The sequence below is a fragment of the Gordionus sp. m RMFG-2023 genome, chromosome 1 (assembly GCF_954871325.1).
Source record: "Gordionus sp. m RMFG-2023 chromosome 1, tfGorSpeb1-WG-v2, whole genome shotgun sequence".
NCBI lineage: Eukaryota > Metazoa > Nematomorpha > Gordioida > Chordodea > Parachordodidae > Gordionus > Gordionus sp. m RMFG-2023.
In genome coordinates, this window is record NC_088775.1 from 27,732,143 (window position 1) to 27,804,231 (window position 72,089).

General features: G+C 26.8%; 2 protein-coding genes and 1 long non-coding RNA gene across 4 annotated transcripts; 1 reads left to right on the plus strand and 2 right to left on the minus strand.

Annotated features, from left to right (window-relative positions):
- The first annotated feature begins 999 nt into the window (after positions 1-999).
- On the plus strand, positions 1,000-48,597 carry LOC135922419 (uncharacterized). Of its 2 annotated transcripts, XR_010570886.1 has the most exons (7): positions 1,000-1,161; positions 15,384-16,028; positions 28,269-28,612; positions 29,433-29,613; positions 47,005-47,181; positions 47,304-48,345; positions 48,447-48,537. XR_010570886.1 is itself a non-coding variant. In XM_065456801.1 (6 exons), the coding sequence occupies exons 1-6, from the start codon at positions 1,015-1,017 to the stop codon at positions 47,712-47,714; spliced, it is 1,905 nt and encodes a 634-aa protein (XP_065312873.1). In that variant the 5' UTR covers positions 1,000-1,014; the 3' UTR covers positions 47,715-48,597. The 2 variants fall into 2 exon arrangements, 1 of the variants encoding a protein (XP_065312873.1); XM_065456801.1 differs by having other exon boundaries at positions 47,304-48,597.
- LOC135922421 (uncharacterized) lies at positions 29,465-39,123 on the minus strand. The gene is made up of 4 exons (XR_010570892.1): positions 38,438-39,123; positions 31,749-32,112; positions 31,505-31,670; positions 29,465-29,605 (listed from the first exon to the last, which is right to left on the minus strand). It is a non-coding gene; the product is annotated as an uncharacterized LOC135922421 (long non-coding RNA).
- Positions 48,598-55,749: 7,152 nt separating the features above from the next.
- Positions 55,750-56,409, minus strand: LOC135922048 (V-type proton ATPase subunit G-like). The gene is made up of 3 exons (XM_065456460.1): positions 56,279-56,409; positions 56,138-56,238; positions 55,750-56,097 (listed from the first exon to the last, which is right to left on the minus strand). The coding sequence occupies exons 1-3, from the start codon at positions 56,358-56,360 to the stop codon at positions 55,924-55,926; spliced, it is 357 nt and encodes a 118-aa protein (XP_065312532.1). The 5' UTR covers positions 56,361-56,409; the 3' UTR covers positions 55,750-55,923.
- Between the last annotated feature and the right edge of the window lie 15,680 nt (positions 56,410-72,089).

The window sequence follows — 72,089 nt, forward strand, 5'->3', positions numbered from 1 at the left end:
TAATTAATTTTATCAATAGTTTTATAATTATATTTTACCCTTAGTTTAAAAAAAAAATCCTGCCATGTTATTTTTGTGACACTAGCTATTTTAAAAATATAATACAATGAGCTAATGTAAAATAATTTTAAGTTATATCCATTTTTAAATATTTAATTTGAATAATGAAACAAATATTAAGTTATTTGGGAAATTGTAAAACTTATATTTTTTTTTAATCCGCTTTACAAAAATAAAATAAAAGAAATTTATATTATGTTTAAAAATAATGTTTTGTTTCAAAATGATAAATCAAATATTTTGAGATAGGTCTAAATCGCTAAAAATTGGGATCTTTTTATATCTCCTAGAAAATTTTTAAGCTAAATTTGAAGTATTATTAATAGATTCTAGAAAAGGAAATACTTGTATTTAATTGGGTTTATAAAAAAATTACTAAAAATAGAGCAAATGCTTTTGGGAATAAAATAGGGAATAGATGATATTTTTTCCATAGTTATTTTTTTAAATATTCAATTTAAATACACGTGTTTACTTTTCTAACATAAATTAAGATTAATTTTAAATTTACTTTAATTTTTTTTAGGAGATTTAAGGGGATTCCCAATTTTTAGCAATTTTGTTTTAGCTACTAAGAATGAGAACCAAAATTTTCAATAAATTTACTAACTCCAAAAGTAAGCATTTATAAATTTGATATATTCAATTAAATATTATAATTTTACTTATTTAAAAGCGTAGACTTAGGTATTATATAATACCGTAATCTTATTTTATTAATAACTTTACTTTATATTATTATATTTAACTTTTTTTAATTTAACATATTATTTATACCTGTAAAGTAGAGATATATAGATCATTTTAAAGTCAAATGATAAAATATTTATATAAATATAATATTATAGTATAAGCAAAATCAGCATAAAGGCCTTTTTACTGGCCATGGTTTAGCATATATTAATAATTTCTTAAAGAGAGGTCTATTATTTTACTCATTCATCTTTTGTTGAAATGTCAGAAAAGCAGCAGATTGATAAAAAGGATCTTGAGAGGATTTATAAATATTTGGCTTATAAAACAATTCAAATTATAGTACAATCAAGGCTGGGTGAAAGAATAAATACTTATTCTAAACCCTTTTCAGGTGGTCAAGAATGGGTAATGAAAATAGAAACAATTTTTTTAGGAAAATATATTTTTATAAATGATATTTTTTTGAAAGCTATACTTTCAAATAATACTTAAGGATATAATTATATTTATTCTTATTATTGTTTTTTTAATAGATAAAATAATCTAATCACATTCTAATTGGATTAGTACCAATTATTAACATCTTAAGAATCTACCAATTCGTTAATTATAATATTATAATCATTTCAAAAATTTATAAGAGATGAGATAGGGTTCTTTCCACTTAATTCTAAAAAGATTTTCAGAAATATACCATTTATAACTTATTCTGAACATTTTGCCAATATTTCCCACACTTTTTTTAAAATTTTGATATATTTATATGGAATTATTTTACTTATGAAAAAAATAATTACAAGCTTCTGGTATTGATATAAACATTCTATTCTATTTCTTTTATTGATATTAGATTTTCTTGGTTTATATTGGTACTAATTTAAATTAAAAGAAAATTGGTAATTAAATAACACTTAATTGTATAATTAAATTGAAGAAAAGCATGAAGTATCCCATTTTTGAAAAAGACAAGGCAACCATTCCTCAAAAATTTACTAATATAATTCCTCTTTTTTAAAATGAAGATTCACCCCCCCCCCCCCCCTTCCCCTAACTACCAAGATGTGAAAGATAAAAAGTATTGTACCAAAAACCAATACCAACAAAAAAAACGCATTTATTTTGAAACTTATTTAAAACAAAATATAGCAAAATATAAAAACAATAGAAATATATAACTGTCTCTTTACATGGAAAGATTTGGAAGTTCAATCCTACTTTCTCTCCAAAATTTAGAAAATTCATATCTTGTGCATGGCATCTTCATAGATAATGTTGTTAAATGGCTGGATTTTAAAAATGGCTACACAAGCCTGGATATTTTGCTCATAGATAGTTGAATGGTTTGGATATCTTTTAACAAGTTTGTGTAATTTTTTTTGTCTAAAATATTGGATTAGCCATTTTTAAAAATTGAGCCATTTGACAAAATTATTCATAGAATAATTAGCATTCATATTGTAAGTCATTTAAAGTGAAACTATAATTTGTGCTAATTATATAATGTTTATCTGCTAACTTTGTCAAATAAACTTGATATTTCCTCTTGGTTTTCAGTTTCTATATTCAAATCTAATAACATATTTTTAAAATTTTAAAGATTCCAAATTGGCTCTTTTTTGTACCTATGAGCTCCACTATCTCGAGAATCAGGTGTGATAGCGAGCTAAAATAAACAGCTTTCTTATTTTATTACCCATTTAAATACTTCCAGAAATTTTTAACAATTTTAAAAGGGGTCGGCCGAATCGTGATCTATATGACATGGAATGACCCTTAGTGAAATTATAATATCTATCCAGTTTAGCTAAAGAGGCTAAAACAGCATTAAGAAAAACTATTATAACGCTGAACTTGTTCAAAAATGCTAGTATATGTAGTTGAAATTGAGGGAGTGTTTATACATATGAGGCCTTCTTCATAGCTAAATTAAATGGCTTCAGAAATTACTGATAAATATATGTCATACTATCTCAAAAAATATGGATTTCAACCTGCCTCTTAATTTTGATGAAAATTAATCTCCTAGCTTTTGGGTCATTCCATGTCAAATGAACAAGAAAATTAGGACTTTTGGCCGACCCCTTTCAATTTCGATAAAAAGTTGTAGACTGGTTATATATGTTCACATTAGATCATAAACAAAATTTTAGCACATTAGCAACCATATTAGCTGAGATAATTGGTTAAAGGTCCAAAAAAGTATCTTTTTGCTTTTTACTGATGTTATATACTTAGTTTTTAATTTAAAACTAGGGGTGTACCGATACTTTTTAGAGGCCGATCCGATCAAATATTTCCAATTAGAGGTGGGTGCGGGCCTAATTTTTCATTCACGCCCTCCCGCTTACGGTGGCAATAAAAAAAATATCACGCCCATTCATGCTTATAACTAAAAAAATTTCGACCCGACCCACCCGCTCACGACAAGCAATATTTTGATTCACGCCCGTCACGCCCGAAAATTCACGGTGTTTTAAATTTTTCAAAACTATTGCTATAATTTTACACTTTTTTGAATTCATTCTATTTATTTCTCTAATTTCATAATCCATATTAATAACAAAAAATAAATACAATCTATAAATCATAATTTATTTAGAAAAAGTAGAATGTCCATTTTTTTTATTTCAATTGTTACGCCTTTCCTCTAATAAGAGATTGGCTACAGAAAATAACCTTTCACTAGAAGCCGAACTTGTCGGGGCTGACAAAATTACTCGCTAATTTTCTCAAAAAAGGAAATGAATATTTCTGCTTCCAAAACTTCAAAATGTTGTTGTATTATTTATCTTATATGAATATTTTAAGTTCATCCTCACAGCTTCCATCGTTGATGTTGATCAGAATCATTAGAAATTCTCTAAATTTTTTATTTAGAATATACGGTCTTTTTTGAGTGTAGGATGAATTAGGAAAGTGATAGTTGGTATTGATCATTTAGAATATACGGTTTTTTATGAGTTTAGGATAAGTTAGGAAAGTTATAAATCATAGTTGGCATTGACTTATGCATATCATCTAATTTTATATCATTTAGCATTTTTAAGATTGTTTTATATATATCGTTTTCTTCTTTTATTAAAAACTTATGTCTTTTGAAATTCGGATCTTGAATTAAGCCTACCTTATGTAGTGGCTGCATAATAATCTTCTAAAAGAAATCTTGTTCTGTATTTTAAGTTTTTAATTATTATTGCATCACGTTCAAGAAGTTAACAAAATTTTATTAATTTTTGTTTCCATAGACAAATTTCATTTATTGTGGGACGGGAATCTGCTCTCAGATTATCCGAGCATTCTTATAAATATTGATAAAAATTTATCTAACTCGCGTATGATACTGATATCAATTGTGGCTAATATATTTAATTCTTGCTTGCTAAACAAGTACACCTGTATTTCAAAATATGATTTTAAGAAACTCTGTATCATGATATATACACAGTTCCATCTCGTTATTCACGTTATTACATCTTGTTTAAGGGTGTGGCTTAGTTTGCTATTAGCTGTAGATTGTTCGAAATATTGTACTATTTTTTTACACCATTTATATTTAAGGCTATTTCAGTTAAACAATTGTCAAAAATATAATGCATAATATTATTTAGTATATGGCATATACATGCTAGCGTTTCGTCATCACTGAATGCACTTATAAGATTTGCTCCGTAATCACTCACAACTATACATTTATTTAAGTAATTTTCTACTTCTGTATATTCTCCTAAAATTGAATTGATTACACTTATAATTTTGACCTTTTTTTCATCCATTGCCTTTGTGGCCAAAACAAATGTTTTTAATTAAAATTCTTAATGATAATATGTCCTATAATGGTTAAAAAACTTAGGTTTTTATAGTCATCCATCCAAATATCTGTGATTATCGACAAGTAATTATTATTGATCATGCTTTTTATCTTAAATTTTATTTCATGGGAGAGTTTTCCGGTTCACAACTTTTAATTTTTGTTATCCATATGTAACACCAACATTTATTTCTTGCCTAGCTTGTAAATCTTCACTTTCTGTTGCATTTAAAGATTAAAGATCTTTACAAATAAAATATAACTGACTTTTCTGTAAAAAGTTTAAGCAAAATTTAGCATAAAGTCTCGCGATAAAAAACACCTATACATAAAAAGAAAATAGAACTAACGAAATGATATCGGATGTTGTTAATAAAATGCGGAAGATTTTTACTTTTCATAAATTATTCTTTTTTAAAAAAGAACTAAATTAAATAAGAAAATACATAATATAATTATAAAATTGCAAATTTATAATTATAAAATTACAAATTTATATTTATAAAAAAACAATTTTAAAAATTAAAATTTCCGTGATTCACGGGAAATTTATGTTCACGCCCGATCACGCCCGGGAAAAATTTTGGGAAGGCCCGTCACGCCTTGGAATTTAAAATTTATTTACACTCACGCCGTGACCCACCGTGACACGATGGGTCACGCGTAATTTCACGGCCCGCGCCCACCTCTATTTCCAATATTAAATTGATATTGGCCAATTACCGATCCGATATCATATCTAATTTTGTATTCTGTAAAGATACCAATGGTTTTAATTTTTTATATACTTTTTATTAGTATAACATCTATAATTTAACTAGACCATAACATGTCATTTAAATATATTATAATGATCAGTTATAGTTTATATTCAATTCAATTGTAATTCTAAAAGTATATAAAATATTTTTATTGAAAAATCACTTATTTATATAATAAGTAATAACATTAATAAGTAATAAATATATTATTAAATTTGAAATAAATATTTAAATTAATATTTAAAATTAATATGTCGAAGATTTCTTTTTAGAAATACCAAAATTTCCAATTTATCAGAGGTCAGTCTGCGGTGATCGGGACTATATCACTAGCTTCACTAAATACAGATTCTAAAGAGATTATTGCACACTTTTATAAACAGAATGCAAAAAAATAACAATATGGCAGAATGTTTATTAACTAATTATTACTATTAAAAAAAATTAAACATAAAAATGGATTTCGATTTTATTTATAAAAATAAATGGTTTTTAGATATAACTTTTTTTTAAAATGCTATAATATTTTATTTTTGTTAAAGTCGCCATTTTATATCGGATCAGAAAATTTTATAATATGGCCGATAGCCGATATTTTAAAATGGGTGAAATATCGGCCCGATCCGGTAAAAATATCGGTACATCCCTTAAAACTAAATATGATCAAATATTGAATCTAATCAATAGCTAAGTCAATAATTGATAATTATGGCGAAAACATCAAAATTAATTTTTTTTTAAAAATATGGGTCATCTTATGGTTAGTTGAAAATTTGAAATTAATATTTCGAAATGAATATGATCTCCAATAAAAAAATTTTAAGAAATATTATTTGTTTACTATTTTTTTTATTAATATCTTCAACAATTAGCGTGGCTGGATATTTATTTTAAAAATTATTGATTTTATACTTTAAAAAAAATAGATGGCGCTATATACAATATTTAAAATGATAAAATTTATTTGTTTTATTGTTTAAAAATATTCTCAAGTATAATATATCATAAAATTAGGTTATATAACTTATAAACCTCATTCCCCTGAGATATTCGCAGGATAAAATTTTTAATAATTTTTTTAATATTTAAATGTAAATTAAAAATAATTAAAAAATCCGACTAGCACACGAATAAAAAAGCAGGATTAAAGGAGTGCAGAAAAATTATTAAGGGAAAAATCGAAAATCTTTTTTTATGGAATTGTCATTATCTTAAATTATTAAAAAAATCAGAGATAAACAAAATTGTAGTTTTTTTTCGAAGAACAGAAATTTTTTGCTAAAAATTTATATGATCAAAGTCTTTGAATTTTGAGCAAATGTTTAACACTAAAACAAATAATCAAATACGCCAGATGTTTTTATCTTTTATTATATAAAAAATAAACTGATTATTAATAAAATTAATAAGCGAAATAAATCATGAAAACACAAACAATAAATCGCAATTGCTAAAAATACAAATTGATTTCTTTAATATTTTTTCACAAATTGTAAAAATAATTGATTCATCTTTAACATTTTTCTAATTTAAAAAATACTAATTTTTTATATTCTTACTTGTCTTTAAAAATAAATAAAATTTTCTAAATGAAACCTTTAAAAGATAAGCCAAAGTGTTGCAATCCACTGAATAAACTAAAACATAACAATTTTAAAAAGAATTTACGTTCTGTACTACCTTGGATGCTTAATATAAATAGTGATTTATATCTTCAACAAAAGATATCTAATTCGTGCCGCTACCAGTTAAGTAAAATTTGTCCACACATTCCCAAAGAATTTATATCCCCAATAACCTATAATCAGGATGCCTTTGAATCGATTAATGAAACATTACACAATATTGAAAATCACCAATTAAAAGAAAACGTTTAATAGAGAAAAAATATCCTAAAAATAAAATTCAAAAGATTGAAAAAGCAATAAAGAGTAAGGTTTTATATCTGATTCCGAGAATGATAGTCCAATGAAAGAGGAAATTCTTATTATATTAAAAGATAACTTTGATAAATTATCAAAAAATCAACAATATCAAATTCTTACAATTTTGCCTCAAAGATGGAGTGTAAATAAAATTCAAGAGGAATTCTACGTAACATCATACATGGCAAGAAAATTTAAAATGGTGGTAAAAGAAAGTGGAATTCTTTCATTCCTAAAACATAAGGCAGGAAACTAAACGAAAAAACATTTAAACTCGTCAAGGATTTTATAGTTCTGATGAAATAAGCCGACTCATGCCTTGAATAAAAGATTGTATATCTGTTAAAAGCGAGAAAGAACCAGTCCAAAAAAGACTAATATAAATAATCTTAAAGAAATATTCAAGATGTTTAAGGAAGAATATCCAAATATATCAATTAGATTCTCTCAATTTGTCGAACTTAGGCCAAAAAACTGTATTTTAGTTGGAGCTAGTGGCACACACGCTGTTTGTATCTGCGCCATTCATCAGAATGTGAAATTAATGACAAATGTAATAGCTGAAATCACAGCAGGAGATTACTGTATAAACTCTTATAACTATCTTTTGGCGCAAATTATTTGTAAGCCCTCTCAGCCAAATGTTATTTAACAAATTGTGATCAATGCCCTGGTATAGAATCTCTTAAGGGCCAATTATACCAATTGTTTTAGAGAAATCATATAGAATATGTCACGTTTAAACAATGGATCACGGTGGATAGAGCAAATCTTGAAACTATTAAAAGTCCTTTAGATGATTTCATCGATTATCTATTAGAAAAAGTTCAAATTTTACTGCGTCACTTGTTTATAGCTAAACAACAAACTTTATTTTTGAAGAATTCTAAAGAAAATTTAAAAGATGGGGAATTTTTAACAATTCTATTACTCTGAAAATTATTCCTTTATTTTACAAGATGAAGTTCAGGGATTTCATTGGAACAACGTGCAGGCCACTATACACCCATCTAGCATATTATGAATCTGGAGAAGATTTAAAAAATATAAATTTTAATACTAGTGGATTTCACCTTTATCAAAAATTTTTTATTAATTTCTTAACAGACAAATTTAATTCTAAACCAGAAAAAAAAAATTTTTCAGATGGAGCCGCGTCTCAATACAACGCAAAAATTTTGTGAACATATGCCTTGATACATACGATTTTAATATTCCTGCCGGCATTTCTTCGTCACTGCTCACGGCAAATATGCATGTGACGGTATCGGAGGAAATGTCAAAAGATTAGTTGCCAGAGCTAGTCTTCAAAGACCAAATGAAAATCAAATCCTAACCTTAGAATTATATAATTATGCTAAAGAAAATATTAATAGAATTCAATTTGAATATATATCCAATCTAGAATATATCGAAATTAGCCCTTCGTAAAAGATTTAATTCTGCACTGCCCATACATGGGACCCAAAAAATTCACGGGGTTATTCCCATTGATCAAAATAAGACTAAAAACAAAAATATAATATAAATAAATGAGAAAATTATATTTTAAAATATTAATGGATGATGACAAATGGTGGTAGGATTTGATACAAATGATACAAATGAAGAAGTAAAAATCCTATTTTTACCTTCAGCCTCATTCAAATTTCCTCTGATAGATGATATTTTAGTGTTGCCCAAATCTAATATTTTCTCGCTAGTCAATCCTTCAACTCCCACCGGTCGAACATATATATTATCTCCTGAGGAAATCTCACAAGCTAGCCAGGCTTTGTATTCCTTTAGATGAAGTAAGATTTAATTAGTTTATAAATTATCTTAATTAGGCAAAATTTGTGAAGATTTTTAAAATTTCATGATCTGAATTACATATAAATATATATAATGCACATTGTAATCGATTTAGTATAGTATAATATATATACATTAAAATATTTTTGATCAATAAAAAAAAATGAATTTTACCATATTAAAACTATAAAATATAGCGTTATCTATTTTTTAAAGTATAAAAATCGCAATATTTTTTAAAATAAACATCCAGCCATGCTAATTGTTGAAGAAATTATTAAAAAATAGCAAACGGATAATATTTCTAAAAAAAATTAAAAATTGGAGATCATATTCATTTCGAAATATTAACTTCAAATTTTCAACTGACCATAAGTTGCCCCTATTTAAAAAAAATTAATTTTGATGTTTTCGCTATAATTATCTATTGATATTAAATTCAATATTTGATCATAAGCCAAAAAAGACGTTTTTTGGACCGTTAACCCCGATTATCTCCGCTAATATAGTTGCTAATGCGCTAAAATTTTGTTTATGATCTAATAGGAACATTTATAATCAGCCTACAATTTTTTTTATCGAAAGGGGTCGGCCTAAAAGTGATTAATTTGACATGGAATGACCCTATTATACTTTTGGAGATATAAAAGGTCACAGCTTGAAAAATTACCTTTGTTACGAGTGTCGAATTAAAATAATGATTGATTTACGCAATTATATATAAAAAATCTAACATAATAAAGCTTATAATTTTTATTTCTAGAAAATAAAATTAAAAAAATATTCTTAATTTAAAATCCTTATAAAAAAATTGGACATTAACCATTGGGCTTCGTACCGGCTGCAATATAGTTTTTTCCTTCGCCTGCTCCTTTTGTAATACACAAGTCGAAAATAAATGGTCATCACTCGCTTTACTGGGAATTTTCTAAAGGTCGCCATCCTAGGCACAGTGCCATAAACAATATTATCGCTAAAGCCCTTAAAAGAGCCAATATCCCATTATAGTATTAAATTCTTTGGACGGCGAGTCCAGATTAGTTGACTGTTACTTGTGGAGAAAGGTCCCATTTGTTTGTGATTATACCTGAATACGAAATCAAATACTCATGAAAATCCATTTCTCAAGCTGAAAACAGCAAAAGGAATAAATATTAATTTCTAAACAATGTTCACTTCATTCCTGCCGTCACATCAACGCTTCAATTTAGTACATGAGGCTTTGGTCTTTTTTAAATCGATAGGGAAAAAGCTTTCATGCAATTATATATAGTTTATTATGTAAATTTTTTAAATAAATAAATGAATTTAGGAAAATAATTCCTCGGAAAAAAAACTCGAAAAAAAAATTCCCCGAAAAATAATTCTCCGTAAAAAAAATTCACTTGGAAAATAATTCCCCTTTTTTTTGATCCTATTAAATATTTAATTATTTTTAGAAAATTAACAAAATAGGAAAAAAATCCCCGGAAAAACATTTAAAATTTTTGAGAAAATCAACAAAACAAAATTAAAAAAATTCTTGTAACGAAATTATGAAAAATAACTAGTGATTAATATTAAACCTAACCAAATTTTTAAATTATTATTAATTAACCCTAACTAATATAATGTATAATGTATGGCCTTATCCCGAACCCAGGTTTGGTGAAAATTAAACAAAACAATATTTATAAAATAAACAAATTGGATACCTAGTCTCTGTGATATTAAGCAAAATATTATTACAAGCTAAGTAATGATAATGGCCAGCTAGATTTTTTATTTTGGCCCGGATTTATAAATTCATATCATTTTTGACCCGGATTTGCACTACTTTAATTAAATCAAAATGTTTTTTAAATTCAAATTCTCTCGAAGATTTGAGGTGTTAAATAATAAAATGAAAATAAATCTAGTTCACCTTTACACATTTTCATCAACTTTTAGATATTTATTAAAATCAAATTTTTATTTTTACACAAATTATTAATCATTTTCATGAAGTTTTTAGAAATATATTAAAAATTTAAATCAGGGCTAAGAGTCCTTTCACAATTGCCTTCAAAAATAGTAGGCTACTTTTTCAATTGGTATAATTTTGTTATGCAATATATGAAGTCTTTTTCTATAAAATATAATTTGTCATTAGTTGGCAATTTATTAACTCTTAAATAGCGCCCTTTTTTGTTTTTAATGCGAATGATGGGCTATTAAATGATATAATTAAATATATATATTCTGTGGCGAAATAGGAAATTTGCAATTCAACCTGGTCTCAATTATTTTACTGAAGTATTTAATGCCTATTATAAGAATTTAACTGGCTGAATACAAAATCAATATAAAACTTGCTAAATTATACTTTTTACTGCCCAATTTAAATTAAATACTGTCATAAGTAATGGAAAATGCTGACCATTTTAAGAACATCTATTTAAGAGGTAATTATCAGCACTTGATTTGATATATTTCAAATCTTATAATTATTATTTTGCTTATGAATTTTTAAAAAAAATTTACAGAAAAGAAATAATAATATTTTTATTTTATTAAAATGATATATGAAACAATGTTTTCACTTTTTTTTCAATTTTAAATTGTATAACCTCTTCCATAAGTTTCATCTATTTATATAAAAATCTATCATGTTTTCTTTTCAAAATATCACAAATTTATACTTTTTATGCTATTTACTAAATTATAAAGTATCAAAGCTACCAACCGATTTATCAATTCTCATATTTTATTACCCTATATCGCTTAGAATTAAAACAGAAATAATGCTCAAAAAAAATCATCAAACGTCGAGAATAACTCAACTTTCAGAAAATACTGAATATAATTTTTGAAATATTTTCGTTATTTTAGCGGCGGGGTTATTTTTGATAATTTTACTAAAAATTATTCAGAGAATTTTTTTCCTGTTTTTTTATTCCTGGGATTTATCTTCCACTATATTTAACTTAAAATCAAAAAAATGGGTAATTTATTATCGGGGAATAATTTTCTATGGAAGATTTTTTCCGGTAATTATTTTTCTAGGATTTTTTTCCCGGGGAATTATCCTTTGGGAGATATTTTTTGGGAAATTTTTTTCCAGGGGATATTTTCCGGGGAATTTTTTTTCTTGGGGAATGGGGAATTATTTTTCGCTTACCAATAAATATAAGTCTATTTCATTATATTTTTGGTATAACTGCTCAAAAGTCTATAATTACGCTCAGACCCCCCAGAGGTACATCACTAATCCCCCCTCCCGTGAAAACCCAAAATGATTATCGTGTTACTTCCTATGAATTCACCTGGCCCTTTGGAATCGCTTGGGTTACAGGGGGCCAATTACCCCAAGTCTTCTTTTTTTAACCTTGTGCCCAACTTTAAAAAAAATTTAATTCAAAAACTTGTAAAAATTTATAAAAATAACACGTAATAAGCTTTTATTAACGTAAAATTTTTAAAAATTTTGAAGCAAATTTTGGACACAATCTACCTAATCTTTTATAATATTTTAATGAGATAATTATTAGTAGAGAACTGCAAAGTAATTTTTTCGCAACCCGAGCCCGACCCGAGCCCGAATTTAAAATTTTTTTTTGTCCGAGCCCGACCCGAGCCCGAGCACACATTTTTTAATCCAACCCGACCCGAGCCCGACCCGAATAAAATTTTGCAATTTAAGTTTTAATATTATAATAACCAAAAAAAAATTTATGTGTATTTATTCAGTTCAGCCACCTTAAATAAAAGTTTATTTGACGGCCATAATCTATTCAAGATATATATTAAGTTGCATTTTTAAAATTTGTAAAAAATATTATAAAACGATTAATATACAAGCGAATTTAAAAATTATAACGATTATATAATAAGCATCATTTATGCGAATATAGATATGATGTAAAAGTTAATAAATATATAAAAAATATAATGAACATATTATATTATATATTGACCTCATCAATATCATTATCAAAATTATCACAAAGTGAATAATTATGATATATAAATAAAGAGGCGTCCAGTTTATCTGGCTTTAAACGAGTCCTTCTCTCCTCAAAGGCCCTACCAGCAGCTGAAAACGCCCTTTCACTGCTAGCCGACGAAGCAGGGATAGCCAGGAATTTAAGAGCTAAAATACTTAAATTTGGAAACTCATAATGGTTTGTTTTCCACCATTTTAAAATATTATCGTCATCAACACATAATTTCGGATCTAGATATTTTTTTAGCTCGTCAACTTCGGCGCTAGCATCAGAATACGCATTGTCAGCCTCCCATAGAGAGAAGTCCAAAAACGTATCTACCGCCTCTGTAGTTTCTTAAGAAAAAAATATTCAATAATAATATTAAGATATATATTTACATTATTATTTTTTAATAATTTTACATATTTGATGATTAATATTTTTTTTGATATATGATATTTTTTTATAAAATTTATGTAATCATCATTATTCAACATTAATTTAATAAAATTTGAATTTTTTGAATTTTATTTAGTGATAATAAAATAATTAAAGGAAGTACTGAAAAAGAAAATTTTATTTCAGTAATTTTAAGAAAATTTGTCTAACTTTTTTTTGGAAGTAAATATTAATCTAAGATTTTGTATTTATTATCTCCAATATTTTTTAAATATATACTCAAAATTTTAGATCTCAATTTTTAATATGTTTTGAGATATATCTAATCAAAATTTGGGGTAAAATAGACCCCACCTTTGTAGTTAAGGGAGTTTTTTCTACCTTTGTAGTGTAGGGTTAAAACAAATGTTAAAAAAGACAATGTATAGGCTAGTTAAATAATAAATAAAACTTACATAAAATATGTCTTATCTTGTAATTTACGAGAAACACAATTTAGTAATAAAATAGTTTGGTATCCGGTTGTTAGGTTTATAAAATAATAATTAATAATGACATGACATGTTAATATGATTGACATTTTAATCCTAAAATGTGATAAATATTAAATAATATGATTTTATAATTAATATTATAAATTATACTAACTATTTAAGATATTAATATTATTATATATATTTTCGGGCCGGGCCGGGCCGGGCCGGGCCGGGTCGGGTCGGGCTACGGACAGCCCGTGCAGTTCTCTAATTATTAGTAATGTTATTAAAAACCTCGATTTAAGGAATTTTTTATATAGCGACAAATATATACGAAACAAATATTACCTGACCCTCGAGATTTCTCAACTAATTAACTAATTATACATTTTAAGTTTTACTAATATTTAATAGAAAATATTTTTTAACGATTAAGAAAATAAAATTATAATAAATTATTTTGAATTACAATCTGAAAAAATTAATTTATTATATTTGGTGTTGGTTATTCTTTAGTCCTTTTGATAAAAGGATTTGAATAATCAGCATTATACCAATGCCCGTAGCTACCACAGATTTAATGATTTAGGGAGGAGTCTTTGAGCGGTTCTTGATAGAACTTTATCGGGTTCGAGCAACCTTTGTAGCAACATATCTCTAATGTTGACATTTGAAAGAAAAAAAAAATATTTTTAGATATTGCTTCGGAATCGGAGTAAGTTTAAGTGAGTTACGAAAATAAAATTATTGATTATAATAGTGTCATTTAGGGATCAATGATGTATTATATACTACTAGATTAGCCATTCTGTTATTAAAAAAGGGCCCATAGCGTCTTTTTTATGGTCTGCTGTCGATTAAATGGCCATTATTGTGCTTATTTATAATGATAAATAAGACAATTCACCTACATGCACTCCTATCCATGTACACTTTTAATGAATGAATCACCAATCTAGTATATATACATCATGGATTGGTATATGGATAGGGAATCAGGATTATAAATCTCTCAATTTTAAATCATTTACCGATAACGAATTTTAAATTTGAAAAAAATCTTATAATTTCCTACAATTTTGCCAAGGACTTTTTTTCCAAGTAGTTTAAAAGGTCGTGACATAATTGTCGAAAATCTGCGGTGTGGCGACTTTGTGCATACCTAGAATACATTTGCGATAAAATCAAATATTTATGGAATTTTAAAATCGCGTCCTCAGTTCTATGGATTTCATATCCCAATACAATTATTATACAGTAGTAAGTTGTTTAACACTTGGGGTTGGAGCTCGAGAGAAAAAAAACAATTTTTGCGATTTTTTTAAAAAAAATGATACATTTTCTATTCGTTAGAAATATATTAATTTTAATTAAAAATATTGTAAAAATTTTATTTTCGAATATTTAATTATTATTTTTGATCCATGCCGTGCCCTATCTTATTTAGAATGAATAATCTGAGTTTTTTTTATTCAAACTAATTATTCTTTCTTATTATTTATTCTCTTCCCTTATAGTTCAATATTTCTATCCTTAACCTGCCCGATGTGAACGAACAAATCAAACGTAACTTATTGATAGATAGTTCACCTCATTGCTGGGAAAAGCACAAAGAAAACGAAAGAGTTTCTATGTCCACGTGTCATGCGTCAACATTTGACAGTATAAGTACAACCCTCACAGACCCCACCGATGTTCATTCGTCTTCCACGGCCCATTATCCCCGAGAGGTGTGTTTAGAGATCAGCCTCAAGACCGTTGACTGTGAGGCCATGGTCTTAGAACTTTGGAATCTTACCCTAGATTTGGGACCTATGTTCGCTCAAGTCCCTACCCCTAACACCCCAACCACGCCTATTCACACTTCTCAATCTATGGGAGGCGTCCGCGTCCTTTACGACCGGATGGGATCAACACTTAAATCGCTTATAACTCTGACACGCGTGCTCCCGGCTTACCGCGTCTCTCGTCACCAATGCTCGCCCGACTCGAGTTTCGCCATATGTTACCGCTTCATCCCCGTTACCAGTGCTTCCCCGCAGACTTCTCATAATCTCTCTCCCTCTCATCCTTTGGGTGATTCACTTTTAAGCCCTCCTCCATTGGTAGCTTTGTCCGATCCCCTGGAACTCTCCCTAGGTTCCGCCCGGGCTTCGATCCAGGTGGGTTATTTATTTAATAAATTATAAAAGATATTTAAAAAATAGTTTTGATTTGGTTAATTTTTTTTATCCATTTATCGTGGGCGAGTCTAAATAACCCATATTTTGATTTTAAAAATGGAATCTGAACCCTGACATTTCTTTCCGGAAAGAAACAATATTAAACCAATGGGTTATCGGATTAATGGTCTACGAAAAATTTATTTTTTAGGCCGGCTAGGTTAGCCCAGTTTGGATCTTTATAAATTATCATTCGAAACTAATTTCTTCGATAGAAGTTGAGAACATGAGAAGCTAATGAATTCTTAAATGACCTGTCATATCAATTTTCATCTTAGTTTTATTACATCGGGAATATAGATGGAAAAACAACTATTTAAGCCACCAATTAGTTTAACTAAAATGACGAGCTTGTTAGCTATAGAGATCTGCATTGCCCGGTACCCGCCCGGCCTTTTCTGAATTTTTTTTATTTGGGCCGGGCATATCTATCCTTTGAATAGAATATTTTTATTATTGTTTACATATTTATGTCTGTCCTTCAAATGAAATATTTGTATTTTCTTTATATGGTCGAAAAGCCAGGGCCAGGTAAAGCTAGAAAAAATTAATTTGGAGTGAGGTCGTGAAAAGAATATAACGGACTGGCGTGATAAAAATTATAAGTATACTTAAATAAGGACAATGCATTTACATAATATTGAGTTTTTTTGCTAATATTTCTGTTCATAATCTTCAATTTTATTTTCAAAACATGGTCAAATTATCATTGACAGAAATAGGACATATGTAATGTATTAGACTTATTGATGAGATATTTGATAGAAGTGATAGATAATCCATAGAGTATATTGTTTTTAGTTTAACAAATCAACATCTACATATATTTTGGGTTAGACCCATTTATTATAAAAAAACTGGACCGGACCTGGATTTTGAAAAATCTGTCCGAGCTAACTTAGTTATGCATACCTTTAATTAGCTGTAATCATGACTACGACTGATAGTTTTTAAATCAGTAAGCATTTCTAATGACTTAAATCCATTAAACTTAAAAGAAATGAAAAAGTTTGAAAGAAGAATAATTTTTAAATGCTTAAAATTAGAATAAAGGTGACTAACGGGCTGAAGATTGTTTGTATTTTATGACTATAATTAATAAATGGTTATTTTTTATAGGCTGCAGCTCAGTCGAAATATTTTTGCCAACCCATTTTACTTAGGGATCGGAAAGCCTTGCGATTCATTTTAGATTTTGATTATGAATTTATTTTTTAAAGATCTAGTTTCTATAAACAGATCTAGATTTATTTAAAATAATGAATGCGACCAAAATTTAAATATTAATAAAATTACATTTTAAATAACAGTGAACATGAACATCAAAAACTTAAGACCCCCCCCCCCCTTCCATCGCAAATTTAAAAAATATATATATAAAAGGGCTCAGGTGCATAACTAGTTTGGGGAGAGACCCCTCCCCTTCCTCCCGTAAAGAATTTTTGAAAAATTTAAAGGGTTTCATGAATTGTGAATTGTAAAGTATATTTCAAATTTATATTCTATTCTAAATATCAGCAAAAAGTTAAAATTAATATAAATATATAAAATTTAAAGTTTATTTTCTTACATTTTTTAAACCTTAAACACTGATGGATATAAAATTTTATCAACCAAAAAATTTTTTTTATCTCTACTAATAACTTTGATTAGAAAATTTATAGTGTATGAAAGGTTCGGAGATATAATTTGCTGGATATAATTATTTCTGAGACTTCTTGTGTTACAGGAAAAAAAGAAACTGCAAAAAACCTGCACGATAAGATGGAGCCTTCGATATAAAGGTGTTAAAGCATTTTTTTAAGTCTAGAAGAGCCTATTTTATATTTTCTTGGGGAAATATCAGAATCATATGAAACAGATATTTCTCCTAAAACTGATACATAATTAGATTTAATATGGCTGCCAATTTTTTGCCATTGGAATGATAAATTACACTGTGTGACAAATTTCGACTTGATTTTTTGGGAGAAAATAAAATAAACATGTTTTAAGACAAATTTTTATGCGTATTCTAAATCCGCTGTCAGTTTTTTTCTAGCACGTCAGGTTTTTTTATTTATTTGAGGTTAAAGTCGCCAAAAAGGTCATTTTTAGCACTTTTTGAAGGTTTATAACTTCGGTTCTAATGATCCCTACAACTAAAAAAATATCTTAATTTTTGCAGCAAACCTTCCTTATTATTATACATTTTTTTATAAAATCCTTACTCAATTTTTAAACAACCTATATTTTTTAAATTTACCCTTATTTATAAAATCTTTTTTAATATAGCCTACATTTAATATATTTATTTATTGTGGCTTTCGTTCTCTTCGCTTTATGAAAATTAAACGCGAATATGAAAAATTAAGCGCGAAAAAAGATAATTCTTCTCCTTTCTTCCTATTTGTTATTTGGCATTATTATTTATTGCCCATACTACGGGTTCAAGGTACTCCATTGGAAAATCATATATTTTGATATAAATTGATTAAAAAAGCAAATATTCTTAAATACATCTAAAAAAGATAAATATTAATAAAAAATATGAAAAAATTACCAATTATTGCATTTTAAATGAATTTTGCTTCAAAAATGCTCAATTCAAAAAGAGTACAAATTAAAAAAGTGGGTACAGATATCTGATTTTGGTATAAATTGATCATAAATGCATAAAATATTACTAAATACAACTAAAAAAGATAAATATTACCTTAATTTTGCTTGAAAAATGCTTTATGCAAAGAAAATTCAATAATAGTGTACAAATTAAAAAGTTCGAAAATATCTGTACCGACTTTTTTAATTTATAGATTTTGGTTGAATTTTCATGGCATAGAGTACTTTTGAAACATAATTAGAATTAATATATAATCTTGAGCATATTTGAAGCAAAATTATATAAAATTTATCTTCTAAAGTTAATAATTTTGATAGTAATTTAAATTGAAAACATAAGACCCCCCAAACGAAATTCTTTACCATTTTTCTCAAAAACCAATCCATTAAAAATTATAAAAATTAGTAAATTTTTAAAAAAATATAAGTTTAACACTTTCACCAATTTTCAGGGATTTTTATTCGATACTTTTTAAAATATATCCGTATAAAGACATAAATTTTACCATTTTTGAGATTTCGAAAAGTTGTCTTTATACGGTAATATTTTTATAACTTGACGTATAGAGAAAATTTGGAAAACGGATTCGAATTCAGCGTCAAATTCTGCACCAAAACTTGTTTTTATTTTCTTGTCACACAGTGTTATTTATTATACTACAATTTTATGCAATATTTTTCAAAAATTGGATTTGGCTGAAGTTATGAATTATATTACAACTTAGAAAACCAAGAGATAATATGATCAGGAATTTCTCGAGATTTATATTATGATTTTGAGAACAAGGACAAACAAATCTTCCATAGTGATCTGCATCGGGCCTAATTTTTCAAGCCCGGCCCGAAATTTTTTTAAAAAAAGTTTTTCCGGCACGGCCAGGCCCGAATTTATTTAAATATAGAAATTAATTTTTATAATTACTTAAAATAAAAGACATATGTTATATAGCGTTTAGTTTCAATAAATTAAATCAAAAATTTTTATTTTACATAAAAAATTCAATATAAAATTGATAAATTTAGATATATTTAATAAAATTTCCAAAATCAGACCCGACCAGGCCCGAAATTTTTTTAAAAATATTAGGCCCGACCCGAACCCGATTACTTAAAATAGAATTAGGCTCGAGCCCGGCCCTATGCCCGTTCGGGCCGGGCCTAACTTTGCACATCTCCTTCCAATATTAACCTAGACTTAGTGTTGCGTAATCGGCTAAAAACTACGCCAAAGCCTAAAAATCGGCTAAGCCTAAAAATCGTCTAACTAAGCCTATATAAATCGGCTAAAATTAAATTAGTCAAAATTCTGCATCGATGCTTAGCATTAATTATTATTTATTTATTTTAGTAAAATAATTTATTTTATTTATATTTAATGTAATATTTTATTATTATCAACAAATAAACATGATATGATTTAATATTTTTTATTTATATTATTATATTTTGAAATGAAAATAAATTTATTTATTTGATGTTTTTTACGTGATACGTGATACGTGATATTAAGCGCACTAGCCCTAAACGTCGTACATATAGCAAAAGTTATATATACAACAGAGCAACGCTTGGTTCTCTTATGAAAAAACCCATCAAACTGGGATAAAAAATGGGAAAATAATTAAGAGGACCATCCACGATTTTTGGGCAGGCCGCAGTTACCTGTGCGCGTAAGTGGCAAAGCCACTCACTTAAACGCCCGGACAGATAAAAGCCCATGCCCGATTAAGTAATTTTTGATTATGGAAGGGTCATATTGGCAATGTTACAATTTACAATTTAAGTCTTAGGAGTAACTGGGAAATAGAATATACATAGATTAAATTTTATTATGACTTATAATTGATATTATACAGTATCCTGAACTAAAATTAAACTGGAAAATAAAACTGAAAAAACAAAAGAATAAAGCTATAAAATTACTTTTAAATTATTTGTAAAATACTTTTAATTAATAATACTTTACAAATATCTACAAAATAAATTAGCAGTGCGTCACTATTAAATTTACTACATTTTATCTTTAATTTAGTATTAAATTAAATTTTATCTTGTATTAAAAATAAAATAGAACAAGACTAAAACCAAAAGTAAAATAGGAAATGTACACATTTAATACTTAACATATTTTTAATATTACCTTATACAGTATTCTGAACTAAAATTAAAAATAAAAAAAATAAAACTGAAAAGAAAATAGAACTGTAAAACTACTTTTAAATTATTTGTAAAAAAAAATACTTTTAATTAATAATACTTTACAAGTATCTTGAAGATCAATTAGCAGTGTGTCACTATTTAAATTTACTACTTATCTTTAATTTTGTATTGAAAATTAAATTGTATCTTGTATTAAAAACAAAATAGGAAAAGGACTAAAACCAAAAAGTGATTAAAAATGTACATATTTATATTAGACATTAATGGAGAGAGGAGTATGGACTAGCTATAGAGTAAAAAGGTTTGGTCAAAAAGAATAAAATAAATTATGTACATTAACAAAAAAGAATAAAATTAAGACTTACATAAAAAGTATAGAATTAAAACCATCTGAACGTAATGTAATAAATAAGCTAAATATTGAGGACGTCGATTTCTAAAAAAAGGAATGTCAGGAATGTCCAAAGATGATACGCTAAAAAAGGAATATCATAGGAATGTCCAAAGATGATACGAATTAATAATTAATGTTCCAGAAGGAAGTTAGTTTTTAATTTGAGAAGTTTGTTAATAGAGTTTTTGTTATTGTTAATGTGGACAAATTGTGTTAAGCTGATATTTAGATGCAATATATCTGAAATAGTTTTATTTAACCAATAGGATCTGTAGCTGCAGTATCTTTTATTCTTATAGGATGGAAGCCAACTAAGAGCATCATATGCTAAGTTGTCTTCTTGGTTCCTAATTATGTGTGCAAAAAGTTGAATTCGCCTTTTATTTAGTGTAACTGAAACAGGAGCATGTCTCGAGAGTCACCATAAACAGTTGTTGGTAATAATTCTGGGATAAATATACCCATTTATAAGCCTTAGATATCTATTTATAAAGACCTGAAGCTTCTTAGTTTGTGTTCTATTTATGTCCCAAGTGTCACCACCATATAATAAAATGGGTATAATTATAGAATTAAACATTTGAAGTCTACTCTTTACAGATATTTCTCTGGCGTTCCATAGTTTAAAATATTTATAAAAAACGAATTTGGCATGCTTTAACCTCATTTCAACCTCATTTTTTTATGTGGCCCTTATTATCTAGATTTACCCCCAGATATTTGAATTCATGTACTAATTTTAATCCTAACAAATCAAAGGAACGATTTGGGTCGACATCTGCCCACGGGGAAGGCATAACAACGGTTTTATCTAGATTAATAGTTAATCCAGTTTTCTCACTATATGTCTTTAGTATATTCAAAATGTCGCAAGATTCTTCTAATGATTTGGTAGTGATAACTATATCGTCAGCATAAGAGATTATGCGATGCTTCAGGGAAAGATCATCCCTAGAGGATAGATTGAGTAAATTAAAAGCTGTCGGCGATGATTTTATTCATGATTATATTAAATAGGATTGGTGACAAGACACATCCTTGTTTAACGCCTTTACGTATTCTGAAGGAAGTAGATTGAACGTTATCGATTTTAAAAGAAGAAAGAAGAGAACAGTAATGATTTCTAAGGATTTTTATAATATTTAGGTCAATCCCACTATCAGCCAGAATTTCCCATAATACTTCGTGTTTAATACTGTCGAAAGCTTTTCGGAAATCTACAAAGATAAACAGAAGTGGTAGTTTGTACCTATAACTTTTTTGTAAAGTAACTTTTAATGCAAGAATTGGTTGCAAGATATTCCGCCCCGATCTGTACGCACAGATATTGTTGGATTGTAAATGTCTAGTGGAAGAAAGAATTCTATTTTTTATTAACACCATAAAAACTTTAGATGCTATAGAGGTAAGTGCAATAGCTCTATAGTCATCAAAGACGAGTGGGTTTGGAGAAACTAAGAAATAATAAAGCCGTCGGACCAGATGGAATCAGAGCGGAACACTTAAAAGTTTCGCCTGATTATATCTCTACCTTTCTATTAATCATTTTTAATAAAATCTGGACATCTGGCATTACTCCTAAAGATTGGAACCTGTCATTTATATGTAACTTCCTTTTTATCTCCGACGTGGTAAAATTTGACCTTAAGGAGAGAAGGTTATCATATAGAGGCGGTATAGGGAGTTCGGAGTTAAACATTAAAGAGTAATGGTCAAGCCATAAATTTATTTGATCGTCTGGGTCACGAATAATATTGTTATTAACTTTCAGTTTGGGCAAAGGTTTGAAATTGGAGGGTTTTTGAAATTTTTTTAATTTTTTATAGGCATCATAGAGTCTATTGCACCTCATATCAGCATCGATTTCCTTAGCTATATCAACGATAAATTTGCGCCTATCACTTCTTAGGAGTCTCTGGATAGTTTTCCATAACTCCTTGTCTTGATAACTCCTAGTCCTTAGTTCTAAAATTTTAGATTGCGTGATAAAGGACATCCATTCTTTAAGAGGAGGGCCACTGACTTTAGTATTTTTTACACGTAGAAAGTATCAAGAACTTAAAGTCACTCCAACATTTTTCTAAATTTAAATCTCGATTTGAGATCATAAAATTATTGATGTCTAATGACAACTTAGTGGTGACCACATCCTTCACCAAGGGGAGTTTTAATTTGTTAAAATCATCTTTAAAATTAAGCGGTCTAGGCAATCTAACCATAGCAGAGCAACTTGTATTTTTGTTCCTCCACATGTCACTTATAATCATTAAGTGTCCTTTAACCATTTTATGGTCAGAGATATTAATAGTAGTCATTGCTTTTACATCAAAAAACCAACTATGAATATTTGATAAATTAAGATCAATCTGTGAACAATAATTGTTCCTATAAAAGGTGAAAGTGTGTTGAGTTTTATGTTGAAAAAAAGTATTCCCAATTTTCAGATTTTTATTTTTACATAGTTCAAATAAGTGAGACTATCCGGTCCATTTCGGCTGACCACCGTAGCATTGCCGATAAGGTTGTTTTTTAGATAATATTCATCTTTACCAATTTTAGTATTAAAATCCCCCATAACTATCAAATTATATCTTTTTGGGAGCGTATCAATAACATTCTCCAGTTCGTCGAAGAAAGGCTTCCTCTCCTTTAAGGTAGGGGGTGCCGTATATATTCAGAAGAATTGTTGGCTTGAAAGCCGTATTTAAGTAAAGAGCCACCATCCTTTCCGAAATAGGTACAAATTTCCTGACAAATTTGTAAATACTATTTTTCACTAAGAAGGCCGTACCAGACCATTTATTTATAATTGTACCTGAATTCAGCAGAGAAAAATCTCTGAAAACTGCCTTCATATCATTTCTTAAATGCGTTTCTTGTAAAGCTATTATGTCGATATCTTCATTTGAAAGAAGTTTGGTAAGTATGTATATTTTATTGTTTAAACCATTAATATTATACGTAGAGATATATATAGATCCTTTGATTTCCAACATGTTCAGGGAGTAATAATTGTCTTACATGAAATGAGAACTAATACAGGTTGGGACTAAAACTTCAGAAGGAGATTTGTAAGGATAACTATAATAATAAAAGATACTTCAGGTAAATCGGCCAGTAAAAGAATTACAATTGAAAGGAAATGTAAAACATTAAGGTTGAAAAATAATTATAAAAAAAAATTCAATAAAATTACTAATGTAAATAAATTTCAGTAAAAATCGAATTAAACATTTGAAGTCTACTCTTTACAGATATTTCTCTGGCGATACTCCCTGAACATGTTGGAAATCAAAGGATCTATATATATCTCTACGTATAATATTAATGGTTTAAACAATAAAATATGTATTTTTATCAAACTTATTTCAAATGAAGATATCGACATAATAGCTTTACAAGCCAACAATTCTTCTGAATATATACGGCACCCCCTACCTTAAAGGAGAGGAAGCCTTTCTTCGACGAACTGGAGAATGTTATTGATACCTCCCAAAAAGATATAATTTGATAGTTATGGGGGATTTTAATATTAAAATTGGTAAAGATGAATATTATCTATAAAACAACGTTATCGGCAATGCTACGGTGGTCAGCCGAAATGGACCGGATAGTCTCACTTTATTTGAACTATGTAAAAATAAAAATCTGAAAATTGAGAAAAATAATATGCTGCTATATTGTAAAATGTAATATTCTTTTTAATATAATTTATTAGTGATTTTTACAATCCTCTTTGTAAATACATCTTTTATTGAGGAATTATATTGTAAATTTTATTAGATAAATAAACAATCTTTTATAATTTTTTTAAAATTATCTATTTTTTATTAAATGAGGTGGATTTTATGTAACTTTTTTGATGATTTTATATGATCTTTTTAAGGATAATATTTTAATGTGACAATTGTCATAATCGTTATTTTAGTTTTTTTGAATTTTTTTGAAGAAAATATGTTAAAATAAGTATTAATAACATGTGTAAATATAAATTTAGTGAAGATGCACCATAGAAAAGTGACAATTGTCATAATCGTTATTTTTAAAGTTTTTTGAATTTTTTTGACGAAAATATGTTAAAATAAGTATTAATAACATGTTTAAAAAATATTTAGTGAAGATGTACCATAGAAAATTGACAATTGTCATAATCGTTATTTTTAAAGTTTTTTGAATTTTTTTGACGAAAATATGTTAAAATAAGTATTAATAACATGTGTAAATATAAATTTAATGAAGATGTACCAATGAAAAGTGACAATTGTCATAATCGTTATTTTTAAAGTTTTTTGACGAAAATATATTAAAATAAGTATTAATAACATGTGTAAATATAAATTTAGTGAAGATGTACGAATGAAAAGTGTCAATTGTCATAATCGTTATTTTTAAATTTTTTTGACGAAAATATGTTAAAATAAGTATTAATAAGATGTTTAAATAAAAATTTAGTGAAGATATACCAATGAAAAGTGACAATTGTCTTAATCGTTATTTTTAAAGTTTTTTAAATTTTTTTGATAAAAATATGTTAAAATAAATATTAATAACATGTGTAAATATAAATTTAGTGAAGATGTACCAATGAAAAGTGACAATTGTCATAATCGTTATTTTTAAAGTTTTTTGACGAAAATATATTAAAATAAGTATTAATAACATGTGTAAATATAAATTTAGTGAAGATGTACCAATGAAAAGTGTCAATTGTCATAATCGTTATTTTTAAATTTTTTTGACGAAAATATGTTAAAATAAGTATTAATAAGATGTTTAAATAAAAATTTAGTGTAGATATACCAATGAAAAGTGACAATTGTCTTAATCGTTATTTTTAAAGTTTTTTAAATTTTTTTGACAAAAATATGTTAAAATAAATATTAATAACATGTGTAAATATAAATTTAGTGAAGATGTACCAATGAAAAGTAATTGTCATAATCGTTATTTTTAAATTTTTTTGACGAAAATATGTTAAAATAAGTATTAATAACATGTGTAAATATAAATTTAATGAAGATGTACCAATGAAAAGTGACAATTGTCATAATCGTTATTTTTAAAGTTTTTTGACGAAAATATATTAAAATAAGTATTAATAACATGTGTAAATATAAATTTAGTGAAGATGTACCAATGAAAAGTGTCAATTGTCATAATCGTTATTTTTAAATTTTTTTGACGAAAATATGTTAAAATAAGTATTAATAAGATGTTTAAATAAAAATTTAGTGAAGATATACCAATGAAAAGTGACAATTGTCTTAATCGTTATTTTTAAAGTTTTTTAAATTTTTTTGACAAAAATATGTTAAAATAAATATTAATAACATGTGTAAATATAAATTTAGCGAAGATGTACCAATGAAAAGTGACAATTGTCATAACGTTATTTTTAAAGTTTTTTTAATTTTTTTGATGACAATAGGTTAAAATAAATATTAATAACATGTGTAAATATAAATTTAGTGAAGATGTACCAATGAAAAGCGACAATTGTCATAATCGTTATTTTAAAGATTTTTGAATTTTTATGAAGAAAATATGTTAAAATAAGTATTGATAACATGTTTAAATAAAATTTAATGAAGATGTACCGTAGAAAAGTGACAATTGTCATAATCGTTATTTTTAAAGTTTTTTGAATTGTATTGACAAAACATTTTTAAAATAAGTATTGATAACATGTTTAAATAAAAATTTAGTGAAGATGTACTCTAGATAAGCGACAATTGTCAAATCGTTATTTTTAAAGTTTTTTGATTTTTGTTGACGAAAATATGTTAAAATGAGTAATAATAACATGTTTAAATAAAAATAAAATGTTGGCCATCTTTGGGAACATTTTTGGGAATATTCCCTGATTTTCGCTGTTTCGTGCCCAGGCCGTTGTGTTAAGTTAAGTAAAATTATACCAATTTCCGATTTAAAAAATATATACTCTCCCAGGGTGTATAGGAAGTTTGATAAATAACACTAATAAAATCAGAATGATTTCTTATTTGTCCTATTAAATATCCTTAAAATAAGCTAAATTTGAATTTAAAAATTTAGACCTAAGCCCTATTGCAAAAATTTCCAACGAACCCAAGCCCGGCCCAGGCCCGCTAGAAAATTTATAATTAGGCCCAAGCCCGACCCAAGGTATCTAATTTACACATGTTATTAATACTTAACATATTTTTTTCAAAAAAATTCAAAAAACTTATAAAATAACGATTATGACAATTGTCTTAAAATATTATCCTTAAAAAGATCTTAAAATAGCATCAAAAAGTTTCATAAAATCCACCTCATTTAATAAAAAATAGATAATTTTAAAAAAATTATAAAAGATTTCACCTAAAAGATTGTTTATTTATCTAATAAAATTTACAATATAATTCCTCAATAAAAGATGTATCTACAAAGAAGATTGTGAAAATCACTAATAAATTATATAAAAGAATATTACATTTTTACAATAGCAGCATATTTTTTTTTTATTAAAAAAAACATCAAATATATAAATTTATTTTCATTTAAAAATATAACAATATAAATAAAAAATATTAAATCATATTATGTTTATTTGTTGATAATAATAAAATATTTACATTAAATATAAATAAAATAAATTATTTTACTAAAATAAATAAATAATAATTAATGCTAGGCATCGATGCAGAATTTTTGACTAATTTATTTTAGCCAATTTTTAGGCTTAGCCTAATTAGGTTTAGCCGATTTTTAGGCTTAGCCTAATTAGGTTTAGCCGATTTTTTCACCTAATATCTCGGCTAAGCCGTTTTGTAGTCGGCTAAAATTAGCCGATTACTCAACACTACCTAGACTCAATTTTGGATCATTATAAAATAACCATTTTTATTCCACTTTTGTACTTAATTTTAACTCAAATCAATGAAAGATTTATGATTTATCGGTTTTCTATTATCATGCCCGGGTTTGTAATTTTTTAATTTATTTTTTGGCCTTGCCCGAATTTGAAAAATAATATTATTTTTTCTAATCTCAAAATCGTTAAGGTCGGGTGTATTCAAGTTCCCGGAATCGGATGTGTTACCCTTACGGTTGACTATCGCACCGACTACACATTTTCGGCCACACGTAGGCCCGCCACTCCAGCTCAAATACCCTATTTGATACCCCAAACCCTGGTTAGTGGGTCGCCTGTCCGACCAAAAAAAATGGAGAAAGGGATTGGCAAAAATGACATGCTTGCGACAGAGAGGGTAGAAAGAAAAGAACCTACTTCTGATGAGACAAATAACGCGAGGACAGCAAACCGACCAGAGAAAGAGGATGGAATTGGGAACGATTATTGGGATAATGGTTACGGAGATACGAATTTGTTTGGAGGCGTCGACGAGTGAGAGAAATATAATTTCTATTTAACAAAAGAAAGAAAGTGCTGATACCACCGACACTGATGCCCAAAAATAAATTATATTAATTATATATATAGTATTTATTGAAAGCAAAGTTTAACCTAAAATTCGTCAAATAGATTTTTTAAAATTTCATTTATAATAAATATAATGTATATGAGATTTACAAAAAAAATGATCGGAAAACTTTGGTTCTATCTTATTGTTTTGGAAAATTGTTAGATAAATCAATTCATAGGCTTTTATAGACTTAAATTTTATTTGATAGGGTTAATTATCATTTTCAGCTATCGGTTATAAACATCTTAATTTGTTAAAGATAAATAACATTTTTTATACTGATTGTGATACTTTATTTTATACGCCTAAAGTTTCATTTTGTATTAATCGAGATTGTTTTTAAGATATATATATAGATAACTATTATGGAAAATATAACAATTTTATGTTCAAATTTATTTTGATGTTAGTTTTTCTTCTTTTGTTAAATAATAAAATTTGATAAAATTAAATAAAACATAAGTTCCTAATTGAAAGTATTGGCTAGTGTTGTTAAACGGCTAAACGGTTCGATTTAGCCTATTTTAGATTTGAGCCAAAATAATATTACGCAAGCCTTGAGATTTGGATAATAGATGTCCAAACCTTTCTGCCATCTATGAACAAAATCTTCGGGCTTGCGTAATACCTTTTGGCTGAAATGTTGGGTTAGCCATTTTTAAAAATAGAGCTGCTTAACAAGAATAGTATTGGCTCTCAATCATGTATATATACAATGGTTATAAAAATATATAAAACAAGTTCTATCATACAAGCCATGTTCGAACCTAAGCATTACAAAGTTCCGGCCTTCGCCTCGCCTGAACTTTATCTTGAGACATACCAGGCCAATTATTCACCGGATATAATCATCGATATGGCCAAATTGAACGTCGCGCCCTCACCCCCCAAATCACCCGCGTTCTCCGACCAATCTAAAGAGGTAAATGTTATACATTCGTTTGAACCAATTTGCGTTATTTCGCTGATGGTTCACACTAGGCCTATTCAAAAATGTATTCGAATCGAATAATTTACTATTCGTATTCGTGCGAATAATATAATATACTATTTATATTCGATTCGGATTATTCGAATAATTGAAATTAATTTTCTTAATAAAATATATCATACTCAAATATATTGACAATTTTTTTATTGCAAATTTTATTTCAAACAGAAATTTTTTTTATAATAATCTGATAATAAAATATGTAATCAATAATAGATGATAAAAATATATATTAAGTTATTATAAAAAAATTAAAATGTATATTATTAATTTAATTCATAATTCTAAGCCAATATTTAAGGCAGAGTTTTTCTTATATTTTCTTCCTTATATGACATGCGATTTTTTGAAAACAAATTAGTTCCAACTAGGAAAAGTCTTTCACAAGCAGTTGATGTTCCTTGTATAGATAGGTAATCCCTAGGTGTGAATGAACTTATTATAATGATTAATAAGAGGGGATGTTGTTTTGCCTTACATTTTATAATGCTCTATGATTGCAAGCAGCTTTCATCATCTTTATTGATTTGATATTGATCCCATATAATCGCTCTTTTTATGAAGAAATTTTGTCAAATTCAACACTAAGCGTAACTATTTCATCAGAAGCATTCTCCTCTATCATAATTTATTTTAGAAATATATTATATTTTTATATACCTTTGGTTTGTATAATTTTTTAATATAATTTATTATGAGATGTAAAAAATTAACTTCTCGTGAGATTCGAAAAATACGGCAAATATAAATTTAATTTTCACTTCAGAGATTTTTTAAATTTTGCTAGTCTTTTTATAAACACATTACCTGTCAGATTGGAAGGTCATCAAATAGAAATGACAAATGTTAGATTTATTAAATATTCCGAATAATTCGTTTTATTCGAATCGAATAAATAATTATTCGTATTCGGATAAAACAAATAATTTATTATTCGTTCGAATCGAATTGAATATTCCAATTTTTTTTGAATAGGCCTAGTTCACACCTAATTCTTACTAAACAAAGTTGGGTTAAACATTAATATCATAGACCTACAGACACGATCCTAAGCCCTAGTACACGGGCCGGGCCTTTATTTTTTTTAAATATACCCGGGCCGGGCCTAATTTAAAAAAAAATACCAAAGCTTGGTTGGGCCTAAAATTTTCATTTTAAAAAATAACCGGACTGGGACGGGCCAGGCCGAAATCTTCTATATTAGCTATAAAATTAAAAATAAATTAATATTTTTTAAAATATCCTAGCCGAAATAAGAAAAAATCCGGCATGTCTCTGATTAATATTAAGTAGTGTTTCCTTTAACCTTTTAACATTTATTACCACTCCTTACTTTTGAGGTGTTGATTGGATCACAAGAATTGTGTTCTGAAGTTTATTCTAATTTTTGGTTGCCATATGTGAAATGACAATTAAAATTTATTATATATTTATTCATATCCTGTGCTATAAACTCCACTACTTTAAAATTATAATACATAGAATTTATATTTTTTCCATATTCATTAAATATAATCATAATGTTTTAATAAAAACACTTTATATTAGAAGTCTTAGGCGAGGGTGGGCGGGTGGGGCAAAATTTTTTTTAAAAACGGGCAGGCGGGTTAAAAAATTTTTAAACTATGAGCGGGTGTGTGGGCGGATTAAGAAATTTAAACGTAGGCGGGCAGGTTAAAATTTTTAAAATCATTTAAGTAAATATTAATAAAAAAATAGTTCTTATAAATTTTTTGGATATTAAGAATTAAAATGTCCTTCCTTGGTATCATAAAATTTTTTTTCTTAAAATAAATAAACTTTTTTGTGTATTTAAAACTACTTTGGTGTAAACGAGAAGAAAGAGATTTGTCAAAGTTATCAAGATAAGCAAGAAAAATATTGGCAATTCCTGCAACTAGCGCTTCTTCTGAACGAGGATTTAGTATTGCTGGTAGGTTTTTAGGACAAAGAAGAACGTGTTTGAATACATCCAGGAAATGTCGATTCTTTATTATTGCATTAAATTACATATAATATCAATTTTATATTTATATTTTTTTCATAAATTTTTTATTTGATAAAACTTTTTGTAGAGGTCTGAAATTTTTTTTTTATTAGCGGTGCAGGAGCGGATTAAAGTTTCTTTATTTATATTGATTTGTATTGTAGTAGTGTTGGACTTAAAACCATCTTGGATTGTATTATACTGGTTTGCAGTTTTCATTATTTGAATTTTTTTAATAGTCAAATTTTCTTTCTTTTTTCTTAATAATTTGAATTCCCTATTGTGGAATCTTTCTATATGTCGTTCAAGATTTGCAGCATGGTCTCCAGTTAAGATCCACAATCTTCTATTTTACAAATAGATTGATTTTTTATGATATCTAATTTAAAAAGGAACGCACAGGATTTGACTTTTCCCGAACCATTTAATAGATAACTAAAAAGCTATATGATGATAGAAGAAAATAGAATAAATAAAAAAGTTTAATAGAAACAATTTTACCTTCATTTTTATTTTTTTAAATAACTTGGATTATAGAATTTAAATGACAATAAATAAAATGGTCAGCAATAAATATTTTAATGATATAAATTTTTTATTTAGAAAAATCATATTTTTTTTTAAATTCAGAATTCTGATATTTATTATTAAAATAATATGTTAGTTAGCATTTACCATTATCATATATGCAAAATAAAAAAAAATATGATTAAAGAATGGCATTTGTAATGAATATTTTTCTAAATCTGTATTTTTAAATAATAAAAATCTTACTATAAATCTTCAGTTTAAATAAGTTAACTAACATTGCATTAAATTATTTTATACTTTTATTTATTTGTGTTTTATATTAAATAGACTTACATTTAAAAATAGGAATTACATTTTGATGTTAAACTAAATATAACTAGTATAGTTTAATTCAAATTACCCACTCTGATATATTTTATATAAACTAAGATAAACTTTTTTTGAATATATCAATTAATAAGAAATTATTGTAAAACAATATTATATAAAAATTGGTCAGTAGTTTATTTCTGTTAGATGTTAATATAATATGACAGAATAGGTAATTTAAGTTAAACTATAGTATTTATATTTAGTTTAACATCAAAATGTAATTCCTATTTTTAATTCACTGTATAAAACACATTAATAAATAAAAGTATAAAAATAATTTAATGCAATGTTAATTAACTTATTTAAACGATTTATAGTCAGATTTTTATTATTTAAAAATACAGATTTAGAAAAATATTCATTACAAATGCCATTCTTTAATCATATTTTTTTATTTTGCATATATGATAATGGTAAATGCTAACTAACATATTATAATAATAAATAATTTATAATATTAGAATTCTGAATTTAAAAAACAATGATTATAAATAAAAAATTATTATATCATTAAAATATTGCTGACTATTTTATTTATTGTCATTTAAATTCTATGATCCAAGTTTTTATAATGAGATAAAAAATTTAATTTAGCCAAGAATAATTATGTCTGATTTTAAGATATCTTATCTAATTAACAGATAAATTGTCTAATCTCTTATAAATTAAATATTTAAAGAAAAAACAACAAACCTGGTATTATTTGATATATAATGTTGATAATATAAAAATATTTAATTTGATATATAATGTTGATAATATGGAAATATTTAATTTGAAAAGAAATCACCAATTTAAAAAATGCCCCCAAGGAAAATTAAAATTTTAAATTTAGGTTAATTATTTAAAATTAATTATTTTTAAAACCGTTTTGAACCGGTTCAAACCGGTTCTAAATATTTATAACGGTTTGGTTCGCTCTTTTAATATTTTCTTCATAACGGTTCGGTTAAGGTTACGGTTCAGAAAATCATAACTGTTCATTCCGGTTTTGCGGTTCGGTTCGAACCCCTGTTTGTCATAGAAAATATCAGCGAATATAATTATCAGCTAAAATTTTTGTATAATTTTATTTTCTTATATCATGTAATTAGAGGTCTGCATGGGAAAGTTTTTGGACCATAAGCCAACCCACCCAATGTTTTAAAAAAATTTAATCTCTCGATAGTTTTCAAAAAAAAAATACCCGCCCGCCCATCAGTCTAAAATTTTTTATCCGCCCACTCATCCAATAAAATCAATAGACGACAAAGCATTTCGAAATATTATAGATCCATTAATTATAGGATTGGGTGGAAATTTAACTATCAATTCGGAAAATATACGCAATAATATTAAAAAAATGGCGTTAGATTTTTCGGAAAATATAAAAAAGGAAGTGTCCTAGTTTTATTGTAATTTTTATAATATTAATTCATTTGTTAATGTAAAATGTCAATCAGGAAGATTGCAATTATAAAGAAAAAAAAGGATTTTATATTATTATTTTTTTTCTCGGAAAAATTTCTTATAATATTATATTTTTATGCTTTTAGAATAAATAAAGAATTTGTATTAAAGTTTCAGAATTTTATTCAAATCCGTTTATCAATTTCAGAATAATATTTAGATCTATTTATCAATTTCAGATTATTATTCAGATCCGTTTATTCAGTTTTTTTTATTGTTGCCGCAAGACCATTGATCGCGAAACTCTTAGGGATAATAATTCTGTGACGAATTCACTCATTATAAAAGAAAATTCTAGAACAGTTTGGATATTCTGGTAAGAATTTTTTTTATTTTATTTGATAACACAACACAACGCAATGCTTCATATTTTTTTTTTTTAATTTTTGTGTAGATAAAATAATTCAAAATTTTGCAAATGTAAATTTCTAGATTAATTAGATTTAATAGTTTTTAAATTTTTTGTAATTAAGACCATTTTTTTTAAAAAAAATAATTGTACAGTAAGATAAAATTGTATATAATGAGATGGGTTTTTTACCTAGTTTTGATTATGAGCCTAATATATTTAATAAAATTTCCAATTATAAGGATATTAGTTATCAAATTCTTTATAAGAATGTTAATCAATATGATATAAATAATCTTATAGTGACAATAGTATTATTGATCATAATTTATGGATTATTTATTATTGTGAAATTTGTATTAAAAAAATGTATTTTTGTAGTGACAAAATACGTGAATTGGATGAAAGACGTTGTGGTGTCTGACAATCCGTGTGAGGAGATATCAGTGGAAATTCTCCAAGAAGTGAAAGGAGTGAGAGAATTACTCAATAAGATCTGTTGTGATATAGATAAATTGAGTAACCAGTGTGAGAAAAACCAATTGAGTGGTAAAATTGGTTCCAATGAAAAATTTTTTTTTCCAAAGGATAAAAGTATTAGTGAAATTGTGTGCAATCGGTGTGGTTATAAAGGCTATAAAGCCGAGACATGCATAGTAAAAGAGTATAATTTTAGAGTGGGTTTCCCATTGAAAAAAACTGCTTTTACAGAGTCCAACGTGAGAAATATTTCAGGTTATAATGTAAACAAATTTGATGCCTTATATTCAAATCAGGATGTATCCCGTGTATGCTATAAATGCAAAACAACGGGACATATAGCTATAAATTGTGCTGTAAATTGACTATATGATGGCAAATGCAATCGTATATCAGTAAAATTTCCACCAAAATCAAATTTTAAGAAAGTATATAAAAATGGTAAAATGAGATTTAATTCGCATAAAATGAATGATTTTAATATAAATTATGTGTATCCTAATGATAAAATAAGAACAAAAAGTTCTTTTAATAATTTAAGTAATATAATTGACCATGAATTTAAGTGGAATAAATATCCAAAGGATAGTATTAAAAAATACATAGATATTATTAGAAAGCCTCTGAATTCCGAGTTGAATTTATGCACTTCTGAAATCTTCCAATGGGAAAAATATCCCCTGGATATTGTTAAAAAAAGTATTAATATTGTTAATAAGCCACTGAATTCCGAGTTGAATTTATGCAATAATTTCGATTATAATAACATTGATATTTCGGATAAGGTAGATATGAATCAACCTATCAAAATTTGCGAAATTTTAATGATTGAGAGATGGGTTGAACCATGTCAGTGTCCTAGGGTTAAATTAAGAATTGACCAGAAGGATATTGATATGTTGTTTGACACCGGAGCGAGCATTTCAATAATGTCTCGGGAAAACTTTTATAAATATTGGCCTAATGGCAATATTATAAAGGTAAATATGTGTTTAAAACAATTCGATGGTTCTGAAATTGAAGTTTTGGGTAAAACTCAATGGGATGTCCTTTTCCATGATTCATATATATGTTTGAATTTATGGATAGTGGATAAAAATGTAGAAACTATTATGGGGTGGGATTGGATTATAAAAATCGGGGCCCGTAATAATTATTGGAATTTGTTTATTATTGACAAGGAATTAGCTGAAGATAATTTAGAGAAAAAAGTAATAGCTGATAGTGGCAAACCTTTAATTCAAGAAAGAGGAATATTGAAAATATTAAAAGAAGAAAAGAATACTGTTGTTAATAGTAATTTTCTTGAATTTCCTGAAAAATTAAAAATTGATACAAATATCATTCAAATAAATTGTGAAATTGATAAAGATCAATTAAGAAAATTTGAAGAAAATGAATTAATTAAAATTAATCATGATATAAATATGTTAGTAAAAAAATATGAAATAATTTTTGAAGAAAAATTAGGACGTTTAAATGATTATAAAGTGGATGTTAAGCTAAAAGATGGGTTTTCACCCATTTTCTTAGCTTGTCGAAGAGTTCCGTTTGAATGGAAGACGGAAATAAATGAAGAGTTAGATAAATGGGTATCAGATGGAATTATTATTCCCATTGAATACAGTGAATGGGCTACACCATTGGTGCCAGTTAAAAAAGCAAATGGGAAATTAAGGCTATGTGCTGATTTCCGTGTAACCGTAAATAAATGGGTAGTTGATGTTAAATACCCCTTACCTAGGATGGAGTTTGGCCAATTTAAAAGGTGCCAAATATTTTTCCAAAGTGGATTTTTCGTCTGCTTATTTGCAGTTACCATTAAAGGAAGAAATTCAAAAATTGTTAACGATAACGACTCCTAAAGGTTTATTTGCCTTTTGTAGATTACCCTTTGGATTAAGTGTGTCAGCGCCGATATTTCAGCGTACCATGGCATCAGTTTTCCAAGGTATGGAAGGAGTCTTTTATTATATGGATGATGTGTTGATTACTGGTATAACACGGGAACAACATAATCAGCGTTTGGAGGAAGTTTTTAAACGAATTCGTGATAAGGGATTAAAGGCCAGTAAAGAAAAGAGTGTTCTAGGAGTAACCGAAGTTACTTATTTGGGACATCAGATTAATGGAATGGAGGTGAAACCTCTTGAAAAAAATTTAAAAAATATAACATATATGAAGCCTCCCACCAATAAAATGGAATTGCAATCATTTTTGGGTATGATAAATTATTATCATCGCTTTGTAGAAAATTTTGCAAAAGTTGCCTCTCCATTGTATGATTTATTAAAAAAGGGTGTTCATTTTGATTGGAAAATTGAACAACAAGAAGCTTTCGAAATTTTAAAAAAAAAAATTGGTGAGGAGCCAATTTTAGTATGTTTTAATAATGATTTTGAAATAATTTTGGCGGTAGATGCCTCCAATAAAGGTGTTGGAGGTGCTTTATTACATATAATTGATGGTTTGGAGAGACCAATTATTTTCTTTTCGAGAAGTTGAGACGAGGTATTCGGTTATTGAACAGGAAGCTTTAGCTGTTATTTTTGGATAACTAAATGTCGGGAATATTTGATCGGGAAAAAATTTACAATTTATACCGATCATAAACCCTTAATTCATTTATTTAAGAAAGATAACAGAGAGTTAATGTTATCTCCACGATTACAACGGTGGTTGTTATTAGTGGGAAGTTTTAATGTGGAAATTAGATATAGGCGAGGTAAAGAAAATTGTCTGCCTGACATCTTATCTAGGTTGGGATCGAATGAATTAGATCTTGATCTTAATAGTAATGTGATAGGGGATCAGGAAGACGCATTGGTTTATTCCCTTTCTTATATGCTAAAAGGGGGTCCCACAAATTGGGAAGATCTTAAATCCAATACTGTAAAGGATAAAGAATTGAACCAAATCAAATTATTTTTAACTTGTAAAAAACCGTGGAGAAATAATTTTAAAATTTATAAAAAAATAGAAAAAGAATTGTCTGTGGTAGATGATTGTTTAATGCGAGGTAATAGAGCTATAATACCTTCTAAATTACGGGGTAAAATTATTGACCTATTACATGCTGGACATCAAGGTAGGGACAAAATGAAATCTTGGGCCCGTGAATATGTATGGTGGCCTGGTATGGGCAATGATGTTGAAAATATTACAAGGAAATTTGTCCCTTGTAATACCTGTGCCTCAAAAAACTGAATAAACGAATCTGAATAATAATCTGAAATTGATAAATAGATCTAAATATTATTCTGAAATTGATAAACGGATTTGAATAAAATTCTGAAACTTTAATACAAATTCTTTATTTATTCTTAAAGCATAAAAATATAATATTATAAGAAATTTTTCCGAGAAAAAAAATAATAATCATAAAATCCTTTTTTTTCTCTATAATTGCAATCTTCCTGATTGACATTTTACATTAACAAATGAATTAATATTATAAAAATTACAATAAAACTAGGACATGGCACCCCTTTATGAGCGTAACAGTCACTAGTATATTAAAAAATTTACATATACTATATATATATATACTACGTACTATATCACTATATTAAAATTGAATTTCTTACTATTTTAAATTAATGAACATCTAAAATTGTAATATGTCCGATTATTTGTGTGTATCCATTATCATACTTTCTTCCCACATTTTTATTATTCTTTCTTGAGTTTTACTGTCAACATTTTGTATCTGTAACGTTTCTATTGTCGGAATTGATGTTGATTCATCAGTACTGAATTTATTGTTTGTCATTGTTTCTCTTTGTTTCTTTATATTTTCAATTGATTGTTGAGTTTCATTAATTCTTTCTTTATTATCATTATATTTATTCCTCTTTTTAATTGTTTTATTCTGAATGTTGTTTCTGTTTATATATCTAGGGCATTGATGTATCAGATGGCTATCAGAGTTGCATTTGAAACATCTTCTTGGCGTCATTGCCGGTGGTATTGTTGGGGTTATCAGTTGAGTTGGTCGGGTTTGCATTGTGGAAGCTTCAAATCTATCTAGAATCATTCCACTCCTTTTCGGGATAAGAATCACTTGGACATAATGTGTGTCAAAATCCAATAACTGACTTGTGGTATTCATTTCAATTTTTAATTCTTTTTAAAAAAAATTTTTTTTTTATCTTTTTCCCTAACAAAATTTGAAACAATAATTTTTTATCTCAAAAAAAATTTTACTTTCAAATTACAAAAAAAAAATATGAAAATTAATGAATAAAAATTTGAAATTGTTTTTTTATTTTTCTATCTACATCTTTTCATTAATAACTCATAATATTTCACTTTTTACCCTTAACACATCTTTCTGTTTATTTTATATTTGTTAAACATATATGTTAATTACTTCGACCATTATCTTTATGTTATATTTTTTTAATTTTTTTATCTTTAACGGATCTTTTTGTTTCTTTAATTCATACATATGGTCTTCTACAAATTTGAAATTTCACAATTTTTACCATTTCTCTTTTTATCTATGTTACACATATAATAATCGAAAGTTTATAAAACTAATATATTTACAACTTCGGACATTTATTAATTTACATTTGTGTTTTAAATCCACATGTGCTAAGTCTTTTGTAATTGTTAACTTTAATTTTACAATTTAATTATCTACATTCCAGAGTTTTAACATAACCAGTCTTGATAACTTGACTTAATAATACACTAAAAACATCTTGATACAATAAGACACAATATTTTCAAATCAGATTTTATTTTATCAAATACGTATTTTTGTAAAAAAAATACAAATTATAAAGTGTCTCAAATATTAAATATTTTTATGTTGAGTAAATTGCAAGAAACTAAGTTTTATGTTGAGTAAATTGCAAGAAACTAAGACATATATTAATATTTTTATGTTGAGTAAATTGCAAGAAACTAAGACATATATGAATATATATTTTTTTTAAATATTAATTCTCATATTCTAAGATCTCACTCTTAAATGATCATGATGCCTAATGATCATCACTCCATTATCTAAATTAATTTTACTTAATTTGTATCCAATTATGGTGACAATAGTTCCTTTGGCCCATTTCATTTGTTTATTATCAAATAATCTAGCCCAAATTTTATTTCCTACTTGAAATTTTTTATTTATATTCTCATCTGATAATACTATATTATGGCTCTTCGGTTTTAAGAAATCCAGTGGCCCTCGAGTACGTCTACCTAAGAATAATTCTGAAGGTGAGACTCCCTCCTTATTTCTAGAATTAAGGTAATATAAATATGAAATGTAAACCTTTTCAGTAAGTTTTCCTGCCTTTCTAATCCAACTTTTAACAATTGCCACCATTCTTTCAGCTTGTCCATTCGAGCTGGGATGATATGGTGGAGCAAGAATATGTTTTGTTTGTGTTTCTTCACAAAACCTTTTAAATCCCTCACTTATGAAAGCAGGACCTCCATCTGATACTATCGTATCTGGTAAACCATAACGAGCATATAATTCTCGTAATTTTTTAACAACAATCTTTGTGGTATAGCCATGCACTTCGACGTATTCTATCCATTTAGAATAGGAATCTACCACCAAAAAGTAAGTTTTTTTATTAAGATCAAAGAAATCAATGTGGAGTCTATCCAATACTGTAAAGGATAAAGAATTGAACCAAATCAAATTATTTTTAACTGGTAAAAAACCGTGGAGAAATAATTTTAAAATTTATAAAAAAATAGAAAAAGAATTGTCTGTGGTAGATGATTGTTTAATGCGAGGTAATAGAGCTATAATACCTTCTAAATTACGGGGTAAAATTATTGACCTATTACATGCTGGACATCAAGGTAGGGACAAAATGAAATCTTGGGCCCGTGAATATGTATGGTGGCCTGGTATGGGCAATGATATTGAAAATATTACAAGGAAATGTGTCCCTTGTAATACCTGTGCCTCTATGCCCAGCAAAGAGGTAGGACAGATATGGCCTAAATCAAAGAAACCATGGGAAAGACTCCACATTGATTTCTTTGATCTTAATAAAAAAACTTACTTTTTGGTGGTAGATTCCTATTCTAAATGGATAGAATACGTCGAAGTGCATGGCTATACCACAAAGATTGTTGTTAAAAAATTACGAGAATTATATGCCCGTTATGGTTTACCAGATACGATAGTATCAGATGGAGGTCCTGCTTTCATAAGTGAGGGATTTAAAAGGTTTTGTGAAGAAACACAAACAAAACATATTCTTGCTCCACCATATCATCCCAGCTCGAATGGACAAGCTGAAAGAATGGTGGCAATTGTTAAAAGTTGGATTAGAAAGGCAGGAAAACTTACTGAAAAGGTTTACATTTCATATTTATATTACCTTAATTCTAGAAATAAGGAGGGAGTCTCACCTTCAGAATTATTCTTAGGTAGACGTACTCGAGGGCCACTGGATTTCTTAAAACCGAAGAGCCATAATATAGTATTATCAGATGAGAATATAAATAAAAAATTTCAAGTAGGAAATAAAATTTGGGCTAGATTATTTGATAATAAACAAATGAAATGGGCCAAAGGAACTATTGTCACCATAATTGGATACAAATTAAGTAAAATTAATTTAGATAATGGAGTGATGATCATTAGGCATCATGATCATTTAAGAGTGAGATCTTAGAATATGAGAATTAATATTTAAAAAAAATATATATTCATATATGTCTTAGTTTCTTGCAATTTACTCAACATAAAAATATTAATATATGTCTTAGTTTCTTGCAATTTACTCAACATAAAACTTAGTTTCTTGCAATTTACTCAACATAAAAATATTTAATATTTGAGACACTTTATAATTTGTATTTTTTTTACAAAAATACGTATTTGATAAAATAAAATCTGATTTGAAAATATTGTGTCTTATTGTATCAAGATGTTTTTAGTGTATTATTAAGTCAAGTTATCAAGACTGGTTATGTTAAAACTCTGGAATGTAGATAATTAAATTGTAAAATTAAAGTTAACAATTACAAAAGACTTAGCACATGTGGATTTAAAACACAAATGTAAATTAATAAATGTCCGAAGTTGTAAATATATTAGTTTTATAAACTTTCGATTATTATATGTGTAACATAGATAAAAAGAGAAATGGTAAAAATTGTGAAATTTCAAATTTGTAGAAGACCATATGTATGAATTAAAGAAACAAAAAGATCCGTTAAAGATAAAAAAATTAAAAAAATATAACATAAAGATAATGGTCGAAGTAATTAACATATATGTTTAACAAATATAAAATAAACAGAAAGATGTGTTAAGGGTAAAAAGTGAAATATTATGAGTTATTAATGAAAAGATGTAGATAGAAAAATAAAAAAACAATTTCAAATTTTTATTCATTAATTTTCATATTTTTTTTTTGTAATTTGAAAGTAAAATTTTTTTTGAGATAAAAAATTATTGTTTCAAATTTTGTTAGGGAAAAAGATAAAAAAAAAATTTTTTTTAAAAAGAATTAAAAATTGAAATGAATACCACAAGTCAGTTATTGGATTTTGACACACATTATGTCCAAGTGATTCTTATCCCGAAAAGGAGTGGAATGATTCTAGATAGATTTGAAGCTTCCACAATGCAAACCCGACCAACTCAACTGATAACCCCAACAATACCACCGGCAATGACGCCAAGAAGATGTTTCAAATGCAACTCTGATAGCCATCTGATACATCAATGCCCTAGATATATAAACAGAAACAACATTCAGAATAAAACAATTAAAAAGAGGAATAAATATAATGATAATAAAGAAAGAATTAATGAAACTCAACAATCAATTGAAAATATAAAGAAACAAAGAGAAACAATGACAAACAATAAATTCAGTACTGATGAATCAACATCAATTCCGACAATAGAAACGTTACAGATACAAAATGTTGACAGTAAAACTCAAGAAAGAATAATAAAAATGTGGGAAGAAAGTATGATAATGGATACACACAAATAATCGGACATATTACAATTTTAGATGTTCATTAATTTAAAATAGTAAGAAATTCAATTTTAATATAGTGATATAGTACGTAGTATATATATATATAGTATATGTAAATTTTTTTATATACTAGTGACTGTTACGCTCATAAAGGGGTGACATGTCCTAGTTTTATTGTAATTTTTATAATATTAATTCATTTGTTAATGTAAAATGTCAATCAGGAAGATTGCAATTATAAAGAAAAAAAAGGATTTTATGATTATTATTTTTTTTCTCGGAAAAATTTCTTATAATATTATATTTTTATGCTTTTAGAATAAATAAAGAATTTGTATTAAAGTTTCAGAATTTTATTCAAATCCGTTTATCAATTTCAGAATAATATTTAGATCTATTTATCAATTTCAGATTATTATTCAGATCCGTTTATGATATAACAACTAGATATGATAGGTCCATATTGGGGATCAATATTCAATTTATAAATAACGGAAAAATAAAATTAAGGACTCTATGCATGAAAGTGATTAAAGAACGACACACATCAGAATATCTTAAAAAAATTATTCTAGATGTTTGAAAAGAATATGAAATAAAAATTGAGCAGATTTACACAATAACCACCGATAATGCAGCAAATATGATTAAGTTAAAAGCTATTAATACTACACGATGAAGAAGATGATGACCTTAACGATTATTTAATTAATGATGATTTAAATAATAATGATATAGATAATGATGATTTAAATAATAATGATATAATTCATGATGAAAATAAATAACCTTTTAATATTGAAAATATTAATCTTGCATCAAATGCCAGACCCATATTAATAGGTGTTAGATGTGCTTCACATACATTTCAATTAGCAATTAATGATTGCATTAAAAATTCAAATGAAATTGTCATTATAAATAAAGCAAGAAACATCTGCAAAAAAATAAGAAATCAGACAACAATGGCTATTCTCAAATTAAATTTGAAAAAACCACTAATAGATTGTTGCACAAGATGGAACTCTATCTATTTAATGTTGGAGAGATTACTAGAGTTAAAAAGCTTTTGCCAAGAAATATCGCTCCAAAGCGATCAAAAATGTTTATCAGAGAATGAATGGGAAATAATTAGTGACATATTAAAAGCTTTATATCCAGCTTATGTTTTGACAAAATATTTACAAAGTGAACAATTGACAATGGGCGATTTTTATGCTGCGTGGATCAAATGTCTCATGCAAACGAGTAAAGTAGACACTCCATTTGCCAGACTTTTAGTTTCTACAATGAAAGCATGAGAAATAAATTTTAAAAATGAAGTTTTTTGCTCTGCTATTTATCTCGACCCTAGATATAATGTATTTTTAACTTTTTAAGAAAGAGAGATCGCCAGAAAACATCTTTGTAAAAATTGGAACTTGATACAAAATCTAAATAATCAGAATATTGAAATTCTAAATATGCCTACGTGTTCGTATTCGAAGGATAATTTAGATGATGATTTTGAAGATTTATTAAAGTCGCATGAAAGTCTTAATAAGAATAATTCTCAGGGCATCGAAAATTATAATAAATGTATAGAAATAGAATATATAATTCGGTCATTTGATAATATAGAGAGATTAGAAAAAGATACTAATCTTTTGAATTATTGGGAAAATGTAAAGAATAGTATGCCAGAACTTTATAAGTTAGCTATAACTGTGCTAACAGAGGTCTCCATAGAAAGAGCGTTTTCAAGCCTTAAGTTTATACTCTCTGCGCAGAGAACTAAATTAAATCCTGAAATATTAGAAAATATTTTAGTTATCCGTTCGAATTCTCTTTTTAAACCTAAATAGTATAGTATACATATTATTTTATTGATTATTGTATTTACGCATGTTTGTTTTTATCTTATTTATTTATGAAATAAAAAAAAACTAATTTGTCTAATTTATATTTCCTAAATTTAATAAAAATATCTATTAGATTATCATGGATAAATTAAATAAGAAATTATAAACTAAAAAGATTTTTCTCTAAAATTAATATATACATAGTTAATGATTAATTTTTTTTAAAATTAAATTTATAAAAACCGGAACAAACCGAAAAGAACCGTTATAAATTATAAACCGAACCGAACCGTTATACTAAACGGTTCGAAACCCTGATGACAAACAACAAAATTACATTAAATTAATATTTTATTTTCCTTGGTAATTTATTTTATTAATAGTTTTTTTTAAAGTTACTAGTTTCTGGTTTACCTTTTTGAAAAAAATACTGAAATAATTATAAATTTAAATATAATTGTGTTAAAATTTTGAGTTTTCTTGATTAATTTAAGTCATTTTAAGCGTAAAGTTTTCTTATTCATTTATGGAGACTCATTGGAATTATTTTAATGAGATTAAATTAAAAGTAAGAAAAATCGACTATGTGATAAAAATTATCATCATGAATTACAAGATTATGGTTCAACTCAAGAAAATATTTTTAATTCAAATGACCTGTCTAGATTTGTTGAAATTGGATTATTTCGAATTACAAGGACTTGTTTTTTAGTCTCAGGAAACATCAAAGTTTATTTGCAACAAATAAGAAAACGAATGGTGATATAGAAATAATAAATGACACTCTTATTTTTTTTGATTTTAGGTTTAGATAACTCTTTAAAGCTCCTAAAATTATATAAATAAATGTTTATCCATTATTGATTTTAGTTACCCCCCCCCCCTTCCCCTCACCCATATCCGAATATTCTAATAAAAACTATTAGAAACAGTACGGAGGTATATTTGACTGAGCCACTCTTTTTTGGTCTCAAGACTATTTTATGCCATTGAAATTTTAGAGGGATGGGGTACTATCCTAGTCAACATACATCATCATTGTGCCCATTTTATGTTTTAATAATCTGTCTCAGCGTCATTAGATTAGGAGGATAGGGCTCTATATCTGTTTGTGCATCCTTTAGATATATCAAAAAATCGAATTAATATTAAAATTACAAAATAAGTGTTATAAGAATATCTCTTAATTATATAATGCTTTCATTATAATCTTAAATTTAAATGATTATTTTTTATGAAAAATGTTATAATTTTCAATTATATTTGGCAATCATTTATATCATATCATTTATTATTGGAAAAAAAATAACCGCGAAAATCAGATCGCGGTCTCTGAAAGCTCAAATACAAATACATTGATTTTAGATACTGCACAATTTTTAGCAATTCATACCGATATGCGATTCGAGAACGTCTCGGCCTTCATTTAACGATGCCTTTAAAACAGGAAATATTTTTTTGTCCTCATTGTTATAACCCAAGAAACCTAATTGGGGTTTCTTTAGTTTATGTTAATTATCTTAATATACAGATATTTATAATATTTAATAAGCTATTTAGAATTGATAAATTTAAACTTGCATATAAGTTATTTTTTACATGATCGGTTACATTTACTAATTACAAAAAGGATCCGATAGAATAACGTAGTGTTTCAAACAATTACTTCCTAATATTTTAGAGTGCATTGTTTAAAAAGATACATAAATTTGCTATATCTTCTAACATTTCATATATTTTCTAACGTTTTTAAACAGTATTAAGGAAATGAGCCAGGATGGGTTCTGTCATTTAAATTAAATGCATTGCTTACATCTGTATTTAAATATCATTTACATAATATATTCTCAGAACCATTTTACTTTTATTATTATTATTTCAAAATGATATATATTTGAATATTATATAAGAAATACTTTTATAACCTTTCAGTATATTTATATATACAATGATTACCTTATTATAAAACTATTATTAAAACCCATTATATAATCATTATATTTAATAGAAATTAAGACCTCCTGGGCCGGGTCATATTTTAATTTTTTTTTTAAATACCCTGTCCTAGCTTAAAAAATTTTTTTAAAAAAATACCTGGGTCGGGCTGAATATTTTAAAATCAAATAATTTGAATTGCCATTATTAACTATAAAAATTAAAAATAATTACCATATATTTAAAAAAAATTCGGGCAAGGCATGAAAGTGTAAAATCCGGGCCGGGCCATGCAAATGGTAACTCTGCAGGTCTCTGATAGAAATAAAGTCATCATTAAATGGAAACTTGAAGTTATAATATGCATCATTTAAAATTAATTTAAAAAAAAACTAATCAAAGGACGTAAATTTATCAGCACCCATATCCAAATCTTCCACTAAAATTTATGTTTCGGATGGCGTCAATAACTTACGGAATATAAACTCAAATTACGATGGCATCAAAAATTTCGAGAATACGCTTAAGCCTCTTAATTCTACAAATCTTGAAGATTTTATATTGATTAATCATCCATTGGTAAGACAAAAAAAAAGAAAAAAATTTATTAATTTATTAAAATTCGTTTTTTTCAGTTTTTTATTCTCCTTAATATTTTAATTTTAAAAAAATCTTTATACCACCTCTCGCGCTTATTCTAGAACCTACCGTTTGGCTCGCTAGAACCCAGTTCTGAACCCCTGGCATTTTATCACGAAATCCAAAGGGTTCCCCCCGTTCTCCGGATTTTCAGTCATCACTTAAACCAAGAGTTCGAACCTACCTTGCCTCGAACCCTTAATTCGGGCCCCGGTAAAATTAACGACGAAATGAAAACTCAAGCCACAAACACTGACTCGCCTCAAAATGGTCCCAAGCTAGAATTGGATCAAATCATAGTGGGTTTGAACGATCATTTAACCGTTCTTCGGGGTAAGATGGTTCAATTCGACGAATTAGCCGGCCAATTGATCCAAGATTCAACCGAGATTTCGTCCGATTTATCGCCATTTACTATGGGAACCGAGAGTTCTAGAAAAGATTATAGAACGGCAGCCTTTCAAACTTCATGATCCCCCTTTTATTATTTTTAGATTTTTTAACATTTTTGTAGACCCTTAGAAAAAGATAGTTTTAACTAAAATCTAGGCATTTGTTTATTTAAAAAGACGATTATGTTATAATTTAACAAAAAATAAATAAATTTACTTTAAATCATTTCATAAAGAATATTTAATTAAACATATTTATTCAACTTTGTAGTCACCATCATTCATAAATAGGCTATTTTTGAGATATATCAGCCCAATATTTGTTTTTTTAAACATTTTTATATTTATATAATAAAATTTTAATTAGAACCTGTTATAAATATTGTTTTTTTTAAAAATATATATGTATATTATGTTATGTGAAACCTTAATAATGTTTAAATATTTTTAATATTAAATGTATTACTTGTAATTTTTATTATTTATTATTAATAATTTATAAAAAGAAGAAAAATATACAAATGAAATAAACGATAAATATTCATTAAATAATTTATTTAGTTCTCTATTTTATAATTGGGATAAACCAGAGAACTTGAAACCTTCCGATCCACGAAAAAAACTAGGAACTGGAAGTATAACCTAGAACTCTCTTATAATTTATATGAATCAAGCGATTTTGAAAATTCTAGTAGCCGATTCCCTAAAGAGGGTTTATTTATTTCGATTTTTTTTGACATTTTTCTTAATGCATTGGGCTGCCACTTAGTATCACTTATTTTAAAAATACTTTCTATTGTCGAACCCCAAAAGGTATCCGTCTTACAGTCCAGGAACTTAGAATGCCATAAAGATGCATTATTTATTGTTGTAATTGTTAAACCAAATTACGAAGCCGAAAGATATTCAAATCTACTCAAGAAAAAAGAATTAAATTTCGAATGCAAATGATTTAAAGAAAGATGAATAAAAAAGAATGATTATTCAAATTAAAGAAAGTTCAAGATTTTTTTCAGTTTGTTTGTAAAACATTATGTAAATGAATATTATAGAAAAGTATATATATATATATTCGAGGATATTTGTATAGGGAGAGATCATGATTTTACGAACTTAATTATAATTTTTAATTTTAATTTTTGATTATTTTAATTTTTTTTAATTTGATTATATTTTTAACTTATTATTTAATAAAGATTTAGTATCATTTTAGTTCTAACTTTTCTGATTTGACGAATATTATAGAAAAATATATATAATCGAGGATATTAGTCTGATTTAGTATCATTTTAGTTCTAACGAGGATATTAGTCTGATTTAGTATCATTTTATTCTAACCTTTTTTATTTGACCGATGATATTTTGATTATTAATTTAATAATAGAATTTACGGACGATATTTTGATTATTAATTTTATAAAAGAATTTACAGACGATATTTTGATTATTATTTCGGATTTGATAGAAGTTGAATAAAGAGTAAAATTCCATAGATATTCAGTCTCTCCCGCTAGCCTCAGCAATATAAATATCAATCTCATATTGGTACATTTATAAAATCCCGGTCAGGCCTTTACATAAGATTGTAAAACACGGGTCAGGCCGAATTTATCAAAATAAATTTAAATATTATCAATTAAGCAGGAAATTCAGATAATGACCGAATTTATCTAAATAGATTTAAATATTATCAATTAAGCAGGAAATTCAGATAATGAATTATTTAACTTTCATTTGCCTTCTCGTTTTTTTTTCAATTTTTCTTTGAAACAGTTAATAAAACAGAATCAAAGTTTTAAAAAATTCAGGCATAGGGCGTCAAACCCGGAGTTGTGAATCTGGCTTAGAGAACATTTTTATTGAACTTAACCTAAACCCGAACACGATTTTAAACAGACAAAAAATTAATCTTCTTGCAAAATATATAATTTTTTTTATTTTTATGTTTAAAAATCAAATTGGTTGTCAGCAGTGTAATGCTTTTTAGCCACTATTATGAAAGACAGTTTGAATCAACGCAATAACAAAATTTTTACATTAAATTACTTTTTTATAAATGTTATTTGATATAAACGCTAAAATATAATGTACACTAATTTCAAATTTGCAGGACATAAGGATTTATTTCCTTGAAATTAGCATCAATTTAGCAATTGAGAAAACTCTTTAACCATTAAATGTTCATTTAGAACATCTATATCATGAATAAATATATCTTTTTGACTTTTATCTAATTAAAGGTTGTTATACTTATTTTATTTCTAACATAAAAAATTCTGTTTTAGAAAATAATTTTTTAGTCAAAGTTCAGGATATTTAGAATTAATTGGGATACATTATATAATTTTACCGATGACGTTTTCTGATAAGAATATGCATTCTTGATCCAATTCATTCATAGTAGAATCGTGTTTGCTATTTTATGGTTACTTGTTTGGTATAGGCTCAGAAGTTTTTTTTATAGATCTAGGTATTTAAAAAAAAATTAAAGTCACCCAATATTTTTTTCTTTTGTTTTAAAAACCTCTTTAGAAACGGTTATTTTCAGGTCAACCCCAATACAATATTTTTTATAAGCTAAAACTGAATTTGAATGGCTCAGGCAATTCCTACCAACCTCGCGAAGCTCTATTCGGAAGAACTTAGAATCTCTATCGCACTCCACCTAGGCTGTAGCACTTACACCATCTAATTGAGTTGATTTTGGTAAAATAATCGATAAAAGCTACCTACATTGTAAATATTAGTAGATGCTAACCTCACCACAAAACAATCAACGTTATATTAAAAGCTTTCAAAAGGCTAACATCCCATTCAACCTGGAACCAGTAAATCTTTCCAACGAGAGTTTAAAAAGATCAGAGGGTATTACTTATTACCTTGGTCAATATTGGAACTATATGTAATAATTTCTCAGCCAAATCAATAATTTACATTTTGCCAAGGCTTTTATCTAGAAAGAGATGCTCTTTAAAAATATAGATCTAATTTCCCACGCGCTCACTCCTCCTTTGAACCTATACCTAAATGATCTAGTTTCTTTTTTAAAAAATTTCCTATTTATTTTTTTTACTATATACGCCCATAATTATTATAAGTTTTTTTTAATAATCTAAATATTACTTGAAAAAAGAAACGCCTTACTCTTTACATTAAAAAAAGGAACGCGTTACTCGCTATTCAAAAAAGTAACGCGTTATTTAAAAAATACTAAATATTTCATATAAATATTTATTTATTTATTTTTCCCATAGATCAAAAAATTAAACAAAAATAATATAAAGTTTTTAACAATTGAATATAAATTTTGATCAGAAAAACAAGAGCGTTTGGTGCTTAGCTTCCGCGGTGCTAAACACGTTCAACTGGTGCAGAGGATGGGAAGGTTGTATTATATTTATTCAAAAACATTAATTTGGGGGAATTTACCAAGTTCCAAAAATTTTTATTTAGACTTCATCAATTTTTTTAAAAATCTACATCATAATTTAATCTGAATCTATATTTCTTCATTTTTTTAAGATTAGAGCTGCTGGATATTGAGATTGAAATATTTAAATTAGGGCATACTCTACACTTACAAAAGGTAGACTTAGTGCCCTTAATTTATTTTGTGTAAAAAATGTTTCATACTGGGGTCAGGTCAGAGTTAAATGGTCTTCATTGGAAGAAATAAGTACTATTGACACAAAATAAATTATAATATTAGAGAATATAGATTAACATACCTTGTTTAATTCAATATTAACATCTTGACTATAAAATTGAACAAAAATTTAATAAATAAAAATAAAGAACTTTGGTGGTTGGTCTGAATTAAAAACTCGGTTAATTTAAAGTAACGTTTTGCATTACCATTACTAAAAAACGTTACTATTCACCCTTTGAAATAGTAACAAATTCCTTCCCCTCAAAAGTAACACAGATACTTTCATCGACGTTACTTTACAGCACTATTTTTTATTTTATACAATGTGTTATTTTTTATTTAGATACAAAATCGCTTTAAAATAAAGCTCTTTAAGAAATGAATCAAAGATCAAACATGGCCCAATTGGGGAAAAAATACGCTCCAAGTCATTAAACCGAAATATTTTGGGGTTCAGAACACTGGGTGTAACAAACCCAATAAGTGAATTCTCAAATTTTTGAAGTAATTAAGATAAAATTTTTTTACAATAAATCAAAATTTGCTTGGAATACAATTTATGTAAATTTGTTTTATACCCTTTCTAAATAAAAATAATTACAAAACATGGAAAATTGAATGTAACTATAAGTAACATCAATAATATAGGCCCAGCTTTCCCAAAAATATTTATTATTTTATTTTTTATCTAGTTGAATATCACTAATCAATTTAAAACACTTATGCGTGGACAGTCATATTAATAAAATAAATATACCAGAATTGCAATAACACCTTTTTAGGCAATACTAATAAATCCTTGGCATATCCCATAAAAAAAAATTGTGAAATATTTTGTGTTGGGCCTAATCCGAGTTGTTAACGCTTCTTTTTAAATAGCTAACTCCCGCTCCTACCTTCTCAAAAGGAGCTAGCAGCTCCCGCTACTAAATTTTTAAAAGGAGCTAGCTCCCGCTCCAAGTAATGGAGTGCCATTCCACCGCTCCTTTGATTTTCATTTTTAAGTACACGAAACAAAATCATATTTTTTTATCAAATAAGTTTTATTTTTATTAAATGATATATATATATATCAAAATATTTATAATCTTTTATTAGCTTTTAAAAGTAAAGTTTGAATCTAACAAACATTTACGCCTCTCTCCTAAAACATGTTTAGCAATATACTAAACATGTGCTTCATAGGAGCAATAGAGGGAAATGAGGTAATGCATTTTATAAAAATATTTTTTAATTCAGGAAATTTAAAAAAGCATCATATCTAACAACCCAAGCTCAACTATAATGAATTGCCCAAAAATAATTATAGCCATTTGAAAAAAAATTATTTTAAAGTAAAAAAAATATATAATCATTTTTTATTTAAAAGAAATATTTTTTACTTTTAGATGCATTTTTAGGTTGAAGTTGCTCACTTTAGAAAATGAAATAGTTTTATTTATAAATAATAAACATTAGGCCATAATATTCATTTCAATAGGATCTAACTCTTAGAAGAGAAAAATATATTTTGTATGATGGAAATTCGATTTCTTCTTCCATGATGTCTGAATCCATAATCTCAAAAGCTATTTTATCATATATCTATAAAACGAATATTAATATGACTTACAAGATTTTCCAAAAAATTTTCAATATAAAATGATGTTTGATATTTTTACTGATTAGATGAAAAACCAATATAAAATTTGGCTCAACATTTAATATTGCATAAATTTAAATGAAATTTCTTTTTATTGAATTTTAATTAAGAAATAAATAATTTAATTTGTACATTAAATTTAAAAGAGCGGCGCTCCTCCACTCCAGGCCTAAAAGGAACTAGCTCCCACTTCTGATTTTTAGGTGTATTTGAAAAAGAGCACCACTCCTTAACTCTGGGCTGTTTAAAATAATTTAGGATAGGCTTAAATTTTGAATAAAATTGATATATTTTAATTTTTATAAGAAATAATATACCATAATATTTTATTTACTCTTGGAATGATCAAAAACTTGATTATACATGAATTAATTTCTCTATTTAAATAAATTCAGGCCAGGCTGAAAAATTACTTCCAGGATTGGGAAGAACAGATTCTAAAATATTTTTGGGCAGGCCTAATGCAGTTCACGAATATATATTATTTAAAGTTTTCTGTACCAGTTAATCTTATACATATGACATTAATATAAAGTTAATTCCATTTTTAAAAAATTGTTCAAATACCTAAATTCTTCTTAAACTGCATTTTGGTTGGGTTCAGGCCACATTTTTTTGCAGGTTACTATACAATATTTTTTTGGAGGTAGCATACAAAAATTAAAAATCTACCACCCCCTACAAAAAAGGTTATATGCAGGGATGTGAACCCTTCGACAAAAAAAAGGGTGCGGGTTCGGTAATAAATTTAAAAAGGACCCGGGTCCAGGGTTCGGGTTCAGAGGAAACATAAAAATAATGACTCAAAATAAGACTTTTTTTCATTCATTTTTTATTATACTTCAATATATACACATTTATAATTCGAAATGAGATAATTTATATTTTAAATATTTTAATCGCACAATCATGATATCTTCTAAAATATCATCCTTCAGATTTCCACGTAAATTAGTCAACGATGAAAATCCACGTTCTACGCTTACCTAAAATAGATAGTAATTTTTATAATACATAAATTATTGTACTTGTGTCGCCGGTACAGCCATGACGATTCTAGGAAAGGTATATAATTCTGGATATATTGAAAAATTTTCCTCCCAGAATTTTAAAATGTTTGCATCTCTATTTATTCTCATAACTTCCGAGAACTTTTCTATTAAAGATACAATAGATATTTTTTGCTCCTTTCTATCAGATGATAATTTAATTTTTTTTCTCTATCTAATAGTAAAATTTCCAGATCATCAATATCGTTATCATTATCATTGTTATCGCTACAACCAGTAGATATTGTTGTAACCACCAATGTATTGTAAATAATAGAGTTTTGGGTATGCCATAAATCTTCAAGATGGTCTATAGCCATTTGTTTTTGCTCACTACTTAATAAAACCTGATATCGCGGGTCTAAATATATAGAAGCATATACAACACTATTTTGTAAATATTGTTGCTCTCTTATTTTCGTATTTTCTAATATTTCATTTGAATAAGAACTTGTATCTCCCTAACTCTAATCGACATCTTAACCATATGCCATAAAAATCCGATAAATTGTTCTGCTTGCACTCTTAATGTTGTTATTTTTAAAGGAACCAGCACACTAGTAACCTCTTTTACTTGATTCCAATCATCTTCTGACAAAATGATTTCACATGCTCCTATGATAAAATTATTACAGAAATCTTTCAAACTTAATAATCGCTCTAGCATCATACATATAGAGGACCAACGTGTTGTGCAATCTAAAATTGCCATTTACCTTTTCATGGATTTTAATATTCTAACAATTGTGGGAGTTCTTAAATATTTTACAACATCCCTTGCTTTATCAATTATAGTTTTAAAGTGACTATTTTTTAGGGAGATTCCACGAAAAAAATTAATAAAAATTTTACATTATTTTTTAAAAATTAATAAAATTATTTATATTTTTTAAAAATTAATAAAATTTTATATTATTTTTTAAAAATTAATAAAAATTTTATATTATTTTTTAAAAATTAATAAAATTTTATATTTACATTAATTTTAAAAAAATTTTTTAGCACCCTGAACCCTTGGACCCTCCACTTTTTAAAAGGGTCCGGGTTCAGCCAAAATACGAGGGTCCAGGGTCCGGGTTCACATCCCTGGTTATATGGAAAAAAATGCCTTCCCATTTTTCATACATGTCCCTCTGGCTACCTGATTAGTTGTAAATATTAGTTTGTTAAACAACTCAATTTTCAAAAAACAACATTTTAGCCAAAAAAATATTACGCAATTATGGATAGATGGTAAAGATTAAGACATCTATTAATGAAATCTTAAGGCTTGCATTATATTTTTTAGCTAAAATATTGGGTTAGCCCTTTTTAAAAATTGGTCCATTTAATAACACTAGTAAATATGCATGTTTTTACTTTTCTAAAAGTAATTTGGCAAAAAAATTATATTATCAAGGAATAATGAATTAACGTGATCATTTAAACAAAAATTAATTGAATTTATCAGATAAAACTGGATTGTTTGATTTTGACTTAGCTATATTACATTATGAGATATAAATAATTATTTCCTTTATTGCTGATTTGACATCAAATTGCCCTTTAAAAACATAAGTGAAAACTAGCTGAGGAACATAACTAATAGAAAGATCTCCCACTCAACCATTATCAATCTCCAAATAATTAGGCAAACTGTTTTTAAACCATTTTAGTGTATTATCTACATCATTTAATGAAATTAAGAAGAATACATAGAGTATATTTATAAATTTGAGTAAATTAAAGCATAAATATTTTGTAATTAACATCTGTAAAAAATAAGCTAATTAAATATAACGGTTTGTAAATTGCTCATATCAATAGAAATCATGTTAAATATGATAGATAAATTATTTCAAGATCAGTATATATTTTATATAAATAATGAGATATACAAATTTAACAATTATAAAATATTTATAACAGAATTATTATATTTAAAGTTAAATATGATTCAATTTAGAATAATTAAGAATCAATAACATAATTTCTAGGTAATTCCGGCTTTATATCTAAAACTAATGATATGAGCTTTGTTACAACCTTTGTTTTTTGATTCTTTAAATGCTCATTAATTTGATTAATGGTTTCATCAGTTTCTTTGAGTATTCTTTTTTTAACATCTTCTTTTGATCCCAAATGCTATTCTATAGTATAAAAATTGCATAATTATATATATTACTTGAGCTTCGTAATCTTTGAATTCTCCCTCTCTTTCCGTTCTATACGCTTCTATTTCTGCTTGCGCCTCATCTTTTGCTTGTTTTAAACGAATTGCTTTTCCTTAAAAAAATATATAAATATTTATACCATTTTATAAAACTTTTTCTAGCTTCTCCTACTTTATCGGCAGCTTTTTTTTCAGCATTTAATAATTGTTGTATGCTAGCTGTATTACTTGCCATATCTTATAGTAAAGGACAAAATAAAATAATTAATCTAACCACAAGGAATATTATGAAATGTAATTAAACAGTTGTCATATTCTTCTTTTTTAAGCTCAATTTAAAATTCGATAAGTATATTCATTTAGCACGTTGGTCTACGACTTGCCCTAAGGAGAATTCACGTGAGTATGTCCTTCCTCATATAATCATGCCGGTGTTTTATTCGCAAGGAAGCCGACAAGAACTTGTTACCTAGATAAGAATAATAAAGGATAAAACAAAATCCATTTCTAGTTGTTTAATAATGTTAAGTAGTTGTAATTTATAATTCTCCTTTAAACTACTTGTTTGTTTTGGTAATGACATTCAAAATTTAATTACACTAATTCTAATTGTGAATGACATTATATTAGTTACAAATTTTATTATAAATAGATCGAATTTAATTTGATATTTTTAGGGTAAAGTTAAATTGATTCGTAAATAAAATAAAAAAAATAATTCTCGTAATTTCGCAATTCTCAGAAGCACCAATTTCTCCGAAATCAACATGGTGGCCGTCCGCTACATATTCGAGGAAATCGTAAATAAATAAATAAATATGAAATAGATTCTCAACAATTATGTTAATATAAATCATAGGCGTAGCCAGGATTTTCATAAAGGGGGGGGGAATTAAAAATTACTGGGGGCTTCGCCCCCATACCCCCCTTTGGGCGGCCGGGTTACTTTAGTCTATATATAGTCATAAATATTTTTACAAATTTTAATAAAAAAAAGCCTGGAACAAAATGAAATATATTTTTATTAGTTTATATGAAATATATTTTTATTAGTTTATATGAAATATATTTTTATTAGTTTATATGAAATATATTTTTATTAGTTTATATGAAATATATTTTTATTAGTTTATATGAAATATATTTTTATTAGTTTATATGAAATATATTTTTATTAGTTTATATAAAATAAAAATATAATAAATTACTTGTATTGTATATACCTTAATATAAAAGCATGGTAATAATTTATTCCAAACAATTATAAGTAATTTATTTATAAAAAGTAAGTAGACATATTGTTGATTTTACTCTATTATATAGAATTAGTTATAAAATACTAGGTATAATTCCACTTTTACAGACATATTTGACAGTTAGAGTATATATCACAGTTAATAATTTCACAAATTTTACTAATCAATGCTCTTTATATTAAATATAGCAACAATTTGCATTCAATTATTTAACGCCATCTATTTTTTTAAGAAAAATGATATTTAAATTTAATCTTCATATTATTCATTCCACAATGTCTTTAAAAGATATTTTCTGATGTCCTTTTTATAAAAAAATATCAACTTTTACATTCTTTCATTTAAATTATTATTTAAGATATATGCATACATATTTGAGGGTCAGGGAGTGGTAGAGGACTAAGGGTGATATTTTTTATTAGCTAAAAATGATATTTAAAAAAAGTGATAAATTTCTGAAGGGGGGGGGGATTTCTCCTTGCTCCCCCCCCCCCCTGGCTACGCCTATGATATAAATATTGAATTTCCGATATACTCAGGCAATGACGATCTTTTTTTTAAGTAGATTCGAAAACATTTTCAAGGACACTCAGATCTCGGACATCGAAAAAGCTGGATCCTTCTCAAGAAGACCATCAGACGAAGAATATATCAAGCTCAAATTGATATGTTTACCTACCGACTTCATCAATCAATTGATTTTGATTGAAAAATTCAGGCAAGTTCGAACCTATTATTATTTAGCAGCTGTACAAGGCAAAAATGAAAGTTATATCAGTTGGGTAAGTAGATTATGCATTTTAAAAAATGAGTGTTTGCTAGACAATAGTAGAGTTATTGAAAAAGTAAAAATTTCGTCAATCAGAAGAAATATTAGGCAGAAAATTACGTTAAAAGAAAACATTACATTAGCAGATGTTCTTTCTTTAAGAGATGATTTTGAGGAGTTATAATTATAATTGCTAAAATTGAAAATATTTCTTTAAACGAAAAAACAGAAGATGCAAAGAGGTAGGAAAATTGAAGAAAACAAACAGATGGTGAGATATGGAGGCTATGATCAAAGACAAAATTTACATCTAATTACGATAATAGACAACGATAGGCAACAAGAAGCAATTACTTTCAAAGAAATAATTATCAAGGAAATAATTACAACCCTAGATATCAGAAGTATAATGCGAGTTATTACAATAACTTCAGGGCAAACTACCCAGGATAGTACAATAATTTTTCAAGATTTGTTAATAGAACTAGTTAAAATAACAATAACTATAATAACCATAGATTTAATTAATAATTATAAATACAAATATTACAGACATTATAACGATTCAAGATTTATTCAAAGAGATGACAATTGGAAATAAAGGAAGAAATCAAGTATGTAATTGTAGATATCATAACAACGATAATGTCAATCACGATACACAAACAAAGTAAACACTGTAAATATAGAAGAGATGAAAGAAGATGAAAATGATAAATTAGAGAAAAAAGAATATAATTTATATAATTTGGACATAAACAATATGAATGCTGATAATGATAACACAGCTAATGATGCATATAAAGTTACAGTATATTTGAATGACGTGCCAATATTAATGCAGATAGATACTGGTTCTAGGTTCAGCATCCTACCGATTCATATTGCAAGAAAGATTGGAATTAAAATCTTAAATAAATCGGATACAAAATTAACTGGACAGGATGGAAAAATAATTAAAGTGTTAAGCAGGGACCCGAACTGTTATTTATAACGGTTCAATTTGGTTACGGTTCAGTATGTAAAAAATTATAATGTACGTTTATGTTACGGTTCTAAAGAAAATATTTACAAAGGTTCGGTTCAGTTCAGCTAATTATAAAGGTTTATAAAGGTTCATTACGGTTAGAATTTTTTTTTTATTGAAGCAACACCATCGTCTAATTTATTTTTATTATAAGCATCTATGAATTATATATAAAAAAATATATATATGATTTAACATAACTCATTTTTAAATATATTTTCTAATATAAATGGATCTACTTTTTGTTCGGTGACGATAACACAAATTTTAGCCCCGAAAAGGCCCTTTTTACAGAAATTTGTGTTGCAAGAACCGCCAGTACTATAAGAGCAAGTTTATATATTTTGGATATTCAAATTATTTTCATTTCTAAAATATAAAAGCTGAACCTGTTTAAACCGGTTTAACTTTTTTTTATAAAGGTTCTTTTTACTCCAAAAAATAATTATATTGGTTCGGTTACGGTTATAGTTCAGATATTTATAACGGTTAATAATGGTTTAACGGTTCGTTACGGTTCACTCCGGGTCCTTGGTGTTAAGTACTGTCCAAGTCAAGGAAAAATTCGAGGACAAATCTCAAATTTTAAAAGCTATGTGGTCCAAAGTGACAAGATTGTACTTTTGGGAAGGACCTGAATAACAGTTTTGGAAATATACTAGATAAATTTGAATTTATTCGAAGAAGATTATGATAAGTGAATTTATTCGAGGAAGATTATGATAAGTGAATTAATTAATCAATGCAATTTAAAAGTTAAAAAAAGCCAATACATCGCAGCTATGTCAAATTACGTTTAAAATAAGATGCTACACCGAAAATCATACCACCAAGGCGTACACCATATTCAAGAATTGATTTAATAACAAACTTCAAAAGTGGATAAACGATAAAATCATTGAACCTGTTGATGGGCTAGTTCTCTCACTCTCGTTTTTAAGAGTGATGGCTAACTTCGACTCTGCGCTGACTTCAAAATTACTATAAACCCTGTTTTAGAAGATTTTAAGTACCCAATACCGCGCATCAAGGATATAATTGCAAAATTATCTAAAGGTAAGAAATTTACAAAGATTGATATTAAAAACGCATTTCTTCAAGTACCTATACACAAAGAATCTGGAGATCTTCGATATCAACACACAAGGGCTATACAGATTTACAAAGCTTCCGTTTAGATTAGAGACTTCGTCAGATATTCCAACAAATTATGGACAATATATTTGGGGACATGAAAGATGTTATATTTTATATCGACGATTTGCTAATTACTGGGGACGACGATGAAGCTCATTTGAATAACATAAAAATGGTATTTGACAAGATATAAAAATATGGGCTTACACCAAATTTTACAAAGGATATTTTTAAAGAAAAAACTACGGTTCTTGGGGCACGATATAGACGACACAGGAATACATCCGAATGCAGATAAGATTAAAGCTATTTCGAACATGCCGGAACCTAAGACAAAAGAGGAATTGGCGACTTTTTTGTAGATGGCGAGCTATTATCTAAAATTTCTCATTAATTTTGCGGACATAGCTCATCCCTTATACAAAATAGTTAATAAAGAACAAATGGTTATAGGATAGTACACATCAAGAAAGATTCGATGACCTAAAAAAACTGATAACTTAGCTTACCTTAAATTTATATAACCCGGATCTATCAGTAGGCATTGCAACTGATGCTTTAAAGAAGTATAGGCGCCGTCTTATTTCATATTGAAGGTGATGGTAAAGAGAAACCCATTGCTTTCGCGTCAGGAGCATTATTAAAATCAGAGTTAAATTATATAAATATTGAAAGAGTAGTTTTATCTGTTATATACGCGGTAAAAAGGTTTCAAGAATATTTAATTTGGTACGAGATTTACAATAATTACAGACCACAAGCCACTCGTTTATATATTTACGAAAGAACTCAAGGACAATTCTTCAATATCAATGTGACTCCAAAAATGGAGTTTGGCTATGGGAGCTCATGACTTTACGATAATTCATAGGCCCGGGAAACGAAATATAGTGCCAGATTGTTTGTCAAGATTATCACAAATGAACACAGAAGAGATGGTACAAATGGTGAAATAATTGATGACAAATTTTGGGACATACAAATAAATTTTAAAAGAATAGTTAAAGAAACTAGTATTGATATGAATGATTAAATAGGAATATATCGTCAAATAGAAATATCATGATGGGTGACAGAGTTTGGTATAAAACTTTCAAGGAAAACATTTGGGACAAAGGTATGGTAACATGTAAAGATGGGAATTTATCAATGAAATAGATACTGGAAACAAAATTATAAAAAGACATTTAGACCATAGGTCAACGAATATAATAACTCTTAATAATGGTACAACAGATATGAAAACAAATTTTAATAATACAATACCTTATACTCTAAATTTTAGAATGAGAAGAAGTGATAATGAACCCGTACGAAATCAAAATATACAAGTACAAGATCAGAGTTTAAACATAGAAAGACCAATCAGAAATATAATATTGCCTAAAAAATTCGAAATTTCATAATGAATATAAAAAAAGATAAAAAGAAAGATATATAATAAATAATAAAATATTTTTCTTCTAAATAAACTTTATATAGCTTATACTATATAAACAAGATTTTTTTTTGTGGATCAAAACTAATGAAACTAACGATAACTATCAAGATCACAAAGGACAAAAGATAAACGATAAGATGTTAGACAGAGGGCGAATTTTTTTATAAAAAAAAAGAGTGAAATGTTAAGTAGTTGTAATTTATAATTCTCCTTTAAACTACTTGTTTTGTTTTGGTAATGACATTCAAAATTTAAATTGTTTTTCTTTTTTTTTTGAACTACACTAATTCCAATTGTGAATGACATTATATTAGTTACAAATTTATTATAAATAGATCGAATTTAATTTTATATTTTCAGGGTAAAAATAAATCGATTCTTAAATCAAACAAAAAATATAATTCTAGTAATTTCGCAATTCTCAGAAGCACTAATTTCTCACAATTAATTTATAAATTAGAGATTTACTATGCCAGGACTGGTTCATGAGCCAGGCCGAGTAACGTCGAATTAATTTGAGCCGGGCCTGGCAAAAATAAATTAAAGGGCCGTAAAAAAGTAGAGATACCTAACGCTCTAATAGAAAATAAAATAAATATTCTAAAGCCTATTTTGTTAAAGTATTTTTTATCATGCTTATAATTTTAATGAATAAGTGACCTGATAGTATGATTATTCTATTTATTAATACGATTTATTTCTCCTTTTCCTACATTTTTGTTTATTGCTATAAGAAAAGCGTGAAACATAAATCCTCATAATTTATGGTTATTATTCCATTGGTTATATTTTAGGATTTTAAAGAACCGGGCTAGGCAATCCGATGCAACGTTGTAGAATTGATGTGGTAAATTGACTGTGATCGTAAATTAATTTCACAAATTCGCATAATCGACACAATTTAAAAAAAGTTAATAATCAGCTTTTTAAACCTATAATAATATACAGAATTTACTGAAACCTTGAACGATACTGTTAAATTTAAATCATTAACTAAACTTTGACTTACCAAAAATATTTATATTTAATCAACTATATAGATTTGTATTTTTAGGATTCAATATACCCATTCTCAAAGATTTGGAAATATTTAACGTTTTATCAAAAATTAAATAAAATAATAATTTTCAGAAATGGAGGAAAATAATTATCATGACATATAAATTGACTTAACATTGATGGATAAGTGTGGCAAAAGAACTAAAGGTTTTACCTGGTTAACGAGGTTCTACCTAAACGTTAAAATATTTTATTGATATTTAAGATATTGCATAATTAGATTAGATAATAAAATGGCTCTCATGCAATATGAAGAAAAAAATAATATTATCGTAAGATTTCCCAAGATTATCAGGAAAACATTATCAGTAAAAGCTTTACACCACATTTTGATGTCAACAAACATTATACAATAATATCTAAAAGGTTTACAATATATTATATTTTTAAGTTCCTTTTTTCTTTATAATTAATGTTTTCTTTATTTATATTAAATAATAGCATGATATACCTATCTAATTAAAATAAAAATTAAAATAACATTTAAAGAAAATAATTAAGCAAACAATTAAAAAGCAAAAAGTAAATTTAAAAAAACTTCGGTGGGGGGGGGGGGCATAAAAGGATTCTCATTGATCCGTGAAAACTAGAAACCTTAAAAGATTAATTTTTTAAAAAAATGGCCGCCAATATTTTTGAAACGCGAAATTTATGACAGCAATCATTTGACGGTTTGAGACCCGACGGTCTGACTACTATCTCCTGGCCATGGACAAATCCCTTAATTGGGATTATACAAATATCTCGTCCTTCATCACTAATATTTATAGTAACCTGATTACTTAAGCAGAGACTAAAAAAATAAAAAATACAAAAGTTTCAAAAATTTTATATTTTCACTAATAAACCTCTATCAATGGACAGTAGCTACTAACTTTTAGTTTAAAAAAAATTTATCTCATAAAATTAAATCGCAAACATTTTAACCTAGGGAATTCCTATTCCTTACAAATTAATATTTTTAAATTTAACTATTGTTCCTATTCAGGAACTCAATTATGATTTTCTTAAAATTAATTTTTAAAAATTTCTTCTTAACATTTTTATAGAGACTATATATAATAGTTTTAATAAATGAATCAAAATTATAATCAATTTTTTTTATAGAGAATTATTTTACTACGGCTGCGACTATTGTGAAATGACTGCCTATGTTAAAATTACAGCAGTCGAAATTTAACACAGTCAACTTCCAACGGTACACGGGGCCAGTCAAAAATTAAATTTCAACTGGGCTTTTGTCATTTGCAGTATAAATTAATAATCTATAAAATGTAATAAATAAATACTTAATGGAATATTGAACAATGATTTATATACTACTAGTTTGGTAATTCATTCATTAAATTATTAAGATGTGTTCATACATAGGAATCGGCTGTAGCGCCATTTTGTGGTTATCTGTTTAGGAATTGATTTGTTGATAAAATTGGTATATGTAGGGATTAGCTCAATTTAAACGATAGTTAATTATATTTTATATGCATTAATATAAAGTCTTTTTCTATAAATAATATGTTGTTAAGGTTATTAAAAACACGAGGGAGGGGAGCATATTGATATCCATCAGAGTTGGGCAGGTCCTCCGAAAAAGAATCTAGATATAGATAGAGATTCTTTATGAAAAATGAATCTTAGAATCAAAAAGATACAAGATAAAAGATATTTGTATCTTGTGAATAATTAGAGTATTTTAAATATAAGATACTTTGAAATATCATAATCAATTAAATTAGAATAGTTTATAAAATACAGTTTTTATTTTGTGAAGAAAATAACATATGCATATAATAAGAATGAATATTTAAAATAATTAATAAATTATTTAATGATGAGTTAATTATAATAATGAGGCATTTTATTATTAGTAATCCATTCTTAGCATAGATGGAAGGGAGACTTGCATTTTTAATAGAAGTTGAAATATTAATTTACAAAAGAGTATTTAAAATAGATTCATTATTTTAAAAGATAATCATTTTCAAATAATTTATCATTAGACCTTTGCCGTTTTGGCCTACTTAACATTGTGCCAACTAAATTACCTTTCAATTGGAGCTGATGAAGGTATTGCAGTATCATATTTATAAAAAAATTTCTTAATGAATAGATAATAAGCATTCATAATGTATTTTGACTTTTTTTAATAGATAAAACCTCCAGTTTAATGTTATTTGTATTATTGAACCAGCAACATTTGTTTCACCAAAAGAAAAATAATCATAATTTTCTTTATTAGATATTAAATCTATCGGTGTTATAGTATGAGCTTGATTATATACTCTGGTACTACATTTAGGCTTCTTTTATTAATATATTTTGAAAATATTTTTTTTTATCATCTGACTCGATCCATAAATTCTTAAAATATGGTAGTGATATTTATGTCAAAAAAGCCTCATTATATTCAAATCATAGGAAAATATTTTTTTTAAAATCTATTGCCCATACCAGACAATATTGTAAACTTGAATATTTATGATAACCTATGCCCCTTTTAACCACACATAAATAATATACTTTAATATGTTTAACAAAATTTGTGTTTAACCATTTATCATCTTTTTGTTTATACAGGTATTACATCTAGCCCTACATTGTCTTATTTAACTTTTATTTTAAAAAAATTCCTATATAAAATTTTAAGATTTGGATTTGATTTTCGGGAACTTATTTCCATAATTTAAATTTCACTACCATGAGTGTTAATCATCCTAAAAATTAAAAAAAATGTTACATAAAATTGGTAATGATATTCTATCGAATTACATTTATATAAAATATAATCTTTACTTATTTTGTTTTGGTGTTGTTATTTTTTATCTATCTACCTATGAATTGTAAATTTTCCAGCTAATTTTGATTGTCATTAAAAAAGATAAGGGAATTAATACAAAATTCTCAAAGAAAATAATATATATTATATATATTGTGATATGTAAAATTTTAAACATGAATATTAAAAGGAATCTGTATATGTATCTTTTGTCAAGAAAATGAAAATGATACAAGATTCTTTTCAGAATAAAAGATCTTAGATACAGATACTAGTATCTGTTGCATGTTCGCTTAAATTGTTGTAATTCATTGTATACTTCTTATATTATCTTTTTATTCAATGAAATTAACATGTATATAAATACATCTCAAGGCGATAAAACATACATATATTGATATATATTTCATTTAGAAGACCAGTTATTTTCTTTTATATAACTATATTATTAAATAAAAAAGACCACTTATTTTCTTTTATATAACTATATATTAAATAAAAAAGACCACTTGTTTTCTTTTGTATAACCATATTATCAAATAAAAAGACCACATCTTGTTCAATATTCCTCCTTAATTATGCAATACAATCACACACAATTTATTCTATAGTATTTATTCTTGTTCAATATGGTGGAGGATAGGGGCATATCAAAATCAAAGTTCTATTGAAAACATTGGATCTGAAATTTTTAGCCGAAAATATTGTTGATGAGGCAACTAAGAAATACAAACTTATCGAAACAATTGACAAAGATATGGCTGTTAGTATTATGGACAACATAGATAACTTATCGTATCAACAGATGAAAGATTTAATACAAAAAAAAGTTGAAAAAACAAGATTACCCGCATATTTGAATTATTCAATACAAAACCGGACAGACTTGAGTCTTCCAGAGAGTATCTCGATAGACTGAAAGGGTATGGTTCGGGGCTCAATCCTGAATTTTTGTCGGTGCAATTTATGTTGAATTGTCGTAATGAAAAGCTAAAAACAAGGTTGATAGAAGAAAATACTACAGAGCTTAATATTATAGAGGACATTGTTGTCAAATTTCAATCGTTGGAGATTAATAATAATAAAACATATGTAGAGAAAGATTCTTGGAGAAGAGAGGATAGAGCCGATTGGCAAGGTTATTCGTCTTGGAAAGAGAACAAGCAGGATTTTAAGGCCAACAACAACTACAACAATAACAACAACAACAATTTCAAAAAACAAGAAATGATACAAACGCCATATAATTTGAGGCCAAGGAATAAGATAAATTTTATTAATGATTTTATGATTAATATGCAACTTAATAATCTAAATTTTTCTTTTTTGATAGATACGGGTTCTCCGGTGACATCCTTGCCCAATAAAGATTGAAAAATTGGAGAATTATGAAGAATTTGAGTTGGAAAATTGTTCTAAAAAATAATTTTCTTATGAGGGTTCTCCTATCACAGTCGTTGGTCATCGAATATTAAGGTTAAAAATTTGAATACAATTAAATATTTAAATTTGTATGTATTGGATGGGGAGGGACCACCGCTATGTAGTCAAGACTGGATTAAAGAATTTGACATAATCAAATTCAACGTTGATGTAAACACTATTAATAATAATGAGATAGGAGATAGGTTAATTTTTTTAACTTTTAACAATCCTTTCAAAGATACTGATAAATTTTATAAAAAAAATTATGTCATTCAATCGTTATTTACTAAAAAAGGGTATTTTGAAGAGAGTTGTGACATCAACAAACTAATTAAGAAATTTGATTGTGTTTTTAATGATAAAATTGGAAAAGTCAAAAATTTGGAAATAGACATTTTATTAAAAAATGACTTTAACCCAAAATTTGTGAAAGCCAGGAGAGTGCCCTTCGAGTTAGAAGAAGAATTAGAAAACACTATAGAGCAATGGCGCCAGCAGGGAGTAATTAAGCCTGTCAGATTTTCACAATGGGCCATTCCATTAGTGTTAGTTAAAAAAAAAGATAATACGTTGAGAGTTTGTGCTGACTTTAGAGTTATTGTAAACCCACACTTAGAAAGGTTAGAATATCCGCTTCCAAGGATTAATGACATAATTGCTAAAGTAGGTAATGGAGAGTTTTTTTCAAAAATAGATTTCTCATCGGCGTATCTGCAGATTCCTGTATCTAAAGAAACTTCCAAATTTCTGACCGTCTCCACCCACAAGGGTCTTTTTCAATTTAATAGACTACCTTTTGGGCTTACAGTATCAACTGCGTATTTCCAGAAAACTATGGACGAAATATTTGCTGATATTAAGGGGGTCATTTATTATTTAGATGATTTGTTAATTTTTGGTAAGGATAAGTTAGACCATTTTTATAAATTTAAAAGAGTGTTTGAAAGAATGTTGGAATTTGGGCTGATTGGAAATATATAAAAAAAGTGAGTTTTACAAAGAGTATAAAATATTTAGATTATTTAATAAGTGACAAAGGCATACTGCCAATCAAAGAAAAAATTGATCCTATAAGTACAATGACCGAACCTAAGAATAAGGATGAATTACATTCTTGGTTGGGTCTTATGAATTATTATTCTAGATTTATAAGAGATTTTTCTAAATTAGCAGCTAATTTATATGATTTACTTAAAAGGGGTAATAAATTTTGTTGGGGAATCAATGAAAGAACTAGTTTTTACGAAATTAGAGAAAAATTGTGTAATGCACCAATTCTTGCACATTATGATAGAAATAAGGAATTGTTTATTTCAACGGATGCGTCCAATAAAGGCATGGGTGCAGTCTTATTTCAGGTAGAAGAAGATGGTTTAGAAAGGCCAATTGAGTTTATGTCTAAGGCATGGGCTGGAGCTGAAAAAAGATATTCAATTATTGAAAAAGAAGGATTGTCTGTTGTTTTGGCAGTAAAAAATGGAAAGAATATGTAGTAGGTAGGAGATTAAAAATTTTTTCGGACCATAAACCACTGGTGAATTTGTTTGGAGTAGATCCTGTTAAGCTTTACAATATGTCTCCAAGATTACAGAAATGGGCTTTTTGTTTAGCCGGTTTTGATTTTGACATTAATAGGAGGGGTAAGGACCAAATCATTCCTGATGGATTATCAAGGTTAATTAAGGAAGATATCATTTGTTTTGTTAATGTTAATAATGATATGAAGGATGAAAGAATAATTAACAATTTAGAATTAATTAAAGGAGAAACCTTTTTAGATTCAGAATTAATCCAAGTTAAAAAATTTGTGTTGGAAAAAGGTGATAATGATACGCTGATTAAAGGTTACAAGGCATTCGGTAAGTTGTTGAATATTAAGAATGATTGCATTTTTAAGGGCGAACAAGTTATTATTCCTCAAAGGTTAAAGAAAAAGTTTCTTAGTGTGTTACATGAGGGACATATTGGGTTGTATAGGATGTTAGATACTATGGAAAGGTATTTTTGGTGGCCAGGAGTCAATAAAGATATTAAAGAAATGATTTTTAGATGTAATATGTGCATGATCAATGCGCCTTAACTCCCAAAAGTTAAACAAAACTATTGGGTACAACCTAACAAACCCTGGTACCGAGTCTATATTGATTTTTTTGGACCTATTAAAAATTTTTATGGATTAGTAATTATTGATGGGTACCCTCGCTGGTTAGGGATTATTAAGGTGAAAAACATTAATGCGATTACCACCATTAAGGTAATAAATAATCTTTTTTCCAGATTTGGGTATCCAGTAGAATTGGTATCAGATAATGGACCAGCTTTTAGGTCTGTTGATTTTAATAACTTTTTACAAGAAAAGGGAATTCTACATATATATACTCCTGCATACTATCCTGCGTCAAATGGTATGGCTGAAAGAGCTGTACGATCAGCAAAAAATATGATATATAAATTAGGAGGCCGGGATGACATTTTGTGTTAAATTATCGCAACACGAAATATGCGGTTACTAAGTCATCACCTGCTTTTAGATTATTCGGAAGGGAGTTAAGATGGAAATGGAGTTTTTTAAAAGACGATGACTGTGATAATAGACCCAATGTAAAAAGAATAAATTTCAGAGAATTAACATTAGGCAACTCTGTCTTTATTAAAGTGGGCTCCAATCAAGAATGGCGTGTGGGGATTGTTGGGAGAATTAGTTACGTCATTTGAAATTCAGGTAGATGATAAGTTTCTCTTTGTTATATTGATCACATTAAAAATTATCAATAGGAATATATTGCATTATATTTTTTTTACTTTTATATTGTTGGTTACAAATATTGAAGCATCATACATATTCTATTTTTCCTAGTTATTATAATTATGATTAATAAGTTACATTGTTAATAATGACAATAATTCCCCCTTCCCAATTGTAATTGTTTATTATATTCCAAAATAAGGAAATAATGACAATAATTCCCCCTTCCCAATTGTAATTGTATATTATATTCCAAAATAAGGAAATAATGACAATAATTTCTCCTTCCCAATTGTAATTGTTTATTATATTCCAAAATAAGGAAATAATGACAATAATTCCCCCTTCCCAATTGTAATTGTTTTTTATATTCCAAAATAAGGAAATAATGACAATAATTTCCCCTTCCCAATTGTAATTGTTTATTATATTCCAAAATAAGGAAATAACAATAATTCCCCTCCCAAATGTAATTGTTTATAATATTCCAAAAAAAAAAGAAGTTAATAATGACAATAATTCCCCCTTCCCAATTGTAATTGTTTATTATATTCCAAAATAAGGAAATAATGGCAATAATTCCCCTCCCAAATGTAATTGTTTATTATATTCCAAAAAAAGGAAATAATGACAATAATTCCCCTTTCCAATTGTAATTGTTTATTATATTCCAATATTAGGAAATAATGACAATAATTTCCCTCCCAAATGTAATTGTTTATTATATTCCAAAAAAAAAGAAGTTAATAATGACAATAATTCCCCCTTCCCAATTGTAATTGTTTATTTTATTCCAAAATAAGGAAATAATATCAATAATTCCCCTCCAAAATGTAATTGTTTATTATATTCCAAAAAAGGAAATAATGACAATAATTCCCCTCACAAATGTAATTGTTTATTTTATTCCAAAATAAGGAAATAATGACAATAATTTCCCCTTCCCAATTGTTTATTATATTCCAAAATAAGGAAATAATGACAATAATTCCCCTCCCAAATGTAATTGTTTATTATATTCCAAAAAAAAAGAAGTTAATAATGACAATAATTCCCCCTTCCCAATTGTAATTGTTTATTATATTCCAAAAAAAAAAAGAAGTTAATAATGACAATAATTCCCCCTTCCCAATTGTAATTGTTTATTTTATTCCAAAATAAGGAAATAATAGCAATAATTCCCCTCCCAAATGTAATTGTTTATTATATTCCAAAAAAGGAAATAATGACAATAATTCCCCATTCCAATTGTAATTGTTTATTATATTCCAATATTAGGAAATAATGACAATAATATCCCCTTCCCAATTGTAATTCCTACTATCCCCATATATATATATTATTTTTTATATAATTCCTTGTTAATCTTGTAAGTATTGGGTATTATTATAATAATGAAACTATTATTGTAACATTAAATATTAACCCTATCACTCATTTAACATTATAAGAGTTACCTCCCGCATGCCAAACGAGTTCTTTCCTTCTCCATTTTTTGTACCATGTTGTGTTTTCAAGACTTTAATTTTTTTTAATATATTTTTTTTTGGAGGTGGTGCATGTTGCATGTTCGCCTAAATTGTTGTAATTCATTCAGAGTTGTACATTTGCTCAAAATAAAAAGATAGATCTTTGAAGATCGTAAAATTTGAAGATCGTAAAATTTGAAGATCTTTTATTTCTTAAAAATTTTGTGTAACGATCTTCAAATATCTTCATGATATTTATTTTTTTTACCCCTTTATTAAAAGCCCAGATGTTTTTCAAGTTTATTAATATAATATTTCTTTTATGTTTTATATCTCTCCTCCTGCCTTGATGAAAGAAAAAAATATTATTTATTTTTTAAGCATGTTAAATTAATTTTTATTATTAAGAGGTAAAATTTTAATTTAAATAAAGATGTACCATAGAAAAGTGACAATTGTCATAATCGTTTTACTTAACTTTTTTGATTTTTTTTTACGCAAACAGGTTAAAATTTTTATTATTAAGATGTAAAATTTAAATTTAAATAAAGATGTACCATAGAAAAGTGACAATTGTCATAATTCGTTTTACTTAACTTTTTTGATTTTTTTTACGCAAACAGGTTAGAATTTTTATTATTAAGATATAAAATTTAAATTTAAATAAAGATATAACATAAAAAAGTGACAATTGTCATAATCGTTATTACTTAACTTTTTTGATTTTTTTTTAAGCATACAGGTTAAAATTTTTATTATTAAGATGTAAAATTTAAATTTAAATAGAGATGTACCATAGAAAAGTGACAATTGTTATATTCGTTTTTATTTAACTTTTTTACTTTTTTTTTGACGCAAA

What these genes read in the sequence shown, in the direction of transcription:
- LOC135922419 (XM_065456801.1), top strand. Translation starts at nt 1,015, where the DNA reads ATGTCAGAAAAGCAGCAGATTGATAAAAAGGATCTTGAGAGGATTTAT. An exon ending in CCGCCCGGGCTTCGATCCAG is followed by an intron (nt 16,029 to 28,268) that starts GTGGGTTATTTA and finishes AAAATCGTTAAG; the next exon opens with GTCGGGTGTATTCAAGTTCC. An exon ending in TTGTTTGGAGGCGTCGACGA is followed by an intron (nt 28,613 to 29,432) that starts GTGAGAGAAATA and finishes ATATAAAACAAG; the next exon opens with TTCTATCATACAAGCCATGT.
- LOC135922048 (XM_065456460.1), bottom strand. Translation starts at nt 56,360, where the DNA reads ATGGCAAGTAATACAGCTAGCATACAACAATTATTAAATGCTGAAAAA. An exon ending in AGTAGGAGAAGCTAGAAAAA is followed by an intron (nt 56,239 to 56,278) that starts GTTTTATAAAAT and finishes TATTTTTTTAAG; the next exon opens with GAAAAGCAATTCGTTTAAAA. An exon ending in TCAAAGATTACGAAGCTCAA is followed by an intron (nt 56,098 to 56,137) that starts GTAATATATATA and finishes ACTATAGAATAG; the next exon opens with CATTTGGGATCAAAAGAAGA.